Source organism: Rutidosis leptorrhynchoides, chromosome 2 (assembly GCF_046630445.1).
Source record: "Rutidosis leptorrhynchoides isolate AG116_Rl617_1_P2 chromosome 2, CSIRO_AGI_Rlap_v1, whole genome shotgun sequence".
Taxonomy (NCBI): Eukaryota; Viridiplantae; Streptophyta; class Magnoliopsida; order Asterales; family Asteraceae; genus Rutidosis; species Rutidosis leptorrhynchoides.
Window position 1 is genome coordinate 257,452,601 of NC_092334.1, and position 72,089 is coordinate 257,524,689.

General features: G+C 34.0%; 1 long non-coding RNA gene across 2 annotated transcripts; it reads left to right on the forward strand.

The window, feature by feature from the left end:
* The first annotated feature begins 32,704 nt into the window (after positions 1-32,704).
* On the forward strand, positions 32,705-35,515 carry LOC139891759 (uncharacterized). 2 transcript variants are annotated; one of them, XR_011773824.1, is made up of 5 exons: positions 32,705-32,905; positions 32,986-33,077; positions 33,673-33,748; positions 33,838-33,925; positions 34,046-35,515. It is a non-coding gene; the product is annotated as an uncharacterized lncRNA (long non-coding RNA). The 2 variants fall into 2 exon arrangements; XR_011773825.1 differs by having other exon boundaries at positions 33,673-33,744.
* The last annotated feature ends 36,574 nt before the right edge of the window (positions 35,516-72,089 follow it).

Genomic DNA, 72,089 nt, shown 5'->3' on the forward strand with positions numbered 1-72,089 from the left:
GAGTCTTTCTTGCCGACGGTTTTTATTTATTTATATAATATATAAATAATTATAAGAATTATTTAAATATTATATTATATTTATATGCATAGTTGACTTGAAATTTTTAGTCCGTTGCGTCGAGCGTTGAGAGTTGACTCTGGTCCCGGTTCCGGATTTTCGAACGTCCTTGCGTACAATTTAATATCTTGTACTTTGCGTTTTGAATCTTGTACTCTTGTAATTTCGAGACGTTTCTTATCAATAATTGGAACCTCTTTGATTGTATTTTGTATTTTTGAGCTTTTTGGTCGTTTGTGTCTTCAATTCGTTGAATCTGTCTTTTGTCTTCACCTTTTATTATTTAAACGAATATCACTTGTAAATAGAGCAATTGCAACTAAAAGCTTGTCTTTCTTGAGGAATAATGCTATGAAATATATGTTCGTTTTTAGCATTATCATAGTTCCACTGTCTGCTATACAGAGATCTCCACCACTTGATTGATGTTGTATTCCAGCAAAATTCATATTGAACTTCATATATAAGAAATAAATAGTGAGTACATTAATATTACACAATATTTTAAACGCAAATAGATAGTACTGAAACATTTAGCAAACATAATGACAAAGACAGACGATATTAAATCGTTTATTTTTCGAAAGACACACAACTTAAACATTCAAGAAATCTTCATATAAATTAGATGGTTTCTCAGTGACGGTTGGATCGACGTTATCCACAAAGTTTACTTCCTTTTCTTTATCTTTCAGCGAATCCTGATACATCTTAACAAGATGTTTAGATGTTCGGCAAGTATTAGCCCAGTGGCCCATTCTACCACATCTGTAGCAAGATTCTTCAGAATTTTTAGAAGAATTTTCTTCAACATCTTGTTTAGTGGGCTTGTTTTGCGGTTGATATTTATATTTTCGTGGATTATTATTTCTTTGACCACCACGGCCACGACCACGACCACGTCCTCGCCCATTACCATTACCATAAGGATGGTTTCTACCATAGTTATGGCTTTTGGCATGATGATGGTGATGGTTATTATAACCACGACCTTGCCCACGTCCTTGTCCCTGTTTATAATTATTTGCAGTATTTGCTTCAGGGATTGCAAGTGTACCAGTAGGACGGGATTGCTGATTTTTCATTAATAGCTCGTCATTTTGCTCTGCAACTAAGAGATATGAATTAAGTTCAGGATATGTTTTGAACTTTAGCATTCTCAAATTTCTTTGCACTGTGATGTTTGCAGCATTCATTGTGGAGAAAGTTTTCTCCATCATGTCTGCATCACTTATTTCATGTCCACAGAATTTAAGTTGTGAATATGTATTATACAGAGCTGAGCTATATTCATTTACTTTCTTAAAGTCTTGGAACCTTAATGTTCTCCATTGTTCCATAGCAGCTAGAAGTAAAATTTCTCTTTGATTATTGAATCTGCTTTTGAGACCTTCCCATAAAACATGGGGATCTTCTACAGTCACATAATTATTTTGTAAGCATTCACCAATATGTTGATGAATAAAGCAACATGCCGTTGCTTGTTCTTTTTCAGAACAAGTGTTGTTTTCATGTAACAACCCAAACCAACACCCAACAAAACCTTGTGAAAATACGAAATAAAATTTTTTTTTCTGTTGCAGACCATCGGCGCGCCGCGCCATATGGCCCGCTCGCCGCGCCATATCTGGCTGTCCCCGGGACTTTTAACCGCGAAAAGATTGACTAGTTCCCGGCACTTTTAGACAAAACGCTTTTTACCATACAACCAAATATGTAAAACTAACATGTTTCAAACATAAAATTTAAGTTTTACAAGCGGGGCCCACATCGGCCGTTTTACGAGTTTAATACAATTTACGAGTTTCGACCACCAAAAAGTTTAAGTTCCAAACTACACAATGAGCATGGCATTTGGGATTAAACTACCCAACTATCGGTCAAACTCCAAGAGCTACTAAAGCCAAAAGCGTCCCCTAGCATCAAGCGGGATCTCTAGTCCAAAACGATGCCCTTACCCTTGTCCAAAATCGAACCTATAAAATGGTAAACAACGAGAGGGTAAGCAAAGCTTAGTGAATGCAATAATTATACGAATACATATATAATTATACCTACTTGCATACACTACACAACCGCAAACATGCTAGCAAACAACATTAGCTTATCGTCGCAATATCAAGCTATAAATCTCCAATACCACAAGCTAGCATATCAACCGCATATAAATATAACTCGAATAATACAATATGCTTACATCACCAATAACCATGGTTAACCAATAGTACAAGGGAACGGCGCTCGCGAAAACGCCATCGGTGTTCGTAACATCCGTTAGGGCACTTAACACCTCGCACCACTAACCCCTAGGGTGGCACCTTAACACCTCGGCACTTCACCCCGAGTGGCATCTTAACACCTCGATGCTTCACTCGTTATTTTACGGAGTGGTGTCTTAACACCTCGACACTACACTCCTAGGTGGCATCTTAACACCTCGATGCTACACCCGAGTGGCATCTTAACACCTCGATGCTACACTCTTCACGTGAAACGTGGTGTCTTAACACCTCGACACTACACCTTTCACGCTACAACAAATAGATACATTATATACATACGCATATAATTATTCCACTCACCTCAAAATCTCTTGGTGAAAAGACAACCGAGCTTGAACACTTCAATGTAACGCACCTATTACATTTATCACAATATCAAAATCACAACTCGAGTTGGTCAACACTCTAAAGCTCACTCCTAGTGTTAATTTGACCCATGGTGCAAATCCGACCCATTTGCACCCTTAACCCTAAAATCGGGTTAACTCATCACAAAACCCTATCATTAACCAAAGTAGGTTCATTACACATTTTAACACTAGTTTTAGGCTTCAACCACACATATTAATTAGCTTAGGTTCATTTTGACCCATTTGACACTTTCAAAGTCAACCTACCCATTTTGGGTCAACCACTAACCCATTTACACCCATTTACATAAATCATGGTGTTCTAGCAATTTTACTAGCTAATTAGGGTTCTCTAACAACAATTAACTCTTCCAAACCCTAGTTAACCCAATATTGAGTCTACATGACTCAAATTACCCTAGAACACCCAAAACACTAACAAAATGGGTTTTATGTTCATCTTCACCCCAAACCCTAGCCCTAAATCAAATTAAACAAAGAAATTAAGATTAGAGCATACCACAACTATCACAACGAAGCTAGAGGGAAGGCGAACAACTTTAATGCTTGGACTTAAGCAAGAAACCTTCTTCTTCTTCTCCAAAATGGGGTTTCCCTCACTAAAAGCCACTCTCTCTCTAGAATTGATTTGGATAAGTGTTGGTAGTTGTGGAAGGAGTAAATGAACTCCCCAAAACTGATCTAAGGCATTAAATCCGGCCTCCAAGTGATTTTACCAAAATACCCTCAAAATATCTAATTTAAAAGAAAGAGAGAATCTGTCACAGACAGATGGCGCGGCGCGCCACCAGGCCGCGCGGCGCGCAACTCTCCCAGTCCAGCTCCTTTTGCCTTTTTAAATATATACAACCAAACCCCGATTCGAGTACCGCACAATACACTTATATACACATGTGTACACTTCAATTATTCGGGTCTTACAACTCTCCCCCACTTATTCGGATTGCGCCCTCGCAATCCAAGCCGCATGATAAGAGGGAAGATACACTAACACGAACTCTTCGGGTTCCCAAGTGAACTTGGAACCCTTGCTACGCCGCCATTGGACTTTAAAAGTCCTCACTTCTTTATGTCTCAACCTCTTAACTTTCTCATCGAGTATGGCGACCGGTTCTTCGACATATTCCAACTTGTTGTTTAGCTCGATCTCGTCTAAAGGCATCCATAAGGAATCATCCGCAAGACACTTACGGAGGTGGGAAACATGGAATGTATTATGGATCCCCGCAAGCTCTTCAGGTAATTCCAATCGATATGCAACTTCGCCAACACGAGCTAAAACCTTGAATGGCCCAATAAACCGAGGAGCTAACTTTCCCCGTTTTCGAAATCGAATAATACCTTTCCATGGCGAAACTTTAAGCATCACCATGTCGCCTTCTTGAAATTCGATCATTCGCCTACGTTTGTCGGCATACGACTTTTGCCTATCTTGAGCCTTCTTCAAATGTTCCCGAATAATATCAATCTTGTTGTTCGTCTCCAAAACCAAATCGGTACTCCCGATCTCTCGTTGACCCACTTCTCCCCAACAAACGGGAGTTCGACATCTACGCCCATAGAGCATCTCATACGGTGGCATCCCGATACTAGTATGATAACTATTATTGTACGAGAATTCCACCAAAGGCAAATGCTCGTCCCAACTACCACCAAAATCAATAATGCACGCTCGTAACATATCTTCTAGAGTTTGGTTCGTACGTTCGGTTTGACCGTCCGTTTGAGGATGATACGCCGTGCTCAACTTCAATTGCGTACCCATATCTTCATGAAACTTTTCCCAAAATCGAGATGTAAAACGGGTATCTCGATCCGAGATAATAGATATAGGAACCCCATGACGAGCGACCACTTCCTTGATAAACAACTTAGCCAAGGTCTCCGACGATATCGCTTCTTTAATGGGAAGAAACAAAGCGCTTTTTGTCAATCGGTCAACTATAACCCAAATCAAATCGAATTGGGTTCTCGCCGTTTTAGGTAACTTTGTAATGAAATCCATGGTAATGTGTTCCCATTTCCATTTCGGGATTTCTAACGGTTGCAATTTACCATACGGTTTTTGGTGTTCGGCTTTTACTTGCAAACACGTGACGCATTGCTCAACATACTTCACAACATCACGCTTCATGCCCGGCCACCAATAATCTTTCTTCAAGTCAAGGTACATTTTCGTCGCGCCCGGATGAATGGAATATTTTGACTTATGTGCTTCATCAAGTAGCACCCGTCGGTAATCACCCATCTTAGGCACCCACACCCTTCCTTGAAAGGACAACAACCCACGCGGACCCATAGTAATAAACTCCGATTGGCCCACGATTCGCTCCGTATGCTTGTTGTGAACATAAGCCTCTATTTGAATCTCACCAAGCTTTTCAAGAAAATCGTTGGTAATAATCAAACGTAACGACCCCACTTTTATCGCCGGATGTTGACTCTTTCGACTCAACGCATCCGCGACCACATTCGCCTTACCCGGATGATAAAGTATTTCACAATCGTAGTCTTTCACCACATCCATCCACCTACGTTGGCGATAATTCAAATCTCGTTGATTAAAGAGATGTTTCAAACTCTTATGATCCGAATAAATCGTACACTTGACACCATACAAGTAATGGCGCCAAATTTTCAACGCATGCACTACCGCCGCCAACTCAAGATCATGAGTCGGATACCTCGTTTCATGTTCCTTTAATTGTCGAGAGGCATAAGCGATGACCTTACCTCTTTGCATTAGAACACACCCGAGACCATTTAAGGAAGCATCACAATAAACCACCATGTCTTCAACACCTTCCGGTAACACTAACACCGGAGCTTGACACAACTTCTCTTTTAACAATTGAAAAGCAATCTCTTGCTCGTTCTCCCAATTAAACCTAGCATTCTTTCTCGTCAACTTCGTCAATGGAGAAGCAATCTTAGAAAAGTCTTGGATAAACCGACGATAATAACCGGCCAATTCGAGAAAACTTCGGATTTCCGTAGGCGTAGTCGGTCGTCCCCAACTCTTCACCGTCTCGATCTTCCCCGGATCTACTTGAATACCGTTTTTGTTCACGATATGACCAAGGAATTGAACTTCCCTTAGCCAAAATTCACATTTGGAGAACTTTGCATACAACTTCTCCTTTCGTAGCGTCTTCAATACTTCACGCAAATGATGTTCATGTTCGTTCATACTTTTCGAGTAGACTAGTATGTCGTCAATGAACACTATTACCGACTTGTCCAACATAGGTTGGCACACTCGGTTCATAAGATCCATGAATGCCGCCGGTGCATTCGTAAGACCAAAAGGCATTACCACAAACTCAAAATGCCCATAACACGTTCGAAAAGCCGTTTTCTCAATATCTTCCTCACGGACCCGCATCTGGTGATAGCCGGACCGTAGGTCGATTTTAGAGAAATACGTTGCACCTTGGAGTTGATCAAACAAATCGTCGATCCTAGGTAACGGATAACGATTCTTGATCGTCACTTTATTCAACTCACGGTAATCAATGCACATACACATACTACCATCTTTCTTCTTCACAAATAACACCGGAGCGCCCCATGGCGAAGCACTCGGTCGAATAAAACCCTTCTCGAGCAACTCTTGAGTTTGATTTAACAACTCTTGCATTTCCGTTGGTGCTAAACGATAAGGAGTTTTAGCAATGGGAGTAGCTCCCGGAACCAACTCAATACGAAACTCAACTTGTCTTTCCGCCGGAACACCCGGTAATTCGTCCGGAAAGACGTCTTCGAATTCACTAACAACCGGAATTTCACGAATAGGTGGTGGCTCATTGCGAGTATCAACAACATGAGCAAGGAAATCCATGCCACCGGTAACAACAAAATGACGTGCCCGAGCAAAAGTGCATATCGGCACCGGTGTCCTTCGCTTATCACCATGAATAATTAACTCTCCCCCACTTGGGGCCTTCACACGAATAAACTTATCATGGCATGCAATATCGGCTCTATAACGATCGAGCCAATCCATACCAACGACAATATCAAAGTCGCCCAAGGTCATTGGAATAAGATCAATTTTAAAGGTTTCGGAACCAAAAACAACATCACAATTTTCACACACATCAACCACTAGCGCCGTCTTGCCGTCCGCTATTTCGACTTCTATCGGACGACTTAACTTAGCTAACGGTCTATTAAGTTTAGGTACAAATTTAGGAGACACAAACGACAAATTTGCACCGCTATCGAAAAGAATCCTTGCCGGATTAGAATTAACCATGTAAGTACTTGAGACAACTTCGTGCGATTGTTTGGCTTCATCATTGGTCATCAAATAGTTGCGACCCCTAGCCGTACCCGCCGCCTTCTCTAGACGCTTAACATTATCGTTGCGCAAATCGGGACACTCCGGCTTCTTATGCCCCTCTTTGCCGCAATTAAAATAAGTGAGCTTGTTTCCGGAAGATGGTTTTGGACAATCACGAGCCATATGACCCGCTTGCCCACAATTATAGCACGTAAAAGTAAAACCACCGGAAGCGCCCTTCCTCACGCTATTGACACTTTCGGAACTTTTCTTGTTCTTTTTGTTCGAAAAGTTTGAATAGCTCGAACGTTCACTTTTTCTCTTGCCAAAAGTAAAACCACTCTTTCTTAAGATGAGCGACTCGAAACCTTTAGCCATGTCAAACAACTCATCAAAGCTTTTCACTACGTTCACACTAATCTTATCTTGATAGTTGTCGTTCAAGGTTCGATAGAAATCTTCCTTCAACATTTTATCATTCCCGACGTACTCCGGGCAAAATTGGGTCTTGGACAAAAACACGGATTTGAGAGTGTTCAAATCCATCGACCCTTGCCTCAAGGAACGTAACTCGTCCTTAAGCCTAGTAAGATCGGCCGAAGTTCGGTATTCCTTGAAAAATTCGGACTTGAATTCATCCCAAGTGAATTCCATGCATTGCTCTTCACCATAAACTTGGAGCTTTGCGTCCCACCACAACTTGGCATCGCCCCTCAACATACTACACCCGTACCTTGTCCTCTTATCGAGAGGACATTCACAAGTACGGAAGGCCCCCTCCATATCGGAGATCCAACGGGCGCTCTTAAGAGGATCTCTTTCACCATCAAAAGAGGGAGGTTGAGAGTCCTTGAAATTCTTATAGAAAAAGTCCCGTCTTCCCACATTATCCTCGCGAAGAACGGCCTTAACTTGCTCCTTTACCACATTGACTAATTGCTCGTCAATCGTATCTAGGAACATCTTCTTAACGTCCCGAGAAAAGCTTCATGATGCCTTTTCAGAATGGCCTCAACCTTGGCCGTAAACTCGACTTCTTCACTAGTACCTCCGCCGTTGATATCATGCCCGTTTCTCATCTTCATTCTATAAGACGGAATAGATTAAACAACGAGACGAAAAGGATTTAACACATAAGTATATACATATACACCACACTACCCATCTTGCTCAACAATCGTCGTACATTGCTCGTTCGACACGATTTGAGCCCGTAACAATGGTAGCTAATCATTGTTACGCGAGCACGTCGCATTAACTTGCTAGTACAACGTCCATCTCGCTCGATGCTCGCTAAACATACATAATAAATAGCACATGATTAGTTTACATAAACCTATGCACAAACCAATCCCGATCTGACCCAAAGTCCTACAAGTCCCGCATAAACGCGCACACAAAAAGTCTAAGTCTAGGCGCCTATCTCAAGTCACCTAAATCCCTTAGACCATGCTCTGATACCACTTGTAACAACCCAAACCAACACCCGATAAAACCTTGTGAAAATACGAAATAAAAAAAAAATTTCTGTTGCAGACCATCGGCGCGCCGCGCCATATGGCCCGCGCGCCGCGCCATATCTGGCTGTCCCCGGGACTTTTAACCGTGAAAAGATTGACTAGTTCCCGGCACTTTTAGACAAAACGCTTTTTACCATACAACCAAATATGTAAAACTAACATGTTTCAAACATAAAATTTAAGTTTTACAAGCGGGGCCCACATCGGCCGTTTTACGAGTTTAATACAATTTACGAGTTTCGACCACCAAAAAGTTTAAGTTCCAAACTACACAATGAGCATGGCGTTTGGGATTAAACTACCCAACTATCGGTCAAACTCCAAGAGCTACTAAAGCCAAAAGCGTCCCCTAGCATCAAGCGGGATCTCTAGTCCAAAACGATGCCCTTACCCTTGTCCAAAACCGAACCTATAAAATGGTAAACAACGAGAGGGTAAGCAAAGCTTAGTGAATGCAATAATTATACGAATACATATATAATTATACCTACTTGCATACACTACACAACCGCAAACATGCTAGCAAACAACATTAGCTTATCGTCGCAATATCAAGCTATAAATCTCCAATACCACAAGCTAGCATATCAACCGCATATAAATATAACTCGAATAATACAATATGCTTACATCACCAATAACCATGGTTAACCAATAGTACAAGGGAACGGCGCTCGCGAAAACGCCATCGGTGTTCGTAACATCCGTTAGGGCACTTAACACCTCGCACCACTAACCCCTAGGGTGGCACCTTAACACCTCGGCACTTCACCCCGAGTGGCATCTTAACACCTCGATGCTTCACTCGTTATTTTACGGAGTGGTGTCTTAACACCTCGACACTACACTCCTAGGTGGCATCTTAACACCTCGATGCTACACCCGAGTGGCATCTTAACACCTCGATGCTACACTCTTCACGTGAAACGTGGTGTCTTAACACCTCGACACTACACCTTTCACGCTACAACAAATAGATACATTATATACATACGCATATAATTATTCCACTCACCTCAAAATCTCTTGGTGAAAAGACAACCGAGCTTGAACACTTCAATGTAACGCACCTATTACATTTATCACAATATCAAAATCACAACTCGAGTTGGTCAACACTCTAAAGCTCACTCCTAGTGTTAATTTGACCCATGGTGCAAATCCGACCCATTTGCACCCTTAACCCTAAAATCGGGTTAACTCATCACAAAACCCTATCATTAACCAAAGTAGGTTCATTACACATTTTAACACTAGTTTTAGGCTTCAACCACACATATTAATTAGCTTAGGTTCATTTTGACCCATTTGACACTTTCAAAGTCAACCTACCCATTTTGGGTCAACCACTAACCCATTTACACCCATTTACATAAATCATGGTGTTCTAGCAATTTTACTAGCTAATTAGGGTTCTCTTGAAAGGACCCGTTCATATACATTATAAACGATTCACAATAGTTGATTACATCGCGAGGTATTTGACCTCTATATGATACATTTTACAAACATTGCATTTGTTTTTAAAAGACAAACTTTCTTTACATCGAAAATTGACAGGCATGTATACCATTTCATAATATCCACTATTCAACTATAAATTGACTTAATAATAATAATCTTTAATGAACTCAATGACTTGAATGCAACGTTCTTCGAAATATGCCATGAAAGACTCCAATTAATATCTTTAAAATGAGCAAATGCACAGCGGAAGATTTCTTTAATACCTGAGAATAAACATACTTTAAAGTGTCAACCAAAAGGTTGGTGAGTTCATTAGTTTATCATAATCATTCATTTTCATCATTTTAATAGACCACAAGAATTTCATTTCCAGTTCTCATAAATATACGTCCCATGCATAGAGACAAAAATCATTCATATGGATTGAACACCTGGTAACCGACATTCACAATATACATATAAGAATATCCCCATCATTCCAGGATCCTCCTTCGGACATGATATAAATTTCGAAGTACTAAAGCATCCGGTACTTTGGATGGGGCTTGTTGGGCCCGATAGATCTATCTTTAGAGTTCGCGTCAATTAGGGTGTCTGTTCCCTAATTCTTAGATTACCAGACTTAATAAAAAGGGGCATATTCGATTTCGATCATTCAACCATATAATGTAGTTTTGATTACTTGTGTCTATTTTGTAAAAACATTTATAAAAATTGCGCATGTATTCTCAGCCCAAAAATATAAAGGGGTAAAAAGGTAAATGAAACTCACCATACTGTATTTCGTAGTGAAAATACATATAACGTCATTGAACTAGTGCAAGGTTGGCCTCGGATTCACGAACCTAAATTAATTATATATAATTATATGTTGGTCAATATTTGTCTAACAATTAGGTCAGGTCATAGTGTACCACAATCCTAATGCTCGAGACTAATATGCAAAAGTCAACAAAAGTCAATTTGACTCAAAATGATTTCTAAAATTTATACATGATTATAATATATTTTAAATATCGTCATTTTATATTTTTAAATATTTTTAAAGATTTATTAGAGTAAATAATATAATTCATTTATTAATAAATAAAATTTTATATTAAAATTTATATAATAAAATATACTTTTATATATATTAAGTAATAAAATTTATAGGGTTCATTTAATATCATAAAGATAATATGATAGGTATTATTAAAGTAATTTATTACACGTAGTAAAATATGTTTGTATTACATATTTATTTGATAAAATAATATCTATAATGTTAGTAAGTAAAAGTTGTATTATTTTGTAATAATAATTATTATTATAAAAATATCAATATTTATAATTACTAAGGTGATATTATGATAAAACGGTAATTCTAATTATGATAACTTTAATATTTACGATAATTTTTAATATTATCTTTAAAATAATAATTCTATTTAAAATGATAATAAAAATGATATTTTATAGTAACAATGACATTTCTATTAAAATGATAATTTTTGTTAAAATGATAATTTTTGTTAAAATGATAGTTTTGATACTAACGATACTTTTAATAATAATAGTAATGATAAAAATAATAAGAACGATAATTTTATCTAAATCAATATCTTATAATATTTTAATTTCATCATGATACTCTTACTCATTATTTCCTAATCGTTTCGTTTAATAGCTTTTAATCGTCTTTTATATCGTGCTCATAATAATGATAATAATAGTAATCAAAATAATTAGGTGTTACTAATATTAGTTTTAATTACAATAATACTAATAATGATAATTACTATGACATTATTAACGATAATGATAATATAATAATAATAATAACAATAACCATTTTTAAATAATGATATATATATTAATAATGATAATAATAATAATAATAATAATGATAATAATAATAATAACAATAATAATAATAATTAGATAATAATAATAATAATTAGATAATAATAATAATAATAATACTAATTATAACTTTAATGATAATAACGATAGTAATAATAATAAAAAAAAATTTTAATGATAAATCCTTTTATTGATAAAGATAATAATAATAATAATAATAATAAGATAAAACTAGAACGACGATAATAACGACGATAATAATAATCATTTTTAATAATAATACAAAAATTCGATGGACTATAACTTCAAATCCGTTCATCGAAATCATTCGATATCTAAATAAAAAGTTCTTAATTTTTCGCTAGCTTTCCAACGACATGCCTATCTTATACCTTATCTCAGTCGCATATATAACTAATTCAGGATTCAACATAATCTAACTAAAGGCAATATCAAAAGTACAAACATGCATAATCCTATATACTCGAGCACTAGTCAGGGATACACTATTAGTATGTAAAAGTTAAATTATGAGTACTCACGTATCAATATTGAGATTCAATATTGCAGGAAAGGTACGTAGACGCAACGGAGATGATAAACACTATATTGACCTCATGAGCATACCCATGAACCATACCCAATTACCTCCATAGCTATAACCCATAATTTCCTTAATCCAATCCCACTCGAAAAACAATTTCGAAATCACCCGGACCGCACTCCGACGTAATATTTTATGTATACTAATAATATCTTGAAATAATACGGAGTAAATATATATATGTAAATCGATTGAGAGAGTTTAGAGAAAAATATTTTCAAGTTTCTATGAAATAATGAAACCTATTGAATTCTATTTATAATAGATTTTTGAATTATTAAAGTGAATTATTAAAGTATGAATTATTAAAGTGAATTATTAAAGTATGAATTATTAAAGTGAATTATTAAAGTATGAATTATTAAAGTGAATTATTAAAGTATGAATTATTAAAGTGAATTATTAAAGTATGAATTATTAAAGTGAATTATTAAAGTCAAAGTAAAGTAAAAAATAAAGTAAAGGTAAAGTTTAAGTATAGTAAAAGTATAAAACTATGTACGTATAATACGCGTATAAATATATATAATATTAATTTAAATCGTTATATATATTTAATAAAATAAAATATAAATATCGTTATCTTTATCATACTGGTTAAGTAATGAGTTGTCAAAAGTGGTTCTAGATATTTATAAAAGTTATATACGTTTTAATAATAAAGTTCTTTTTAAACTGAAAACATTTTTGTACGTTTGAAACTAAATCAAATAAATATAATAATTTTGTTTTTCAAAACCAAATATATTTTTAAGAATCATTTTGTTTAAAGGTTAAAATAATGGAAATCGTTATATCATAAAACGTTTTAGAAAAGTAGAATCATATATATTCATAATAGGTTTCAAGTTTTTAAATTACAGTCTGTTGGTGAAGCATGGGATAAAGTTCAAAGGTTAAATAAACGTATGAAATCATCTTAATGAAAAATGTCGAGTTACTTACTTGTCGATATCCAACATCTAAGTTAGTTACACTTCACGTTCTTACTTATAAATCACTTTACCATTTTCCGAATGTTGTAAAAAAGAATAGATTTCTTAAATCACAGTGGACCTCATAACATAGACCCGTAATCATATCACAATGTATCTGATAAATTAATCATTTGATATTATCTTCTAATTCCATCGATAAACATATTGAAACAAATACGTTCATGTAAAGTATTATACGTTTAATACTTTATTAATATTCTCAAGTTATAATATATACATATATATACATATTTATTTATATATAACGGTTCGTGAATCGTTGGAATTTGGTCGAGGTTATAATGAATGCATGAACACAATTTAAAATTCTTGAGATTTAACTTAACAAACTTTGCTTATCGTGTTGGAATAATATAAAGATAAAGTTTAAATTTGGTTGGAAATTTCCGGGTTGTCACAGTACCTACCCGTTAAAGAAATTTCGTCCCGAAATTTGAGTGGAAAGGTCGTGAATGATAATAAGTATGTTTTCATGATGCATACAGGCTGAAAATTAGAGTTTTATCATCAGCGAATAATTTGGATAAACAATCCATTTATATGAAGAGTACGAATGAAGCTAACATAGAAGAGTGAAATGAGTAAGTGTAGATTCATCTTATCATTTGACGTAGATATGATTGATTTCCAGATTTCAAGGGATTTGAAGAAAATCTTTGTAATAAGATTTGATTCTCCGGTAACAAAGGGAATTAGGATCCGCTTTAAATGCGATCGTCCATTTTAATTGTTCTGTCAGAAATTTTCTTATAAATTCACCTCCTTCGTTTTCTTACAACTCACACCTTCTGTTGATGCATTTTATGCAAGTCCCTAGACATCTACCCACGTCCATTGCAGGTACAACAGTTTACAGGCCACCATGATCGTTCGTTATTATCCTATCCGTGTTTGTATGTGGTTACAGGAACTGCAGGAACGAGATTTGGATGTTTGACTATGTTAGACTTAGTCAGACGTCTGAGTGAAGCCTCACTCGTACGGCTGACAGGCTCATACGCACGGTTGATGCTGAGCTAAGTCACAATTACAACCTAAATGAGAAGACACGAGTGAGTGATCACCCGTACGGCTGATGAAGCCAACTCATATGTGTGATGGATGAATCGTGCGGGTGAGTCAATAGCAGGGGTATATAAAGTCTTATGTTCTTCATTTTAGGTTAAGGCTCTCATTTGTTACACACACTCAGATCTGGTGAGCTCCTCCGATTCTCTCTCAACCCAAATCACCTAGGTGGTGAATAATAGCTCTAAGTATTGATCTAATCACAATTGATTTAGTTGTGGTATGACTAAATTAATCCCAAAAAGCTTAACCTATTCACTAGAGGGTTTGATTCACTTATTCCGTCATTGTGTGAGTTAAATCTGTTGATTTCTAAGTTCCTAGTCATGTTTCATCACATTCTATTCTTTCCCCCTCAACTCATATTTTAAAGTATTCATCAATATGCTCCATCCAGTTCTGATTCTCGATATACTTCTAACTTTCATATCGGTCATTCTTCTTTTTCATCTACCGCCGGAAGAATCTATTTACTTCTACTATACTCTTGGGTTTATAGTGTTTCTAGTTCTCCCGTGTCTTTATATTGCTATATGCATCGATATATATGGTTTATAACTTTTGGTTTGTCGTTGGGCTTTATATCTTCCCTTATATTTCAAAGTCTCTGTTTCTATCTTCTATAATCATTGTCATCCACAGTTAATGCTCTCTTTTATTTGCTGCAATTTATACCCCAATTTCTATTTCGGAGTTTTGTCCTTTCGTTTCTTCTTCTTGCGATTAAGCACCGCTTGTAATGGTCCAGAATTTGCAGATGTGAATTTTGGAATGAACATTGTTAATGTTCTAGGAAGAAAATTGTAATGGCACGATCTTGACTTGTCAAATTACCAGAATACCTCAGAAAAAGCCGAATCATCAAGAAATATTTTCTTGATATTTTAGAGGTTAAATAGAATACAAGAGTCGTATAACATGGCAAATGATGATGTTATGATCTGTGAATCATCACGTTCCATTTAGAAACTCATCATGAATTACTGTAATATAATCACGTTGATCAAGTGTCATTATATTATACTAACTCATGCTTCAGTTTCCAACACTACTTCAAAAATATTCATATTTTAAACTCAAAGGTTTACAGAGTATAGGAACTAAACAGTTTCCTTTTTGATGTAATACAGATAGCGCAAAGAGATAAATGATTCCAGATAAGAATAGTTATGGAAATATCTTCAGAAATATGGAGGATATTTATAATGAAAGATACGATGATATCTTAGAATTTCTAATATCAGAGGATGATGAAGTATGTTGTCTGTAAGGGTTTAGTGTCAGGAGCAAGGTATTCGTTAATGACTTCAACAGACACTGAATCATTTGGATTCTTTGAAGGCAAGTTCAGTCTTTGTGATTTGTCCACAGCCTCCTTCATACTTTGCTCAATCCGTTTTCCAGTTCCAAAACTTCTCTATTTCTGAGCTTTGCTAATACACTAATCTTTATCATCAAACTTTTTACTGCTAAGGTCATTTACAGTTTTTGTTACTTCATCAGCATTTCGAGAACTAGTTCGCGGTTCAGAGTGTTTTTCAGAAACTTCACATTCAAAGTATGTAAGCCTTGGAAATAGACGTTATGTATAATTGTTGGCGTCAACATGCTGTGAGATTTCAAAATACTGATTTCTAATTCCCAATGATTCATATGGCAATTCTCGTTACAAGAGGCAGATGAGTAAATGATGAGGTTTCGATAAATATAATGATTCTTCGGAATGCCCAAGATCAGTGAAGTTGTTGGTAAGTTTATTGCTAATGTGGTGGAATATGAAAGGTTCTCCGGTAACAAAAGGGTAATCACATATATCAAAATTATGATAAGGCTACTCCGAATGAAAAAATCGAAGTTGTCTTGCTGGAGCTGTGATATAATTTGCTACTTTGCAAAGGAATTGCAAGGTTATTTTTGCTAATAAATGCCAAAAGATCTGACACAGATATGTGTTGAATTATGACTTTGGTTTCGAGAGCTTTTTAAGTACATAACTGTGGGTAATATGTGGTTAGATCATCATATCGATTGCTCATTATTTGAAGTGTCTTCAGAGATTTTCGAAGGGTTTGAACATAGATTGTAATCGTTTGTATACATTTGATGTTCTAACACACTTTTGAAGTCAAAGTATAGCTTTGAAAGATGTAGGAATCTAAAAGTGATGGTACCGGTTATATCTCAAATTGAATTCTGAGATTTTAAAATCAGAATATGTAATTGGGTTTGAATGAGTATGGTTGTTTTGATTTCTATGAAAGAATGTATATTATTGTGAAAGTAGGAAGTATAATTGATAATTTGCTTAATCTGATTCGAAGAATGTAACATATTAATTGTGAATTTATATATATCTCTCGGGTATTACCTACCCGTTAAAAAAAATTTCACAATTAATATTTTGTACATAAGAATTTTATTAGAGTCTTTATGAAAATATATATGTATATATTCTTCTCAGATGTAACATAGATTTTAATGAGTTAATACTAAATTAAACTCATTCGATTTACGGTTGGAACTAGAATTGAATAATTCCTTTAAGGCTTTAGAGGTTACATAAGTATTTCTTCAATAATATTGAAATTATGAATCAATACTTCGTTATTTGTTGAGTTGTGATGCTGGTTTTTGTTAAATTCTTGTGAACTTCGCAAAGTACGAATGATGTTATCTGAAAAGTTTCGGTTACATCAATGATGAAGTGTAAAATCAAATATATACTTGATTTATTAGGAATTGGAATTTGTTGAATTGAGACAGAGATTGTAGTTAACGATGGTTAAGTCGCGGGTGAGGGACGTACATTATTGCATATTTGTAATATAAATTAACCGAGTAGTTAAGATTCACACACAATAGCTTTAACACGGAAAGATTTATTTTTTTATTTCTATATATATATATATAAAATATATATATAATTTCTTCAGAGGGAATGAGTTAATTCTTCATAACTTGTTGATACAATATACACGTTATTGATTCGTAATGATGTAAACAGTGATTCTTGAACTGACGGAGTTTGTGATGTTATAGGTGTTGTTGATTCTGATGTTGACTGTACTGACGATGCTGGTGACGCTGACGGTACTGTTGATGCTATTGGTAAAACAAGTTTAACTTGTTAATCACACGCCATTTTTGTCAGGGTTTCTACTCTTCCTTCTATCATTTTGGTTCGCTTAACTGATTTATGGTTAGGGCTAGATTAGATAATCTCTAAGACTTTAGAGATTATATAATCGCCGCGGAATGTTTCTCCAATGAAGTTATGAATTAATACTTCATCAGTTATTGTTGTTGGTACTCCTTGGTATCTATGGTACGTATGACGTTGATACTCGTGGGATAGATTGTGAAGTTGAGGTTTACAACGCGGTTGTGGTTGGAGGTGGTAATGGTACTGTTGGCGTTGATGATGGTGGTACTGGTTATGTTGCTGATGCTGCTGCTGGTGTTTGTAATCTCTGAACCATATTCTCCAAAGCCACTACCCGAGCGCGAAGTTCATTGACTTCTTCTATTATTCCAGGATGATTGTCGGTCGGAACGAGCGGATAAATAAAATCTAGAATTTGATGTAGTATATAATCGTGACGAGATACCCTGGAAATGAGAGAGAAAATGGTGTCTCGAACAGGTTCGCCGGTAAGTGCTTCAGGTTCTTCGCCAAGAGGGCAATGTGGTGGATGGAAAGGATCGCCTTCTTCTTGTTTCCAATGATTGAGGAGGCTACGAACCCATCCCCAATTCATCCAGAATAGGTGATGACTGATTGGTTGATCCATTCCGGTCACACTACTTTCGGAGCTTGAGTGAGATTCTATTTCAGAATCCGAGTGACTTGAACTGATGACAAATTCCATTTCGTACGATTGGATAAAGGATTTTTCGATATAAAATGATTTTTCGGCTATCGGGTGGTATTCTATTTACCTAGGATATCTATATATAGAGATCAAAAGATTTCATAGATTACGGAGGAATTTGCGGGATATGTCAGGCAAAGTTTAAAGTAACAGATACGATAAGATATGATTTAGCAGATACGCTAAGATATGAATTTTGTCTATACACTACTCATGCAATTAATGTAGCAAGACGTGTCTAGACTAATAATGATAAGCAGATAATTTCCTATGGATGATAAGTAGATGATTTCCGACTAGAAATGATAAGCAAAACTTTTGACATGCAGACACGGTCGAAGTCCAGACTCACTAATGCATCATAACGACTTATCAGTTAGACACACTAATGCAGACCTGGTTCGCTAAGACCACCGCTCTGATACCAACTGAAAGGACCCGTTCATATACATTATAAACGATTCACAATAGTTGATTACATCGCGAGGTATTTGACCTCTATATGATACATTTTACAAACATTGCATTTGTTTTTAAAAGACAAACTTTCTTTACATCGAAAATTGACAGGCATGTATACCATTTCATAATATCCACTATTCAACTATAAATTGACTTAATAATAATAATCTTTAATGAACTCAATGACTTGAATGCAACGTTCTTCGAAATATGCCATGAAAGACTCCAATTAATATCTTTAAAATGAGCAAATGCACAGCGGAAGATTTCTTTAATACCTGAGAATAAACATACTTTAAAGTGTCAACCAAAAGGTTGGTGAGTTCATTAGTTTATCATAATCATTCATTTTCATCATTTTAATAGACCACAAGAATTTCATTTCCAGTTCTCATAAATATACGTCCCATGCATAGAGACAAAAATCATTCATATGGATTGAACACCTGGTAACCGACATTCACAATATACATATAAGAATATCCCCATCATTCCAGGATCCTCCTTCGGACATGATATAAATTTCGAAGTACTAAAGCATCCGGTACTTTGGATGGGGCTTGTTGGGCCCGATAGATCTATCTTTAGAGTTCGCGTCAATTAGGGTGTCTGTTCCCTAATTCTTAGATTACCAGACTTAATAAAAAGGGGCATATTCGATTTCGATCATTCAACCATATAATGTAGTTTTGATTACTTGTGTCTATTTTGTAAAAACATTTATAAAAATTGCGCATGTATTCTCAGCCCAAAAATATAAAGGGGTAAAAAGGTAAATGAAACTCACCATACTGTATTTCGTAGTGAAAATACATATAACGTCATTGAACTAGTGCAAGGTTGGCCTCGGATTCACGAACCTAAATTAATTATATATAATTATATGTTGGTCAATATTTGTCTAACAATTAGGTCAGGTCATAGTGTACCACAATCCTAATGCTCGAGACTAATATGCAAAAGTCAACAAAAGTCAATTTGACTCAAAATGATTTCTAAAATTTATACATGATTATAATATATTTTAAATATCGTCGTTTTATATTTTTAAATATTTTTAAAGATTTATTAGAGTAAATAATATAATTCATTTATTAATAAATAAAATTTTATATTAAAATTTATATAATAAAATATACTTTTATATATATTAAGTAATAAAATTTATAGGGTTCATTTAATATCATAAAGATAATATGATAGGTATTATTAAAGTAATTTATTACACGTAGTAAAATATGTTTGTATTACATATTTATTTGATAAAATAATATCTATAATGTTAGTAAGTAAAAGTTGTATTATTTTGTAATAATAATTATTATTATAAAAATATCAATATTTATAATTACTAAGGTGATATTATGATAAAACGGTAATTCTAATTATGATAACTTTAATATTTACGATAATTTTTAATATTATCTTTAAAATAATAATTCTATTTAAAATGATAATAAAAATGATATTTTATAGTAACAATGACATTTCTATTAAAATGATAATTTTTGTTAAAATGATAATTTTTGTTAAAATGATAGTTTTGATACTAACGATACTTTTAATAATAATAGTAATGATAAAAATAATAAGAACGATAATTTTATCTAAATCAATATCTTATAATATTTTAATTTCATCATGATACTCTTACTCATTATTTCCTAATCGTTTCGTTTAATAGCTTTTAATCGTCTTTTATATCGTGCTCATAATAATGATAATAATAGTAATCAAAATAATTAGGTGTTACTAATATTAGTTTTAATTACAATAATACTAATAATGATAATTACTATGACATTATTAACGATAATGATAATATAATAATAATAATAACAATAACCATTTTTAAATAATGATATATATATTAATAATGATAATAATAATAATAATAATGATAATAATAATAATAACAATAATAATAATAATTAGATAATAATAATAATAATTAGATAATAATAATAATAATAATACTAATTATAACTTTAATGATAATAACGATAGTAATAATAATAAAAAAAAATTTTAATGATAAATCCTTTTATTGATAAAGATAATAATAATAATAATAATAATAAGATAAAACTAGAACGACGATAATAACGACGATAATAATAATCATTTTTAATAATAATACAAAAATTCGATGGACTATAACTTCAAATCCGTTCATCGAAATCATTCGATATCTAAATAAAAAGTTCTTAATTTTTCGCTAGCTTTCCAACGACATGCCTATCTTATACCTTATCTCAGTCGCATATATAACTAATTCAGGATTCAACATAATCTAACTAAAGGCAATATCAAAAGTACAAACATGCATAATCCTATATACTCGAGCACTAGTCAGGGATACACTATTAGTATGTAAAAGTTAAATTATGAGTACTCACGTATCAATATTGAGATTCAATATTGCAGGAAAGGTACGTAGACGCAACGGAGATGATAAACACTATATTGACCTCATGAGCATACCCATGAACTATACCCAATTACCTCCATAGCTATAACCCATAATTTCCTTAATCCAATCCCACTCGAAAAACAATTTCGAAATCACCCGGACCGCACTCCGACGTAATATTTTATGTATACTAATAATATCTTGAAATAATACGGAGTAAATATATATATGTAAATCGATTGAGAGAGTTTAGAGAAAAATATTTTCAAGTTTCTATGAAATAATGAAACCTATTGAATTCTATTTATAATAGATTTTTGAATTATTAAAGTGAATTATTAAAGTATGAATTATTAAAGTGAATTATTAAAGTATGAATTATTAAAGTGAATTATTAAAGTATGAATTATTAAAGTGAATTATTAAAGTATGAATTATTAAAGTGAATTATTAAAGTATGAATTATTAAAGTGAATTATTAAAGTCAAAGTAAAGTAAAAAATAAAGTAAAGGTAAAGTTTAAGTATAGTAAAAGTATAAAACTATGTACGTATAATACGCGTATAAATATATATAATATTAATTTAAATCGTTATATATATTTAATAAAATAAAATATAAATATCGTTATCTTTATCATACTGGTTAAGTAATGAGTTGTCAAAAGTGGTTCTAGATATTTATAAAAGTTATATACGTTTTAATAATAAAGTTCTTTTTAAACTGAAAACATTTTTGTACGTTTGAAACTAAATCAAATAAATATAATAATTTTGTTTTTCAAAACCAAATATATTTTTAAGAATCATTTTGTTTAAAGGTTAAAATAATGGAAATCGTTATATCATAAAACGTTTTAGAAAAGTAGAATCATATATATTCATAATAGGTTTCAAGTTTTTAAATTACAGTCTGTTGGTGAAGCATGGGATAAAGTTCAAAGGTTAAATAAACGTATGAAATCATCTTAATGAAAAATGTCGAGTTACTTACTTGTCGATATCCAACATCTAAGTTAGTTACACTTCACGTTCTTACTTATAAATCACTTTACCATTTTCCGAATGTTGTAAAAAAGAATAGATTTCTTAAATCACAGTGGACCTCATAACATAGACCCGTAATCATATCACAATGTATCTGATAAATTAATCATTTGATATTATCTTCTAATTCCATCGATAAACATATTGAAACAAATACGTTCATGTAAAGTATTATACGTTTAATACTTTATTAATATTCTCAAGTTATAATATATACATATATATACATATTTATTTATATATAAAGGTTCGTGAATCGTTGGAATTTGGTCGAGGTTATAATGAATGCATGAACACAATTTAAAATTCTTGAGATTTAACTTAACAAACTTTGCTTATCGTGTTGGAATAATATAAAGATAAAGTTTAAATTTGGTTGGAAATTTCCGGATTGTCACATCTCTAACAACAATTAACTCTTCCAAACTCTAGTTAACCCAATATTGAGTCTACATGACTCAAATTACCCTAGAACACCCAAAACACTAACAAAATGGGTTTTATGTTCATCTTCACCCCAAACCCTAGCCCTAAATCAAATTAAACAAAGAAATTAAGATTAGAGCATACCACAACTATCACAACGAAGCTAGAGGGAAGGCGAACAACTTTAATGCTTGGACTTAAGCAAGAAACCTTCTTCTTCTTCTCCAAAATGGGGTTTCCCTCACTAAAAGCCACTCTCTCTCTAGAATTGATTTGGATAAGTGTTGGTAGTTGTGGAAGGAGTAAATGAACTCCCCAAAACTGATCTAAGGCATTAAATCCGGCCTCCAAGTTATTTTACCAAAATACCCTCAAAATATCTAATTTAAAAGAAAGAGAGAATCTGTCACAGACAGATGGCGCGGCGCGCCACCAGGCCGCGCGGCGCGCAACTCTCCCAGTCCAGCTCCTTTTGCCTTTTTAAATATATACAACCAAACCCCGATTCGAGTACCGCACAATACACTTATATACACATGTGTACACTTCAATTATTCGGGTCTTACATTTCATTTATGGCTTCAAGAATGCCCATTGATTTAAGATGCATTTTTACTTTTATAACCCATGGCATGTAGTTGTTTGCAGTTGATTCTAAAGGAGTAAATTTAAGCTTTTCCAGATTCGACATTTTCTATTAAAAGAAACAACATGATAAATTATAGTCACTTTATATTCATAAGTATATAAACATTAAACATAAATTTAATATAACATAAATGATAAGTAGGTGACAGTGTCGACCATATGTAAGCAATCATTAATAAATATTATATAACATAAATATAAATATTAGTAAACATAAATGATAATTAGGCGACAGTGTCGGCCATATAAATGTTAGATAATAGAAATATAAATGTTAGTAACATAAATGATAATTAGGCGACAGTGTCGGCCATATAAATGTTAGATAATTGAAATATAAATGTTAGTAACATAAATGATAATTAGACGACAGTGTCGACCATATATTATTCAGGTGGTATAACCGACCATATATCATTTAGGTGGCAGAGCCAACCATAATTAGTATTAAGATTATCGTGCTGATAATGTGTTATAATTCAGTAGGCTTATAACTACCTGTAGCGACCCGACCAAATCGTCATTTGACGGCGCCGCTACTTAGGTCCCGTTGCGTGGTCATAGTCCCTATATGAGACGCGTTTGACCAAAATTATGTCGCATTCATTTGAAACGTGCATGACTTGCAAAGTTTAGTTCACCAAACGGGTCGACAACAAGTTTAAGTTTACAAAAGTAGTAAAGTACAAATGAAATATCTTGCGACATAATTAGTTTAAAAATCACAGTTGCTATAAATAGCGTAAGTATGTAAACAATATGTTTGAATCCAAAGGTGCTATCACTAGCGTATGCATGTATGTATCTTGACTCCAAGCAAATAATCAGAGTGTATGCATGTATGCTTGACCCCAAGCAAGTATGAGTGTACGCGGAAGCATGTATCAAATAGCCATGTATGAACCTGAGAAACATATAGAAAACTGTCAACGAAAAACGTTGGTGAAATCATAGGTGTTTGTAAACGTTGTTTTTGAACCACAAGATTTAGTATTCCCATAGTTGATTATCAAAATCGTTTGCATTCCAAAAGTATTGTTCGCGAGCACCCAATTATCAAGACTTAACGTTTCCTCCCATAGAACCCCATCACAATAGTGTTAGAACATACACTGTTTCTCGAAAATATATTTCATCCGTAGACGGTAGCGAACCGTCCGTAATGAGGGTTTGTCAAACCCGTATGGCCACACAATATAAGTTCTCGCTTACACCCTGCAAGTGTAACTAATGATAATCGAATTGAGGATTTTTGTTCTAACTCGCTGTGGAATGTTTGTTTCCTTGTACTTGTGTTCAAAGTATAAAAGTATGTAGTATAAAACTGTATATGTTTCTCATCCCATAATTTAAAAGTATAAAAGTTGTTGAAAGATGGGACTATGATCTCACCTCGAGTGCACGAGTATAAAAGTACTTCACAAAGTAACGTATGCATGATAGTTGCTTAGCCTTGACCTAAACAAGTAAGTTATATCAATTAACCGGTTACGACACAAGGTCGGGTGAAATGTGTTCAATTAGTCCTATGGCTCGTTACGACTCGATTAATATAGCATGTGAATCAATTTGTCAAGTTTCATACAAGAAACAAGTATAAAAGCATGTTAGAATGATTGTATAAAAGTTTGGTTAAGTTTGACTAAAAGTCAAACTTGGTCAAAGTCAACGAAAAAGTCAACGCGTTCGGGTCGGGTCCCGAACTATTTTTCTGAGGTTTTTATTCATATATAAGCATATTAGAACAAGTTTCATGTGAATCGGAGGTCGGTAGCTAGTCAAACATTTCGCGTGAAATGTGACAAAGTGAGCAGAATCTGGCCAGGCGATTCTGCGCGCCGCGCGGGGATGTGGCGCGCCGCGCCACTACCTGGGCAGAGAATTCTGGTCAGTTTTTCCAAGTGTGCACGAACCAAAACCTTTTCTAACACAACACTTGACCCGCAAACACTTATAACGCCTATCATACATCGTTGGAAAGGTATTTTGACGAGGAATGCAACTAAGTACATATTATCAATCAAAACATGCATTTAAAATAATCAAATTCTCGTCAAATGTTCAATGAACGTTCATAATCAAAGTTTCAAGTTCGTAAAACGTATTTTATGATTCGGGAACTTTTAACATACAAATGATATGCCGTTTTGAAGGTAATAACGCATACATTACAACTAGACGCATATTCCAAGTTTCAATAAACATTTACTACGTCAAAATCACTAGCCACGTTATCGTTTCAAAATCAATTTCGACACAAATGAGACTTATGATTCACTAATCAAACGCTAGCATACATCACACCATTTCGAAGCTATTTACGCATACAATTTAACTAGTTAACTAGCATACATTCAAACAAGTGTCTCAACTAGCATTCAACCGCATCAAGTTCCTACCAAAACGATAATCGATTCACCAAAAACACATTTCATGTTATTGAGCTAGTTTTTCATCATCCAACATATCAAAACGAAGCTAAGGAAGTAACTAACACTTTTAACACATACACTTTATCTTATAACATCATTTGAGCAACCAAAACTCAAGATTAAGCTAGACCCATTTGGGTGTTCATGTCATATTTTCAAAACACGAAGAACGAGCATACAAATTACATACACGACATCCCTACGAGCCATAGACACTAACTAACACAATTTCAAGTCAAAAACACGAATTTATAGAAATCTAGAGTTTTAGAAATGTTACCCAAACTTGATGAAATTGGTACCAAATCGAAGAGGATGAAGAGAGGATCACGAATATGTAATTTGTTTTGAAGTTTGCTTCCAATCCCGAATTTAGATGATGATTCTATGAAGTTGGGGTTTGTGTGTGTTCTTGCTAGAGAGAAAGAGAGAGAGATGGAGGGATTGAATGGTGGTGATTGGGGTGGACTAGTTGACCTAGTCAACTAGTTTGCCCCGTGTCAATTTTAGTCCCTCGAGTTTAGAAGCGGGTGCGGGATTTAACCGATCGAATATTTTAAAACGCTCGAGTAAATGGGTGATGTCAAAATTAAATAGCGAAAATATAATGGACGTTACCCACGGAAACTATTAATTTAAATACGAAAGATTATGTTTTTTTAAAAAAAAAGACGGTGTTAAAATTAAATTTAACGGAAAAACGCGGGATGTTACATTATCCACAACTCAAAAGAAATTTCGTCCCGAAATTTAGTTGGAAGTAGTAGTCGTTGAATCTTCCTCGAGATCTTGTGTTGCCAATTCTACGAGTGAGGGAGAAGTACGTCCTAGGGTATTTCAACGAACTTCGACAGTCGCGATTTTACGTTGGTTTAAAGTTTGGCTTCATGATTCAAAATTTCAACCGGTTCTCCTAGGAAGGAAAGTTTGTCACCGATAGTAGGTTCATCGAAGACGATAACATGTTCCTGTTTCGCAAGACTCTTCTTCAAGTTTGATATATGGAATGTAGGATGAACGGAGCTCAAATGAATCGGAAAATCTAAACGGTATGCATCGGGTCCAATACGCCCCAAGATTTCAAAAGGATCAAAATATCGCGGATTTAGCTTTCTACATTTCCCGAAACGGTTTACACCTCCTCAAGGTGCGACTTCTAACGTGACGCGGTTTCCCACGTGGAATTTGAAATGTTTACGTCTAAATCGGCGTAGCTCATTTGGCGACAACGAGTCGTGCTGGGTCTTCCTTGGATATGGATAAGTTTTCTCGGTCGCTCATGCATAATCCCGGTCCCGGTGAATTGGTCATCGTTTACTTGGTTCGACAAAAGGAGAATGACGTTTCCGGTCATATAAGGTTTCGAAGGCGTGGCGTCAATACTCGAATGAAAATCATTGTAGTACGAGGATTCGGTTAAAGGAAAATACTTTTCTCAAGTAAATTTGAAGTTGGTAATACAAACTTGTATTATGGTTTCCAAGGTTTAAATCGCATGTTTGTTCGGTCCGTCGGGTTGTGGATGGTACGCGGTACTCATGTCTAAACGCGGTCCCGAGGCTTTTTGTAAGGTACTCCAAAATCTAGAAGTGAAACGAGGATCTCGATCCGAAACGGGGTACATTTCCCTAAGGCATATTGAACAAGTTTGCTAGGAATTGAAAACGTTAGCTAGGACAAGTTTCTCAAGAAAATTCGCGTCGCGGAAGATTTATCGGTTTCCAAAAACGTTCGTCGGGGCAAGTTCTCCTCGGTTTCTGAAAGAAAAACGTTCGTCGGAACTATTCACCCTCGAGGTGAATACTAGTATAACGTGGAGAGTCTCTCTCCATTGGGAATTTAGAATAAGGACCTCCTGAACCGGAAGTACGAGTGTGGTGAGAGAGAAGTTTCCGCCTCAGTGCGAGCATAACGAGTAAATTGTAATTAGTCAATAAGACTGCGCGAGGACGAGCTAGTATACCCGTGTGACATACGGTTGAAGTCGAATGGAATCGGTAATTCATTCGGAAGCATAAATATAATTTGACAATAATTGAAGGTGTGTCCCCGGCATAGTTGTTATAAATATTTTCGGAGTTTTCGGATGTCCAAACATGAATAGATGAAGTCATGTACATGGCACATGGTGGTGTTTAGGTTGATCGAGTCTAACCACCATCACGTGTCACTAGAACTTTGGTATGTCTTACCGTAATATAACCACGTTGATCGAGTGTCGTTATATTACGCTAACTCATACCTCCATCCCCACATCACTCTATAGATTCAAGTTCGTGTAATCGTGAAGTTTAAAATAAACAAAGTGTAACGACGTCTCTAACGTGACTCGTATTGAATCGAAAGAATTAGTGCAACTATAAAGAAGCGTTCCCCGAGGGAAGTGTATAAATGATTGTTCACGTCAATGTGGTTCGAGTCAGACAATAAGGTATTCAGGTATGAAAAGAGTAACGAGTCATGATAACGAGTAGCACGCAACCGTAGTGATAAATGTTGATGACGATACTCACCTAGAGTAGTGATGGTAGTAACACCAAAAAAGTAGATAGTAAGAAACACCAGTGGGAAACCGATAGTAAGTTGAAACGGTGGCAAATAACAATCCGGGAGACAGAGTTCCCGAACAAGTGTGACTAATGAAGTCGTCGTCATCCATACGTGTATAAATCATGAATTTACGTGTGTTACCAAAAAGTGGCGGAATACGAGTTCGTATGATGAAGGTTGGGTACCATTAAAAAGTTTGCCTAAGAATGATTCAAGTATAATGCACAAGTAGTCAAGTAAGTGCTATCTATAGCAAATGTATGTCAGAATGCAAATGCTAACTATCCGGTTGTAGTCTAGACTTACTAATGCGTCCTAACGACTCTGTTAGACACACTAATGCACGTCCTAGTTCCCTACAACCAACGCTCTGATACCATCTGTAGCGACCCGACCAAATCGTCATTTGACGGCGCCGCTACTTAGGTCTCGTTGCGTGGTCATAGTCCCTATATGAGACGCGTTTGACCAAAATTATGTCGCATTCATTTGAAACGTGCATGACTTGCAAAGTTTAGTTCACCAAACGGGTCGACAACAAGTTTAAGTTTACAAAAGTAGTAAAGTACAAATGAAATATCTTGCGACATAATTAGTTTAAAAATCACAGTTGCTATAAATAGCGTAAGTATGTAAACAATATGTTTGAATCCAAAGGTGCTATCACTAGCGTATGCATGTATGTATCTTGACTCCAAGCAAATAATCAGAGTGTATGCATGTATGCTTGACCCCAAGCAAGTATGAGTGTACGCGGAAGCATGTATCAAATAGCCATGTATGAACCTGAGAAACATATAGAAAACTGTCAACGAAAAACGTTGGTGAAATCATAGGTGTTTGTAAACGTTGTTTTTGAACCACAAGATTTAGTATTCCCATAGTTGATTATCAAAATCGTTTGCATTCCAAAAGTATTGTTCGCGAGCACCCAATTATCAAGACTTAACGTTTCCTCCCATAGAACCCCATCACAATAGTGTTAGAACATACACTGTTTCTCGAAAATATATTTCATCCGTAGACGGTAGCGAACCGTCCGTAATGAGGGTTTGTCAAACCCGTATGGCCACACAATATAAGTTCTCGCTTACACCCTGCAAGTGTAACTAATGATAATCGAATTGAGGATTTTTGTTCTAACTCGCTGTGGAATGTTTGTTTCCTTGTACTTGTGTTCAAAGTATAAAAGTATGTAGTATAAAACTGTATATGTTTCTCATCCCATAATTTAAAAGTATAAAAGTTGTTGAAAGATGGGACTATGATCTCACCTCGAGTGCACGAGTATAAAAGTACTTCACAAAGTAACGTATGCATGATAGTTGCTTAGCCTTGACCTAAACAAGTAAGTTATATCAATTAACCGGTTACGACACAAGGTCGGGTGAAATGTGTTCAATTAGTCCTATGGCTCGTTACGACTCGATTAATATAGCATGTGAATCAATTTGTCAAGTTTCATACAAGAAACAAGTATAAAAGCATGTTAGAATGATTGTATAAAAGTTTGGTTAAGTTTGACTAAAAGTCAAACTTGGTCAAAGTCAACGAAAAAGTCAACGCGTTCGGGTCGGGTCCCGAACTATTTTTCTGAGGTTTTTATTCATATATAAGCATATTAGAACAAGTTTCATGTGAATCGGAGGTCGGTAGCTAGTCAAACATTTCGCGTGAAATGTGACAAAGTGAGCAGAATCTGGCCAGGCGATTCTGCGCGCCGCGCGGGGATGTGGCGCGCCGCGCCACTACCTGGGCAGAGAATTCTGGTCAGTTTTTCCAAGTGTGCACGAACCAAAACCTTTTCTAACACAACACTTGACCCGCAAACACTTATAACGCCTATCATACATCGTTGGAAAGGTATTTTGACGAGGAATGCAACTAAGTACATATTATCAATCAAAACATGCATTTAAAATAATCAAATTCTCGTCAAATGTTCAATGAACGTTCATAATCAAAGTTTCAAGTTCGTAAAACGTATTTTATGATTCGGGAACTTTTAACATACAAATGATATGCCGTTTTGAAGGTAATAACGCATACATTGCAACTAGACGCATATTCCAAGTTTCAATAAACATTTACTACGTCAAAATCACTAGCCACGTTATCGTTTCAAAATCAATTTCGACACAAATGAGACTTATGATTCACTAATCAAACGCTAGCATACATCACACCATTTCGAAGCTATTTACGCATACAATTTAACTAGTTAACTAGCATACATTCAAACAAGTGTCTCAACTAGCATTCAACCGCATCAAGTTCCTACCAAAACGATAATCGATTCACCAAAAACACATTTCATGTTATTGAGCTAGTTTTTCATCATCCAACATATCAAAACGAAGCTAAGGAAGTAACTAACACTTTTAACACATACACTTTATCTTATAACATCATTTGAGCAACCAAAACTCAAGATTAAGCTAGACCCATTTGGGTGTTCATGTCATATTTTCAAAACACGAAGAACGAGCATACAAATTACATACACGACATCCCTACGAGCCATAGACACTAACTAACACAATTTCAAGTCAAAAACACGAATTTATAGAAATCTAGAGTTTTAGAAATGTTACCCAAACTTGATGAAATTGGTACCAAATCGAAGAGGATGAAGAGAGGATCACGAATATGTAATTTGTTTTGAAGTTTGCTTCCAATCCCGAATTTAGATGATGATTCTATGAAGTTGGGGTTTGTGTGTGTTCTTGCTAGAGAGAAAGAGAGAGAGATGGAGGGATTGAATGGTGGTGATTGGGGTGGACTAGTTGACCTAGTCAACTAGTTTGCCCCGTGTCAATTTTAGTCCCTCGAGTTTAGAAGCGGGTGCGGGATTTAACCGATCGAATATTTTAAAACGCTCGAGTAAATGGGTGATGTCAAAATTAAATAGCGAAAATATAATGGACGTTACCCACGGAAACTATTAATTTAAATACGAAAGATTATGTTTTTTAAAAAAAAAAGACGGTGTTAAAATTAAATTTAACGGAAAAACGCGGGATGTTACACTACCTTTAGTGGTTTGATTCTTGATGTTATAATTCAGTAGGCTTATAACTACCTTTAGTGATTTGATTCTTGATTAAGAATACTAATAATTAAGTGTAAGAACAAAGATGATAATAGAGAGAAAGAAAGAAACACTTTGTAAGTGTGAGAAATGGTGCAAGTTTAATGCTTGCATTCATGGCTATTTATAGCAAAAATATCACAAGTTTAGGTAATACAATAATATTACTTTTGTGTATCAATAATTGACTATCCATTTATATATATATATATATATATATATATATATATATTTATATATTATAACATTAATAACATTTATCAACTATAATATACCATTCAACAAGTTTCCTTCAATAAATCCGTGATTTCACGGGTGTTTCAACTAATATACATATATATATATATATATATATATATATATATATATATATATATATATATATATATATATATATATACATATATATATATATATACATATATATATATACATATATATATATATATACATATATATATATATATATATGTGTGTGTGTGTGTGTGTGTGTGTGTGTGTGTGAGAGAGAGAGAGAGAGAGAGAGAGAAAATAATGTTTTGGCAGAACAATCTTTAGAAAAATAAGGACATATTTTGAAGCTTTAGATAGATGGAACTACGAATTCGGATGTTGATGTTGCTAAACTGATCAATTTGCAATTTCATATTTTGGTGCATGCATAGGACTTGCATCACTGCTACAAAAAAGGAGTTTCGAAACCGGCTTTAAGGGCTTTCAAAACCGGTTTTAAAATCGGTTTTTATTGGTAGGGGTATCTAAGGTTGAGATCAGTTTTAAAATCGGTTTCGTAGGTAGACTTTGGAGACCGGTTTTGTTTCAAAAACAAGTTTCTTCTGTTGTGTATAGAGACCCTTTTTTAGTATAAAATCGGTTTGTCTGCTATTTTTTTTTTCAAAAGAATAATAATTTATTTTCTACAGCTGTATAACAAGAACTAGATGTTGTATCTTCTAAACCAAACCACAAGGTACTAGCGATAAAAATAAAACCATAATAATAATAATAATCTGTATCTATATCTATACTTCTATACTATATATAATAATAAAATGAAAATTAGCTCATTTTAAAAAGAGATACTCAATCCTAGCCACCCATTACAATAATCAACTTTGATCTAAGCCATTGATTAACTACTAATCTGGATTATGAGCTAATAAACCCAATCTTCAATTGTTTGATTACACATATACCCCTAAAATCAAAAAATCACGTTGTCCGTTTTTCTAAATTAGGGTTCTATGTTTTCTTTCAGATGTGTCACCTACAATCCATAGCAAAAACAATCATCCTCTCTCTTTTCTCTTACACAAAATTCGTCTACAAACACTTGCAGGACTATTGTCATTCAAGAACACATACAAGAACAGAGCATACAATCTTACAAGAACACATTCAATCGCATACAATCAAACTTGGAGATTCCAATTTGATTTACCGTGCTACTGATTGTAAAACTAAGGTTCGTATAAATTCTTCTTCGTCATCAAATTAGGGTTTCGGACACTATATTTAACTATTAAACAACTTTGTGTCTGATAGGTAGTGCATTCTTACGCTACCCGAAACTTACATCTAGCAGGATACGAGATCGTTCTAACATGTACAACCATGGAAAATATACGATGCAATAGGTAATGTTACTGATTCTTAATTATTTTCCATATTCAGATTTAATATGATTATGATTTTTGAAGATTCAAGATTTCTAGAGTTTGTTCATATTTCATGGGATATTAAGGTTTCTTAATTCGATTCTATATTTTTCTTATTATGAATCATATGAAAGATTTTTAGGGATTGATTATATTCAAATTTTTATTACCTATACAATTAAAATTTAGGATTTTTTAAAGTAAATCGCACAGATTACGTATTCTTTGTTTCTTAATAATCAATTCCAACCAAGATATTCAATTTGGGCATCCGATTTCATATTTTATACAGTATGATATTTACTACTTATGGATTTGATTTTAAATATTCATTATTCATTGTTTTTATAATATTAAAATATAAAGGAGATATTAATATTATGTGATCTTTTTATTCTGAATTATGGAAAGAATTCGAACTAATTGTTTCAGTTTTTTTTGCTCTTTAATACTAATGTAGTTCGTGCATTTTTTAATATAGAAATTTAATCTCTAATCTCTATGCACCTAATGCCTCATACTGTTTTGGATATACATGTGTTTTTTACTTTGTACCATGGTTCGCGATTGCCAGGTGTATGTAAAATAAAAAGTTCCATGGACGAAGAGTAGCAAAAGGGGGTGGTTCTAAATTGGCTTAGATTAAGTGGGTTAGAATTTTAATCTCTATGCACCTACATATGTACTGTTGTTCTCAAATTAGAACTGAACTTGATGTTTAATTTTATGACTTCCGTAGGGAGAAGCAGCCTTCACAATGGTCCATCGGAATATTAAACGGGCATTGTCTACTTCTCCTGCCACTATTCGTTGGTATGATAAACCAGGTATGTAATTATCACTCCACTTTATTGTCAGCCAGTTATTACAATCCATTATTCATGAAACTGTAGTTATGTAAAAGTAATGAAATACATGAGACATCACTGTTGTTGACCATTCTGCAGTTGGTTTGGAAGCATGGTTGAAATATTTTCAAAAAAGAAGATAGTGCATAGGATATCTCAGGTATATTTTCCATGGTATATGGTGAATGTTTATGGTATACTCTGAATATGATAAAGGTTGAAACTTTTGTGGAACGAACAAGTGAAGCAAAAATTCATAATAGGTCATTCAGGTATATGTTTATGGTATATGTGATAAATGTTGATGGTACATTTACAACATCTTTTGTTGTTGTTGTTGTTGTGAAAAAAGATATAGGGTTGATTTTGATTAGGTATGCCATAGAAATAAGAAGGTTACTTTACAACAAATAAACAAAGGGTGTGGACAAATCCTTAAAAACTTATTTTATATTCATAGCCACGATCCTCTGGTGATTCACTTTGATATCATGTGTGACAATACTTTTTAGGATGGGAATCAAGGTGAGGTCATAATCAGTTATTTAGGAATATTAATCGTCTCTGTATATGTAATGATGCTCGCTAACTCGGTATGTTCCCATATCATACCAATACTGTTTAGGATATATTTTACATGCTTTTAGTCAAGTTGTCAACTCAATTTCTATTTACAGTATTTAATAAAAAAAAAATGACTAACATGATATTGGTTTTCTTTTAAATAAGTCTATATTGATTTATATGCATTTCAAATATTTAGGATGCATTTGAAATGCTTTGAGTAGCTTTTGCATTTTTATTCAGTAGGGAATATCAAAGATCTACGGTAAGTATAATACTTTTAGTGTCAATAATTTGGAGATTCCAATTTGATTTACCGTGCTACCGATTGTAAAACTAGGGTTCGTATAAATTCTTCTTCGTCATCAAATTAGGGTTTTTGCTAATTTTTTCTTATTGACGAATCTTCCGGCGGCATAGATGGTATGTATGAAATATGTTTTAGATATTTTATTTTTGATTTCTGGTTTATATCAAATAAGTTAAATATACTGTTTTGGATCTATATATTTTGAAATTCGATACGGGTTTGTTTGTTTTTTTAATTGATTTTCACAAATTCATCCTCATAGACAACTAGCCCACTAACAATAACATCAGTGTTTGAATTTGATTTTGTATCAGCAAACTACCAGGTATTCTCACCATTTATCAAATTGGTTGATTTACTATATCCTTTCAATTTTTACGCAATCGCGTCACAGATTTGTCGATTTTTACTTTCGTTACTCATTCTATTTCAGATGAATCATAATGTTTTTTGATATTAACATTTGGAATTGATTTTATATTTTAGTTACTAATGAATCGTAATGCTTGGTTGAAATTTGCTGATTTGCTTTTTTTTTCTTTGGGCTGACACATTGATTATATCATGGTCAGGTTAAAAGAAAGTTCGTAATTCTTGAATGCTCATGCTCACGAGGTATTTGTTTTAATGTTAATGACAATTACAGTTATCAAGGTTCTGTATATGAGTTCATAATTGGTTTAGTTATCAAGGTTCTGTATATGAGTTCATAATTGGTTTGCTTAACATGTGATGACTCGGAAATTTTCGACCAAATTTAAACTTAATCTTTATATGATTTCGATACGATCAGCAAAGTATGTAATGTTGAGTTTAGAAAATTTTGGAAACAATGTTCATATATTCAATTGACCTTCGACTGCTCTCGACGATTCACGAACAATTAATTGTAAATAGAAATGTGTGTATGTATATATAAATAATAATTCAAAATATAATTTGAATTATTATATGTTGTTGTAATTAAAAATTAATAAAATAAAAATAGGATATTAATAATTATTATTTAAAATATATCTTTATAAAGTATATTAAAAATAAATATTAAATGATTGTAATACTCGTTTAATGTTTCGATTGATATTAATCAAGTTAAAAACGAGCTTATATAATTTTAAAATAAAAGTGATCCGAAAATGAGTTATATAAGTTATAGGCTTATTAAAAGTATATTTAGGATCTAATTAGTTAATTTTAACACTTTTTATATTATACCCATAAATGAGAGGGACAGTTGATGTAATATTATTTAATAAATTAATGATCGAATTTTATACTATAATGATCAAAATAAATAAATATAGTTAATTTAAAAATATGAGATTTTTCTGAACACTTTTATCCGACACTGAGTTAACAACGGAGTACGATTTAATAGTACATGGAAATAGTGTCAGCAAATGAGTGCCAAAAATTATGGCTGCTTCCTGTTACCTTTTCCAATTCATTCACATGCAATTTAATTTCATTAGTTTATTATTATTATTATTATTATTATTATTATTATTATTATTATTATTATTATTATTATTATTATTATTATTATTATTATTATTATTATATTTATAATATATATATATATATATATATATATATATATATATATATATATATATATATATATATATATATATATATATATATATATATACTGATAGATAGATATAAGAAAAAATGAGAATCATCACTCTCTCTTGAGTATTAATCGGCCACCATTCAACCACCGTTGAACCCTACAACCACCACCGTCGCCCACCCTTCACCACCACCATCTCTCTCTCTCTCTCATCTCTCTCTCATTTTCATTTTCTATTCGTGAACATCGCCATCACCTTCAAACCTGCAAACCACCAACTCTAATCACACCTTTCTATTTCTATTATGTCCAAACACCACCGCCCAACCACCGGGAACCACGTTGCAACCATTCAACAACCACCTTCATCTCATCACCACCACAAACCCATGTAAACCGCCACCATGATTGGTCACCTGCAACCTGCTACTACGTGTTTTCTGCTTACTGTTACGGTTTGTTTCACCATCGATGAAGACCAACTTAAACCACCACAACTATCACCTCTATTTACTTATTTCTTGTTTTTTTATTTAACTAGATCACCTCTCCATCGAAACCCACTACTACTATTCTAAACTTATTCGGTTAATTGCTTCTGTTTGAGCACCACCACACAAACTGAAATATTCGACACCACTGTTGCATCGGTAACGAGAATGATGACACAGTAGGATAATGATGATCATGATTATGTGATCATGATTATAATTCTGTAATGTAAGGTGAACGTACGATGATGTTGTGATGATGATGTGATGATTGTTGTTACGGATGATTGATGATGTTGTTAATGGTAATGATGATAATATGCTATGATGGCGATGGAGGAGATGATGAATAGTAGATGTAATGATGATGTTATGAAGATGTCATGATGATCAAGATGGAGAGGATGCGCGGAATAGATGATGATTATGATTCCACAACGATGAAGATGAATACGGTTGCTGCTATTCGTGTGTTGTACGAGACCAGGAAACGGAAGTATTTAATTACGGTTGTTGGACTACAATTTGGGTTTACCACAAATCACCAATTGGGCTGTAGTGTAAGTCATTAAAACTAGTTAGATTAGGCTTCAAATGGGCCATTTATAATCTTGGGCTTATATTTTAAAATGATCGGTGATGATGTGTTGTGAAAAAGAAATAGAAGCAGAAATAAAAACGGGATTAATATATTTGGATATCATATAATTCAGAAAAAATAGAAATGGATGGATGGTTTAAGGGTGTTTGTGGTTAAGCGAGAGGTCGCAGGTTCGAGCCCGGGCAACGACATTTTTTTTATGGAAGCTTGTTCTTAAGGTAGTATTATTATCATTATTATTATTATTATTATTATTATTATCATTATTAATGTTAATTAATGTTAATATTATTTTATAAAAGTTATTATTATTATTACTAATATTATTATTTTTAAAATGATTATTATAATTGTAGTTATTATTATCATTATAAAGATATTACGACTTTTTACTTATTATTATTATTATTACAACTATATTATTATTATGGTTATCATTTTTTTTTACTACTAGTATCATTATTATTATGATTACATTAAAAGTTAATCATACAAAATTTTACTTAATAAAACTAGATTGATATTTTTATAAAATATTTAAAGTATATAACATGAATATTTAATTAAACTACTAATAAAACACATAAAATATAAAATAACATTTATACCTCTATTTATATACAAAATTGTTTGATTACAAATACATGTATTAAAGTATATATATAAATTATATAGGTTCGTGAATCCGAGGCCAACCCTGCACTTGTTCAGTGCCGTCATTTACTTAATCGCTACAAAATACAATATAGTGAGTTTCATTTGCTCCCTTTTTAATTGCTTTTGCAATATATATTGTGGGCTGAGAATACATGCAATATTTTATAAATGCTTTACGAAATAGAGACAAGTGATTAAAAAATGATATTCTGCGGATTGATGTGCTAGGTAATTTAGTTACATGTTATAAGAACATGTAAGCGTAAATCCTAAAGATAGATCTATCGGGCTTAACACTCCCATCCTGTAGGCTGCACTAGACATAAGAGCTAGTGGACGGATGTTTAGTACTTCGAGGATTATTTATACACTTGCGAGTGTACATATCCATCTTTGCGAAGATGACTTATTATATTATTGTTAAGGTTGGTTACTGAGGCCTCAACATAAGCAGAACGGTTTTATACACTTGCGAGTGTACATATATTTATAAACTGAAATCTTGTGGTCTATTAAAATAATGAAAATGATTGTTAATGATAAACTAATGAACTCACCAACCTTTTGGTTGACACTTGAAAGCATGTTTATTCTCAGGTATGAAAGAAATCTTCCGCTGTGCATTTGCTCATATTAGAGATATTATTTGGAGTCATTCATGACATATTTCAAAAGATGTTGCATTCGAGTCATTGAGTTCTTCAAGATTATTATTAAGTCAATTATAGTTGGATATATTATGAAATGATATGCATGCCGTCAACTTTCGATGTAAGGAAAGTTTGTCTTTTCAAAACGAATGCAATGTTTGTAAAATGTATCATATAGAGGCCAAGTACCTCGCGATGTAACCAAATGTAATGTATTCGTTCAGATGGATTAGGACGGGTCGTTAAAGTTGGTATCAGAGCGGCGGTCTTAGCGAACCAGGTCTTGCATTAGTGTGTCTAACTAGTAGTTGTTTAGATGTATTAGTGAGTCTTGACTTCGACCGTGTTTGCGTGTCAAATGTTTTGCTTATCATTTAGTGTCGAAAATTATTTGCTTATCATCCTTAAAGTCTAGACACGTCTTACTGCCTCTATTGCATAGACTGTGTATAGATAAATTCATATCTTAGCGTATCTGTTATTGTTACCTTTGCCTGACAGCTTCCGTATATTTCTCCGTAACTTATGGGATTTTAGTATTATATATGCATATGTAAATTATGTATTGCAGGGTACTAATCTACATCCTATAATCTATTTCTTATCAAAAAATTCTTCATCTGATCGTACGAGATGAATCCCTCAACCAGTTCGAATTCCTCGGATTCTGACAGCTATTCCGATATGGAGTTTCACCTAAGCTCCGAAAGCAGTGTCACCAGAATGAATCAACCAATTCATCTGATGGGTTCGTAACCTACTTAATCATTGGAGACAAAAAGAAGGTGATCCTTTCCATCAACCAAATTCACCTCTTGGCGAAGAACCTGAAGCACTTACCGGTGAACCAGTCCGAAATATCATTTTCACCCTTATTTCTAGAATATCTCGTCATGATTACATACTATCTCAAATCCTAGACCTTATTCATTCGCTCGTTCTGACCGACAATCATCCCAGAATAATATAAGAAGTCAACGAACTTCGCGCTCGAATAATCAATTTGGAGGATATGGTGCAAAATTTACTAGCTTCAACAACATCACCGGCACCAACAGTACCATCAGTAACAACACCAGTACCACCAACAACAACATCCGTAGCACAAGCCTCAACACTACACGCCTCAAACTCACAGTCTGTACCTCCAGCATAATCATCATATTACATGATGACCTACATCGATTATCTTCGTTCTACATGACGTTCTACATCATTTATCTTCATTCGACATGGCGATTATGTAATCTCTAATGTTTTAGAGATTATATATTCTTTTTCCAACGGTAAACCAAATGAGTTTAACATCACATTAACTCATTAAATCCATGATTACATCTGAAGAAAAATATATATGTATATATATTTTCATAAAGATTGTAATTAAAAATTCTTTTGTACAAACTGTTAATGGTGAAAATATTTTAACGGGTAGGTAATACCCGAGGAATAGTTAGATTTCACATTAATGAGTTACACTGTACATTCTTCCAATCTGATTCAACAGTCATTTACTATCCTATTTACAACCACCGATATACGTATCCGTTCACCGCAGAATGACCACTTTCATCCAATGATTTACCAGAATCCAACAAGTGGCATAATGAAGAAAACATTGGACAAAATAAAATTTATTAGAAACAAACAAATTAACTATGAGAAATTTTGTTAAGAATTCACGCTAACTGTTCCTAGCTAACTGTTCCTAGCTAACAGTTTACATTTTATTTATCGCAATTTATTTATCGTAATTTATATTCTCGCAATTTCATTTATCGTCATTTAATTTCTGTTATTTATTTTACGAACTTTAAATATCGGGACACGTATGCAAGGTTTTGACATATCATATCGACGCATCTATATATATTATTTGGAATAACCATAGACACTCTATATGCTGTAATGCACGAGTTCGCTATACATGGTTGAGGTTGATTCTACAATAATATATATACTTTGAGTTGTGATCGAGTCTGAGACATGTACACGGGTCACGATACGTATTAATTAATTCGAATATTATATATTAAGCTATATATGAATTATTGGACTGTTAACTGTGGACTACTAACATTGGACAATTAAAATGAATTAAAATGCTGATTATAACATATGAAACTAAACAATTCTTCAAGTTTGCCACTTGATTTCATCTTAAACATCCTTTGTATCTTGACGATCACAATCAGCGTTTAATCATCTAAAAACCTTCAATATTCTTAAAAACCCTCGGTTTGATAACCAATGATCCAGATCCGTTAACTTTGAAAATGCTGACGAAGCAGCATGTTGTAGATGACCTAAATGGCCAAAAGTTTGATAATAAAGAATGGAATGTTGGGAACGCTCGATAGAAAATTTGGTACTGAAAAACGGTTTGAGCTAACCATGAAGGAGACTAAGGACAAATACAAGAACCAAACCCTATATTCAAAGAATCCAGGTAATTCTGGATCCGCCGAAATCTTTAGAGAATATCTTGCTCCGAAGTCATGTTAAAATCTTGCGAAAAATTTTTCTTCATCAATCTTCGAACTTAGAAGTTCCAAAATATCATCATAAATATCTTCGATATTTCTGAGGATATTTTCATAAATATTCTTGTCCGAAATTATCTACCTCTTCGTGTTTTCTGTATTCCATTATGTTGGAAACTTCTGTAAAATCTAAGTATAAATTATGAATGAATTGTGGAGAAGTGTTGGGAATTGAAGCATGAGTTAGTATAATATAATGACGCTTGGCCAACGTGATTATATTACAGTAAGTCATGCTGAGTTTCTAATGGAACGTGATAAAGGATCACAGATCATACCTTTATCATGAACCATGTTACATAACTCTTTCATTCTATTTAACCTCTGAACATATCAAGAAAATATATTCTTGATAGTTCCATCCTCAGGAATTCTGGTAATTTGACAAATCAAATCGTGCTAATACATTCCTTTCTGCTTAGAATACTATAATCATTCGAAACTCTATATCTACGAATTCTGGACCATTATTCGCTTGATTTAGAATCGGGAAGAGAAAACAAGAGCATGGAGCTCCGAAATATAAGGAACAATATGAAGCCCGATAACAACACATAAATTACAAACCGTGTATATCAATGTTTATCGCAACATGAAGACACGGGAGAATTAAAAACACTATAACCCCAAAGGCGAAGTAGAAGAAAACAGATTCCTCCGGTGGAAGTTGGAAGAGGAGAATGATGGTTACAATAGTCAGAATAAGAACAATGATCAGAACTGAATTAAGCATTTTTTTACAAGCTTTAGAAGTATGAATTAAGGAAGAAAGTATAGGGATGGTGAGAATAATAAAACGGAAGAGGTAAATTTATAATGGAAATATCCGACAGAGCAATCGAGGCAGATAATCGCATTTAATTAAAGAGATTCTAATTTCTTTAATCACCGAAGAATCAAATCTTAATCAGATCACGAAGATTTTCTTTAAATCCCTTGAATTCCGAAAATCAACCGTGACTACGTCACCGGTTAAGACGAACTTGCATTTTCTCATTTCATTCTTTTGTGATAACTTCACTCGTATACTTCACATAATCGAATCGTCTTATCTATATTATTCAATGATGATAAAACTCTAATTATCAACTCATATTCGTTATGAAAACATTTTTATTGTTAGCCATGACCACTTCACTCAAATTTCGGGACGAAATTTCTCTAACGGGTAGGTACTGTGACGACCCGGAAATTTCCGACCAAATTTAAACTTAATCTTTATATGATTTCGATACGATCAGCAAAGTATGTAATGTTGAGTTTAGAAAATTTTGGAAACAATGTTCATATATTCAATTGACCTTCGACTGCTCTCGACGATTCACGAACAATTAATTGTAAATAGAAATGTGTGTATGTATATATAAATAATAATTCAAAATATAATTTGAAGTATTATATGTTGTTGTAATTAAAAATTAATAAAATAAAAATAGGATATTAATAATTATTATTTAAAATATATCTTTATAAATTATATTAAAAATAAATATTAAATGATTGTAATACTCGTTTAATGTTTCGATTGATATTAATCAAGTTAAAAATGAGCTTATATAATTTTAAAATAAAAGGTGATCCGAAAATGAGTTATATAAGTTATAGGCTTATTAAAAGTATATTTAGGATCTAATTAGTTAATTTAAACACTTTTTATATTATACCCATAAATGAGAGGGACAGTTGATGTAATATTATTTAATAAATTAATGATCGAATTTTATACCATAATGACCAAAATAAATAAATATAGTTAATTTTAAAATATGGGATTTTTCTGAACACTTTTATCCGCCACTGAGTTAACAACGGAGTACGATTTAATAGTACATGGAAATAGTGTCAGCAGATGAGTGCCAAAAATTATGGCTGCTTCCTGTTACCTTTTCCAATTCATTCACATGCAATTTAATTTCATTAGTTTATTATTATTATTATTAATTATTATTATTATTATTATATTTATAATATATATATATATATATATATATATATATATATATATATATATATATATATATATATATATATATATATATATATATATATATATACTGATAGATAGATATAAGAAAAAATGAGAATCATCACTCTCTCTTGAGTATTAATCGGCCACCATTCAACCACCGTTGAACCCTACAACCACCACCGTCGCCCACCCTTCACCACCACCATCTCTCTCTCTCTCATCTCTCTCTCATTTTCATTTTCTATTCGTGAACATCGGCATCACCTTCAAACCTGCAAACCACCAACTCTAATCACACCTTTCTATTTCTATTATGTCCAAACACCACCGCCCAACCACCGGGAACCACGTTGCAACCATTCAACAACCACCTTCATCTCATCACCACCACAAACCCATGTAAACCGCCACCATGATTGGTCACCTGCAACCTGCTACTACGTGTTTTCTGCTTACTGTTACGGTTTGTTTCACCATCGATGAAGACCAACTTAAACCACCACAACTGTCACCTCTATTTACTTATTTCTTGTTTTTTTATTTAACTAGATCACATCTCCATCGAAACCCACTGCTACTATTCTAAACTTATTCGATTAATTGCTTCTGTTTGAGCACCACCACATAAACCGAAATATTCGACACCAGTGTTGCATCGGTAACGAGAATGATGACACAGTATGATAACGATGATCATGATTATGTGATCATGATTATAATTCTGTAATGTAAGGTGAATGTACGATGATGTTGTGATGATGATGTGATGATGATGGTTACTGACGATTGATGATGATGTTAATGGTAATGATGATGATATGCTATGATGACGATGGAGGAGATGATGAATAGTATATGTAATGATGATGTTATGAAGATGTCATGATGATCAAGATGGAGAGGATGAGCGGAATAGATGATGATTATGATTCCACAACGATGAAGATGAATACGGTTGCTGCTATTCGTGTGTTGTACGAGACCAGGAAACGGAAGTATTTAATTACGGTTGTTGGACTACAATTTGGGCTTACCTCAAATCACCAATTGGGCTGTAGTGTAAGTTATTAAAACTAGTTAGATTAGGCTTCAAATGGGCCATTTATAATCTTGGGCTTATATTTTAAAATGATCGGTGATGATGTGTTGTGAAAAAGAAATAGAAGCAGAAATAAAAACGGGATTAAAATATTTGGATATCATATAATTCAGAAAAAAAATAGAAATGGCTGGATGGTTTAAGGGTGTTTGTGGTTAAGCGAGAGGTCGCGAGTTCGAGCCCGGGCAACGACATTTTTTTTTTATGGAAGCTTGTTCTTAAGGTAGTATTATTATCATTATTATCATTATTATCATTATTAATGTTAATATTATTTTATAAAAGTTATTATTATTATTATTACTAATATTATTATTTTTAAAACGATTATTACAATTGTAGTTATTATTATCATTATAAAGATATTATGACTTTTTACTTATTATTATTATTACAACTATATTATTATTATGGTTATCATTTTTTTACTACTAGTATCATTATTATTATGATTACAATAAAAGTTAATCATACAAAATTTTACTTAATAAAACTAGATTGATATTTTTATAAAATATTTAAAGTATATAACATGAATATTTAATTAAACTACTAATAAAACACATAAAATATAAAATAACATTTATACCTCTATTTATATACAAAATTGTTTGATTACAAATACATGTATTAAAGTATATATATAAATGATATAGGTTCGTGAATCCGAGGCCAACCCGGCACTTGTTCAGTGCCGTCATTTATTTAATCGCTACAAAATACAATATAGTGAGTTTCATTTGCTCCCTTTTTAATTGCTTTTGCACTATATATTTTGGGCTGAGAATACATGCAATATTTTATAAATGCTTTACGAAATAGAGACAAGTGATTAAAAAATGATATTTTGCGGATTGATGTGCTAGGTAATTTAGTTACATGTTATAAGAATATGTAAGCGCGAATCCTAAAGATAGATCTATCGGGCTTAACACCCCCATCCTGTAGGCTGCACTAGACATAAGAGCTAGTGGGCGGATGTTTAGTACTTCGAGGATTATTTATACACTTGCGAGTGTACATATCCATCTTTGCGAAGATGACTTATTATATTATTGTTAAGGTTGGTTACTGAGGCCTCAACATAAGCAGAACGGTTTTATACACTTGCGAGTGTACATATATTTATAAACTGAAATCTTGTGGTCTATTAAAATAATGGAAATGATTGTTTATGATAAACTAATGAACTCACCAACCTTTTGGTTGACACTTGAAAGCATGTTTATTCTCAGGTATGAAAGAAATCTTCCGCTGTGCATTTACTCATATTAGAGATATTACTTGGAGTCATTCATGACATATTTCAAAAGACGTTGCATTCGAGTCATTAAGTTCATCAAGATTATTATTAAGTCAATTATAGTTGGATATATTATGAAATGGTATGCATGCCGTCAACTTTCGATGTAAGGAAAATTTGTCTTTTCAAAACGAATGCAATGTTTGTAAAATGTATCATATAGAGGTCAAGTACCTCGCGATGTAACCAAATGTAATGTATTCGTCCAGATGGATTAGGACGGGTCATTAAATAACAAGTCATATATTGTTTTGCAACTTAATTATAATTATTTTTGTCATCTACATTATTGATTTGCTTCTCTTTATTAACTACCAGAGAGATCTTATGTGCAGGTATTAGGTGGGCTTGTGGGAATAAAAGATGGTTGATTTTGACAAAACCTCATTGGTCTTCTTTTCAAGTCATCCTGAAAGTAACCTGATTCTTAGACTCGAGCTATGTATATGGTAGAATTTTGTTGGTATATAATATTATGTATATAATTTTATGTTGGTACTAGGCTGGCTGCTTTGATCTTTTGAAAAGATATTGACAAATAAGTACTTGCAGAGATTGTGCAATTGACGTAATTGGTAACCGATGTTGTACATTCGATGATGAAGTAATATAACACGATAAGTACTTACAAGATATGTGTAACCTCAATTAGAGTCATATTATGGTTTGATCGATTACACTATCTGAAGATTGATTTTCCATTCCTTGATGTTACAAAACACACATATATTTTGCTTTTACATCAATGGGAGTAAAAAATGTGTCAATAATGTCTATAATGGGTTGGGTCATATAGACCCAAATCACTATTTAGACATTTTTTTCATGTATGTGCGTTACATATCACAACAACAGTTTTCATATTTCAATGATGATATGACTTATGGACTACAAATCGATTAAAAGGTTTTATTCATCTAAACTACAGTTTGAGTTATCTTTAGCCTTTGACGACGCATTGCGTTTAAACTATTATTATGGTTTTTCCCGTTAGATAAAACATTACCGACCCATTATTAAGTGAAGGGTCCAAATTAACCACTAGCCCCAACTGCATGTTAATGATTAAGATTAGTAATATACTGTTTAATCATATTTCCTGGAGTGTGACCCAATACCCAAACAAACCCATTTTGCCACCTGTAATGCTACTCCCTTCTGACAGTTAAGTAGTAATTGTTAGAACAATTTGATTCTTAGTTTTATAATAAATTATAAATGAATGTGAATATTGTTTTATATTGACCCAACATTACCATTAAGTTAATCAAACCCGAACCAAAACGTAGCTTACTTGATTTAAGAAAGAAGTAACATTTATGATTTCCACCAAAAGTTTTTTTCTATTTGCTCCTCTTCAAAGTTACCAGCTGAAATGTCCCGTTCTTATTGATTAAAAACGTTCCATATTAATTGATTTCGTTGCGAGGTTTTGACCTCTATATGAGACGTTTTTCAAAGACTGCATTCATTTTTAAAACAAACCATAACCTTTATTTCATAAATAAAGGTTTAAAAGCTTTACGTAGATTATCAAATAATGATAATCTAAAATATCCTATTTACACACGACCATTACATAATGGTTTACAATACAAATATGTTACATCGAAATCAGTTTCTTGAGTGCAGTTTTTACACAATATCATACAAACATGGTGTAGTGACCCGAACTTTTCCATGTTTATATATATTAATTGAGATTGATGTTTACATGATTAAATGTTTCCAACATGTTAAGCAATCAAACTTGTTAAGACTTGATTAAATTGAAATAGGTTTCATATAGACAATTGACCACCCAAGTTGACCGGTGATTCACGAACGTTAAAACTTGTAAAAAAAACTATATGATGACATATATATGGTTATATATATAGTTAACATGATATTATGATAAGTAAACATATCATTAATTATATTAACAATGAACTACATATGTAAAAACAAGACTACTAACTTAATGATTTTGAAACGAGACATATATGTAACGTTTATCGTTGTAACGACATTTAATGTATATATATCATATTAAGAGATATTCGTACATCATAATATCATGATAATATAATAATTTAAAATCTCTTTTGTTATTATAAACATTGGGTTAACAACATTTAACAAGATCGTTAACCTAAAGGTTTCAAAACAACACTTACATGTAACGACTAACGATGACTTAACGACTCAGTTAAAATGTATATACATGTAGTGTTTTAATATGTATTTATACACTTTTGAAAGACTTCAATACACTTATCAAAATACTTCTACTTAACAAAAATGCTTACAATTACATTCTCGTTCAGTTTCATCAACAATTCTACTCGTATGCACCCGTATTCGTACTCGTACAATACACAGCTTTTAGATGTATGTATTATTGGTATATACACTCCAATGATCAGCTCTTAGCAGCCCATGTGAGTCACCTAACACATGTGGGAACCATCATTTGGCAACTAGCATGAAATATCTCATAAAATTACAAAAATATGAGTAATCATTCATGACTTATTTACATGAAAATAAAATTACATATCCTTTATATCTAATCCATATACCAACGACCAAAAACACCTACAAACACTTTCATTCTTCAATTTTCTTCATCCAATTGATCTCTCTCAAGTTCTATCTTCAAGTTCTAAGTGTTCTTCATAAATTCCAAAAGTTCTAGTTTCATAAAATCAAGAATACTTTCAAGTTTGCTAGCTCACTTCCAATCTTGTAAGGTGATCATCCAACCTCAAGAAATCTTTGTTTCTTACAGTAGGTTATCATTCTAATACAAGGTAATAATCATATTCAAACTTTGGTTCAATTTCTATAACTATAACAATCTTATTTCAAGTGATGATCTTACTTGAACTTGTTTTCGTGTCATGATTTTGCTTCAAGAACTTTGAGCCATCCAAGGATCCATTGAAGCTAGATCCATTTTTCTCTTTTCCAGTAGGTTCATCCAAGGAACTTAAGGTAGTAATGATGTTCATAACATCATTCGATTCATACATATAAAGCTATCTTATTCGAAGGTTTAAACTTGTAATCACTAGAACATAGTTTAGTTAATTCTAAACTTGTTCGCAAACAAAAGTTAATCCTTCTAACTTGACTTTTAAAATCAACTAAACACATATTCTATATCTATATGATATGCTAACTTAATGATTTAAAACCTGGAAACACGAAAAACACCGTAAAACCGGATTTACGCCGTCGTAGTAACACCGCGGGCTGTTTTGGGTTAGTTAATTAAAAACTATGATAAACTTTGATTTAAAAGTTGTTATTCTGAGAAAATGATTTTTATTATAAACATGAAACTATATCCAAAAATTATGGTTAAACTCAAAGTGGAAGTATGTTTTCTAAAATGGTCATCTAGACGTCGTTCTTTCGACTGAAATGACTACCTTTACAAAAACGACTTGTAACTTATTTTTCCGACAATAAACCTATACTTTTTCTGTTTAGATTCATAAAATAGAGTTCAATATAAAACCATAGCAATTTGATTCACTCAAAACGGATTTAAAATGAAGAAGTTATGGGTAAAACAAGATTGGATAATTTTTCTCATTTTAGCTACGTGAAAATTGGTAACAAATCTATTCCAACCAAAACTTAATCAACTTGTATTGTATATTATGTAATCTTGAGATACCATAGACACGTATACAATGTTTCGACCTATCATGTCGACACATCTATATATATTTCGGAACAACCATAGACACTCTATATGTGAATGTTGGAGTTAGCTATACAGGGTTGAGGTTGATTCCAAAATATATATAGTTTGAGTTGTGATCAATACTGAGATACGTATACACTGGGTCGTGGATTGATTCAAGATAATATTTATCGATTTATTTCTGTACATCTAACTGTGGACAACTAGTTGTAGGTTACTAACGAGGACAGCTGACTTAATAAACTTAAAACATCAAAATATATTAAAAGTGTTGTAAATATATTTTGAACATACTTTGATATATATGTATATATTGTTATAGGTTCGTGAATCAACCAGTGGCCAAGTCTTACTTCCCGACGAAGTAAAAATCTGTGAAAGTGAGTTATAGTCCCACTTTTAAAATCTAATATTTTTGGGATGAGAATACATGCAGGTTTTATAAATGATTTACAAAATAGACACAAGTACGTGAAACTACATTCTATGGTTGAATTATCGAAATCGAATATGCCCCTTTTTATTAAGTCTGGTAATCTAAGAATTAGGGAACAGACACCCTAATTGACGCGAATCCTAAAGATAGATCTATTGGGCCTAACAAACCCCATCCAAAGTACCGGATGCTTTAGTACTTCAAAATTTATATCATATCCGAAGGGTGTCCCGGAATGATGGGGATATTCTTATATATATGCATCTTGTTATTGTCGGTTACCAGGTGTTCACCATATGAATGATTTTTATCTCTATGTATGGGATGTGTATTGAAATATGAAATCTTGTGGTCTATTATTATGATTTGATATATATAGGTTAAACCTATAACTCACCAACATTTTTGTTGACGTTTTAAGCATGTTTATTCTCAGGTGATTATTAAGAGCTTCCGCTGTCGCATACTTAAATAAGGACGAGATTTGGAGTCCATACTTGTATGATATTGTGTAAAAACTGCATTCAAGAAACTTATTTGGTTGTAACATATTTGTATTGTAAACCATTATGTAATGGTCGTGTGTAAACTGGATATTTTAGATTATCATTATTTGATAATCTACGTAAAGCTTTTTAAAACCTTTATCTATGAAATAAAGGTTATGGTTTGTTTTAAAAATGAATGCAGTCTTTGAAAAACGTCTCATATAGAGGTCAAAACCTCGCAACGAAATCAATTAATATGGAACGTTTTTAATCAATAAGAACGGGACATTTCAGTTGGTATCAGAGCGTTGGTCTTAGAGAACCAGAAAATTTTCATTAGTGTGTCTTATCGAGTTTGTTAGGATGCATTAGTGATTCTGGACTTCGACCGTATTTTCTTTAAAAATGATTGCTTAACATTTTTGTTGGAAACTATATATTTTTAACATATGAATATTATGTGATATATTAATCTCTTAACGTGTTTGATATTATGTGATAGATGTCTACCTCTAGAACAAGTCCCATTGACTCACCTAATAATAATGAAGAGTCAAATGTAAATTGGAATGATTCGTGGACTGATTCACAAGTTCCCGAAGAGGAACCGGAAGAAGAGTCGGAACCGGAAGAAGAATCGGAACCGGACGAAGAATCGGAACCGGAAGAAGAATCGGAACCGGTGGGGGAAATAATAAAACGGTTAAGTAAAAGAAAATCCTCAACCAACCGACCAAAGTTAATTATGGTCAATGGTGTTTCCGCCAAGGAAGCAAAATATTGGGAGGATTACCAATTCTCCGATGAATCGGATTTCGACGAGAATTCCGATGATGTTATAGAAATTACCCCAACTGAATTTAAAAAGGCAAAAGAAAATAATAAGGGAAAGGGCATAAAAATAGAGAAATCTAATTCCAACCCCGATGAACTTTATATGTATCGTCAACCCCCGAAGTCCTTAAGTTGTAACAATGACCCGGGAACCTCTAAACCACCAGGTTTTTCTAAACCAATGTGGACAACGACGGCTCGTATTAGGGGAACATCATATATCCCTAGAAACTTGGCAAAACGAACCAAAACCGAAGAAGAAGAAACGAGCGAGTCGGAATAAGATAGTTGTATTCGTGTGGTGTAATATATGGAATATAGTGTTCTTATGCTTTATGATATATGTAAAAATTGCTTGTATTAATAAGTATTTTTTTTTTATGAATCTAACTCTTGTCTATTTTACAGTATAAAAACGCAAAATGGATAGACAACCCAATATTTTAAGAGACCTACCCGGAGACATGATTGATGAAATCTTGTCTAGAGTCGGTCAGAATTCCTCGGCACAACTATTTAAGGCGAGATCAGTTTGTAAGACATTCGAAGAACGTTCCAAGAATGTCTTGGTTTATAAGAGACTTTCGTTTGAAAGATGGGGGATATCACATTGGGAAACCCATAAGTTACGATGTGTTTACTTTGACACATATATTGCGGGGAACCCAAATGCTATTTTACGCAACGGGTTAAGAAATTATTTTGACTCAATATATCCGAATATTGGACTTCGTGATTTAGAAAAAGCGGCTAACATGCAACATAAAGAAGCATGTTATGCTTACGGATTAGTAATGTTCGCTTCTCACCAAAGTGAGAACAAGAACATCGGGCTACAGCTATTAAACAAAACGTTTCCACAAGTGACGGAGTCGGTAATTGGGGTAAGAAATGAGGTTTTTAGATTATTACGGGACTGTTGGACATTACGTAACCCTCATCCCTTTGATGACGTTACAACACGCTGTCTTATCAACGGCCATAACGGTTATGTTGCACAAGACCAAGGATGGGAAGTAGTCCTAGTAAAACCAGAATGCATGACTTGTTTCTGGACGTATGAATTACGTGTCTTTATTGCCTTTGCTGAACGACTTGTGTACTAGCTAGAATTGTCTTCACAACTATCTTGTATCAAAGTTATTGTGTGCTATATTTCATGCTTTATGTAAAATAAGCGGTATTGTAAGTTTGTAAAATATTGTATAAAAGTTTGAACGCGAAATATTATTATAATCAGTTTTTCATATAGAATTGTAGTAGTTGAATTGTATATTAGCTACTAAGTATGAACTTAACGGGTAGGTACTACCCGAATTTAAACTTATAAAACGCTAATATGAAGAAAAAGCTTTTATAAATGAGTTCATATTATGCTACGAAATACTATTAACTACTCTTAATATTCTGTATGATTAACTTGTTCCATTTAACTATTTTGAAGGAAATGGCACCGACTACTCGACACACCGTGAATATGAATGAAGAGGAATTCCGTACTTTTCTAGCTTCAAACATAGCCGCAGTACAGGCTGCGCTACATACCAACAATAACCTTGGATCTAGCAGTACAGGAAATCGTGTAGGATGCACCTACAAAGAATTCACTGCCTGCAAACCTTTGGAATTTGATGGAACCGAAGGACCGATCGGATTGAAACGGTGGACCGAGAAGGTTGAATCGGTGTTTGCCATAAGTAAGTGTACTGAAGAGGACAAAGTGAAGTACGCTACGCATACCTTCACAGGTTCTGCGTTAACATGGTGGAATACCTATCTAGAGCAAGTGGGACAAGATGATGCGTACGCACTACCGTGGTCAGCATTCAAGCACTTGATGAACGAGAAGTACCGTCCCAGAACCGAGGTCAATAAGCTCAAGACAGAACTTAGAGGGTTACGAACCCAAGGATTTGATATTACCACGTACGAAAGACGATTCACAGAATTGTGCCTATTGTGTCCGGGAGCATTCGAAGATGAGGAAGAGAAGATCGACGCGTTTGTGAAAGGATTACCGGAAAGAATCCAAGAAGATATAAGTTCACACGAGCCCGCCTCCATACAACAGGCATGTAGAATGGCTCACAAACTAGTGAACCAGATTGAAGAAAGAATTAAAGAACTGACTGCTGAAGAGGCCAATGTGAAGCAAGTCAAAAGAAAGTGGGAGGAAAACGGTGATAAGAATCACCAATACAACAACAACAGCAATTACAACAATAATCGCAACAATTATCCCAACAATCGCAACATCAATCGCAACTACAACAAACAGCCCAACAATAACAACAACAACAACAGCAACAGCAACTACAACAATCATCCCAACAACAATAATAACCGCAACAACAACAACAATCAGAAGCAGCTATGCCAAAGGTGTGAAAAGTATCACTCGGGGTTTTGCACCAAATTTTGCAACAAGTGTAAAAGAAATGGTCATAGCGCGGCGAAGTGTGAGGTCTACGGACCAGGGGTTAATAGAACGAAAGGAACAAATGGTGTCGGAACGAGTAATGGCGGAGCAAGTAGTGTCGGAGCAAGTTATGCCAATGTAGTTTGTTATAAATGTGGAAAACCTGGCCACATTATTAGAAATTGCCCGAACCAGGAGAACACGAATGTACAAGGCCGCGGAAGAGTTTTCAATATTAATGCGGCAGAGGCACAGGAAGACCCGGAGCTTGTTACGGGTCCGTTTCTTATTGACAATAAATCTGCTTACGTTTTATTTGATTCGGGTGCGGATAGAAGCTATATGAGTAGAGATTTTTGTGCTAAATTAAGTTGTCCATTGACGCCTTTGGATAGTAAATTTTTACTCGAATTAGCAAATGGTAAATTAATTTCAGCAGATAATATATGTCGGAATCGAGAAATTAAACTGGTTAGCGAAACATTTAAGATTGATTTGATACCAGTAGAGTTAGGGAGTTTTGATGTGATAATCGGTATGGACTGGTTGAAAGAAGTGAAAGCGGAGATCGTTTGTTACAAAAATGCAATTCGCATTATACGAGAAAAAGGAAAACCCTTAATGGTGTAAGGAGAAAAGGGCAACACGAAGCTACATCTTATTAGTAATTTGAAGGCACAAAAACTAATAAGAAAAGGGTGCTATGCTGTTCTAGCACACGTCGAGAAAGTACAAACTGAAGAAAAGAGCATCAATGATGTTCCCGTCGCAAAAGAATTTCCTGATGTATTTCCGAAAGAATTACCGGGATTACCCCCACATCGATCCGTTGAATTTCAAATAGATCTTGTACCAGGAGCTGCACCAATAGCTCGTGCTCCTTACAGACTCGCACCCAGCGAGATGAAAGAACTGCAAAGCCAATTACAAGAACTTTTAGAGCGTGGTTTCATTCGACCAAGCACATCACCGTGGGGAGCTCCTGTTTTGTTTGTCAAGAAGAAAGATGGTACATTCAGGTTGTGTATCGACTACCGAGAGTTGAACAAACTTACCATCAAGAACCGCTACCCACTACCGAGAATCGACGACTTATTTGATCAACTACAAGGCTCGTCTGTTTATTCAAAGATTGACTTACGTTCCGGGTACCATCAAATGCGGGTGAAAGAAGATGATATTCCAAAGACTGCTTTCAGAACACGTTACGGTCATTACGAGTTTATGGTCATGCCGTTTGGTTTAACTAATGCACCAGCTGTGTTCATGGACCTTATGAACCGAGTGTGTGGACCATACCTTGACAAGTTTGTCATTGTTTTCATTGATGACATACTTATTTACTCAAAGAATGACCAAGAACACGGTGAACATTTGAGAAAGGTGTTAGAAGTATTGAGGAAGGAAGAATTGTACGCTAAGTTTTCAAAGTGTGCATTTTGGTTGGAAGAAGTTCAATTCCTCGGTCACATAGTGAACAAAGAAGGTATTAAGGTGGATCCGGCAAAGATAGAAACTGTTGAAAAGTGGGAAACCCCGAAAACTCCGAAACACATACGCCAGTTTTTAGGACTAGCTGGTTACTACAGAAGGTTCATCCAAGACTTTTCCAGAATAGCAAAACCCTTGACTGCATTAACGCATAAAGGGAAGAAATTTGAATGGAATGATGAACAAGAGAAAGCGTTTCAGTTATTGAAGAAAAAGCTAACTACGGCACCTATATTGTCATTGCCTGAAGGGAATGATGATTTTGTGATTTATTGTGACGCATCAAAGCAAGGTCTCGGTTGTGTATTAATGCAACGAACGAAGGTGATTGCTTATGCGTCTAGACAATTGAAGATTCACGAACAAAATTATACGACGCATGATTTGGAATTAGGCGCGGTTGTTTTTGCATTAAAGACTTGGAGGCACTACTTATATGGGGTCAAAGTATTATATATACCGACCACAAAAGTCTTCAACACATATTTAATCAGAAACAACTGAATATGAGGCAGCGTAGGTGGATTGAATTGTTGAATGATTACGACTTTGAGATTCGTTACCACCCGGGGAAGGCAAATGTGGTAGCCGATGCCTTGAGCAGGAAGGACATAGAACCCATTCGAGTAAAATCTATGAATATAATGATTCATAATAACCTTACTACTCAAATAAAGGAGGCGCAACAAGGAGTTTTAAAAGAGGGAAATTTAAAGGATGAAATACCCAAAGGATCGGAGATGCATCTTAATATTCGGGAAGATGGAACCCGGTATAGGGCTGAAAGGATTTGGGTACCAAAATTTGGAGATATGAGAGAAATGGTACTTAGAGAAGCTCATAAAACCAGATACTCAATACATCCTGGAACGGGGAAGATGTACAAGGATCTCAAGAAACATTTTTGGTGGCCGGGTATGAAAGCCGATGTTGCTAAATACGTAGGAGAATGTTTGACGTGTTCTAAGGTCAAAGCTGAGCATCAGAAACCATCAGGTCTACTTCAACAACCCGAAATCCCGGAATGGAAATGGGAAAACATTACCATGGATTTCATCACTAAATTGCCAAGGACTGCAAGTGGTTTTGATACTATTTGGGTAATAGTTGATCGTCTCACCAAATCAGCACACTTCCTACCAATAAGAGAAGATGACAAGATGGAGAAGTTAGCACGACTGTATTTGAAGGAAGTCGTCTCCAGACATGGAATACCAATCTCTATTATCTCTGATAGGGATGGCAGATTTATTTCAAGATTCTGGCAGACATTACAGCAAGCATTAGGAACTCATCTAGACATGAGTACTGCCTATCATCCACAAACTGATGGGCAGAGCGAAAGGACGATACAAACGCTTGAAGACATGCTACGAGCATGTGTTATTGATTTCGGAAACAGTTGGGATCGACATCTACCGTTAGCAGAATTTTCCTATAACAACAGCTACCATTCAAGCATTGAGATGGCGCCGTTTGAAGCACTTTATGGTAGAAAGTGCAGGTCTCCGATTTGTTGGAGTGAGGTGGGGGATAGACAGATTACGGGTCCGGAGATTATACAAGAAACTACCGAGAAGATCATCCAAATTCAACAACGGTTGAAAACCGCCCAAAGTCGACAAAAGAGCTACGCTGACATTAAAAGAAAAGATATAGAATTTGAAATTGGAGAGATGGTCATGCTTAAAGTTTCACCTTGGAAAGGCGTTGTTCGATTTGGTAAACGAGGGAAATTAAATCCAAGGTATATTGGACCATTCAAGATTATTGATCGTGTCGGACCAGTAGCTTACCGACTTGAGTTACCTCAACAACTCGCGGCTGTACATAACACTTTCCACGTCTCGAATTTGAAGAAATGTTTTGCTAAAGAAGATCTCACTATTCCGTTAGATGAAATCCAAATCAACGAAAAACTCCAATTCATCGAAGAACCCGTCGAAATAATGGATCGTGAGGTTAAAAGACTTAAGCAAAACAAGATACCAATTGTTAAGGTTCGATGGAATGCTCGTAGAGGACCCGAGTTCACCTGGGAGCGTGAAGATCAGATGAAGAATAAATACCCGCATCTATTTCCAGAAGATTCGTCAACACCTTCAACAGCTTAAAATTTCGGGACGAAATTTATTTAACGGGTAGGTACTGTAGTGACCCGAACTTTTCCATGTTTATATATATTAATTGAGATTGATGTTTACATGATTAAATGTTTCCAACATGTTAAGCAATCAAACTTGTTAAGACTTGATTAAATTGAAATAGGTTTCATATAGACAATTGACCACCCAAGTTGACCGGTGATTCACGAACGTTAAAACTTGTAAAAAAAACTATATGATGACATATATATGGTTATATATATAGTTAACATGATATTATGATAAGTAAACATATCATTAATTATATTAACAATGAACTACATATGTAAAAACAAGACTACTAACTTAATGATTTTGAAACGAGACATATATGTAACGTTTATCGTTGTAACGACATTTAATGTATATATATCATATTAAGAGATATTCGTACATCATAATATCATGATAATATAATAATTTAAAATCTCTTTTGTTATTATAAACATTGGGTTAACAACATTTAACAAGATCGTTAACCTAAAGGTTTCAAAACAACACTTACATGTAACGACTAACGATGACTTAACGACTCAGTTAAAATGTATATACATGTAGTGTTTTAATATGTATTTATACACTTTTGAAAGACTTCAATACACTTATCAAAATACTTCTACTTAACAAAAATGCTTACAATTACATTCTCGTTCAGTTTCATCAACAATTCTACTCGTATGCACCCGTATTCGTACTCGTACAATACACAGCTTTTAGATGTATGTATTATTGGTATATACACTCCAATGATCAGCTCTTAGCAGCCCATGTGAGTCACCTAACACATGTGGGAACCATCATTTGGCAACTAGCATGAAATATCTCATAAAATTACAAAAATATGAGTAATCATTCATGACTTATTTACATGAAAATAAAATTACATATCCTTTATATCTAATCCATATACCAACGACCAAAAACACCTACAAACACTTTCATTCTTCAATTTTCTTCATCCAATTGATCTCTCTCAAGTTCTATCTTCAAGTTCTAAGTGTTCTTCATAAATTCCAAAAGTTCTAGTTTCATAAAATCAAGAATACTTTCAAGTTTGCTAGCTCACTTCCAATCTTGTAAGGTGATCATCCAACCTCAAGAAATCTTTGTTTCTTACAGTAGGTTATCATTCTAATACAAGGTAATAATCATATTCAAACTTTGGTTCAATTTCTATAACTATAACAATCTTATTTCAAGTGATGATCTTACTTGAACTTGTTTTCGTGTCATGATTTTGCTTCAAGAACTTTGAGCCATCCAAGGATCCATTGAAGCTAGATCCATTTTTCTCTTTTCCAGTAGGTTCATCCAAGGAACTTAAGGTAGTAATGATGTTCATAACATCATTCGATTCATACATATAAAGCTATCTTATTCGAAGGTTTAAACTTGTAATCACTAGAACATAGTTTAGTTAATTCTAAACTTGTTCGCAAACAAAAGTTAATCCTTCTAACTTGACTTTTAAAATCAACTAAACACATATTCTATATCTATATGATATGCTAACTTAATGATTTAAAACCTGGAAACACGAAAAACACCGTAAAACCGGATTTACGCCGTCGTAGTAACACCGCGGGCTGTTTTGGGTTAGTTAATTAAAAACTATGATAAACTTTGATTTAAAAGTTGTTATTCTGAGAAAATGATTTTTATTATAAACATGAAACTATATCCAAAAATTATGGTTAAACTCAAAGTGGAAGTATGTTTTCTAAAATGGTCATCTAGACGTCGTTCTTTCGACTGAAATGACTACCTTTACAAAAACGACTTGTAACTTATTTTTCCGACAATAAACCTATACTTTTTCTGTTTAGATTCATAAAATAGAGTTCAATATAAAACCATAGCAATTTGATTCACTCAAAACGGATTTAAAATGAAGAAGTTATGGGTAAAACAAGATTGGATAATTTTTCTCATTTTAGCTACGTGAAAATTGGTAACAAATCTATTCCAACCAAAACTTAATCAACTTGTATTGTATATTATGTAATCTTGAGATACCATAGACACGTATACAATGTTTCGACCTATCATGTCGACACATCTATATATATTTCGGAACAACCATAGACACTCTATATGTGAATGTTGGAGTTAGCTATACAGGGTTGAGGTTGATTCCAAAATATATATAGTTTGAGTTGTGATCAATACTGAGATACGTATACACTGGGTCGTGGATTGATTCAAGATAATATTTATCGATTTATTTCTGTACATCTAACTGTGGACAACTAGTTGTAGGTTACTAACGAGGACAGCTGACTTAATAAACTTAAAACATCAAAATATATTAAAAGTGTTGTAAATATATTTTGAACATACTTTGATATATATGTATATATTGTTATAGGTTCGTGAATCAACCAGTGGCCAAGTCTTACTTCCCGACGAAGTAAAAATCTGTGAAAGTGAGTTATAGTCCCACTTTTAAAATCTAATATTTTTGGGATGAGAATACATGCAGGTTTTATAAATGATTTACAAAATAGACACAAGTACGTGAAACTACATTCTATGGTTGAATTATCGAAATCGAATATGCCCCTTTTTATTAAGTCTGGTAATCTAAGAATTAGGGAACAGACACCCTAATTGACGCGAATCCTAAAGATAGATCTATTGGGCCTAACAAACCCCATCCAAAGTACCGGATGCTTTAGTACTTCAAAATTTATATCATATCCGAAGGGTGTCCCGGAATGATGGGGATATTCTTATATATATGCATCTTGTTATTGTCGGTTACCAGGTGTTCACCATATGAATGATTTTTATCTCTATGTATGGGATGTGTATTGAAATATGAAATCTTGTGGTCTATTATTATGATTTGATATATATAGGTTAAACCTATAACTCACCAACATTTTTGTTGACGTTTTAAGCATGTTTATTCTCAGGTGATTATTAAGAGCTTCCGCTGTCGCATACTTAAATAAGGACGAGATTTGGAGTCCATACTTGTATGATATTGTGTAAAAACTGCATTCAAGAAACTTATTTGGTTGTAACATATTTGTATTGTAAACCATTATGTAATGGTCGTGTGTAAACTGGATATTTTAGATTATCATTATTTGATAATCTACGTAAAGCTTTTTAAAACCTTTATCTATGAAATAAAGGTTATGGTTTGTTTTAAAAATGAATGCAGTCTTTGAAAAACGTCTCATATAGAGGTCAAAACCTCGCAACGAAATCAATTAATATGGAACGTTTTTAATCAATAAGAACGGGACATTTCACATGGACTCCAAATCTTGTCCTTATTTTAGTATGCAACAGCGGAAGCTCTTAGTATTCACCTGAGAATAAACATGCTTTAAACGTCAACAAAAATGTTGGTGAGTTATAGGTTTAACCTATATGTATCAAATCGTAACAATAGACCACAAGATTTCATATTTCAATACACATCCCATACATAGAGATAAAAATCATTCATATGGTGAACACCTGGTAACCGACATTAACAAGATGCATATATAAGAATATCCCCATCATTCCGGGACACCCTTCGGATATGATATAAATTTCAAAGTACTAAAGCATCCGGTACTTTGGATGGGGTTTGTTAGGCCCAATAGATCTATCTTTAGGATTCGCGTCAATTAGGGTGTCTGTTCCCTAATTCTTAGATTACCAGACTTAATAAAAAGGGGCATATTCGATTTTGATAATTCAACCATAGAATGTAGTTTCACGTACTTGTGTCTATTTTGTAAATCATTTATAAAACCTGCATGTATTCTCATCCCAAAAATATTAGATTTTAAAAGTGGGACTATAACTCACTTTCACAGATTTTTACTTCGTCGGGAAGTAAGACTTGGCCACTGGTTGATTCACGAACCTATAACAATATATACATATATATCAAAGTATGTTCAAAATATATTTACAACACTTTTAATATATTTTGATGTTTTAAGTTTATTAAGTCAGCTGTCCTCGTTAGTAACCTACAACTAGTTGTCCACAGTTAGATGTACAGAAATAAATCGATAAATATTATCTTGAATCAATCCACGACTCAGTGTATACGTATCTCATTATTGATCACAACTCAAACTATATATATTTTGGAATCAACCTCAACCCTGTATAGCTAACTCCAACATTCACATATAGAGTGTCTATGGTTGTTCCGAAATATATATAGATGTGTCGACATGATAGGTCGAAACATTGTATACGTGTCTATGGTATCTCAAGATTACATAATATACAATACAAGTTGATTAAGTTATGGTTGGAATAGATTTGTTACCAATTTTCACGTAGCTAAAATGATAAAAATTATCCAATCTTGTTTTACCCATAACTTCTTCATTTTAAATCCGTTTTGAGTGAATCAAATTGCTATGGTTTCATATTGAACTCTATTTTATGAATCTAAACAGAAAAAGTATAGGTTTATAGTCGGAAAAATAAGTTACAAGTCGTTTTTGTAAAGGTAGTCATTTCAGTCGAAAGAACGACGTCTAGATGACCATTTTAGAAAACATACTTCCACTTTGAGTTTAACCATAATTTTTGGATATAGTTTCATGTTCATAATAAAAATCATTTTCTCAGAATAACAACTTTTAAATCAAAGTTTATCATAGTTTTTAATTAACTAACCCAAAACAGCCCGCGGTGTTACTACGACGGCGTAAATCCGGTTTTACGGTGTTTTTCGTGTTTCCAGATTTTAAATCATTAAGTTAGCATATCATATAGATATAGAACATGTGTTTAGTTGATTTTAAAAGTCAAGTTAGAAGGATTAACTTTTGTTTGCGAACAAGTTTAGAATTAACTAAACTATGTTCTAGTGATTACAAGTTTAAACCTTCGAATAAGATAGCTTTATATGTATGAATCAAATGATGTTATGAACATCATTACTACCTTAAGTTCCTTGGATAAACCTACTGGAAAAGAGAAAAATGGATCTAGCTTCAACAGATCCTTGGATGGCTCGAAGTTCTTGAAGCAGAATCATGACACGAAAACAAGTTCAAGTAAGATCATCACTTGAAATAAGATTGTTATAGTTATAGAAATTGAACCAAAGTTTGAATATGATTATTACCTTGTATTAGAATGATAACCTACTGTAAGAAACAAAGATTTCTTGAGGTTGGATGATCACCTTACAAGATTGAAAGTGAGCTAGCAAACTTGAAAGTATTCTTGATTTTATGTAACTAGAACTTGTAGAATATATGAAGAACACTTAGAACTTGAAGATAGAACTTGAGAGAGATTAATTAGATGAATAAAATTGAAGAATGAAAGTGTTTGTAGGTGTTTTTGGTCGTTGGTGTATGGATTAGATATAAAGGATATGTAATTTTGTTTTCATGTAAATAAGTCATGAATGATTACTCATATTTTTGTAATTTTATGAGATATTTCATGCTAGTTGCCAAATGATGGTTCCCACATGTGTTAGGTGACTCACATGGGCTGCTAAGAGATGATCATTGGAGTGTATATACCAATAATACATACATCTAAAAGCTGTGTATTGTACGAGTACGAATACGGGTGCATACGAGTAGAATTGTTGATGAAACTGAACGAGGATGTAATTGTAAGAATTTTTGTTAAGTAGAAGTATTTTGATAAGTGTATTGAAGTCTTTCAAAAGTGTATAAATACATATTAAAACACTACATGTATATACATTTTAACTGAGTCGTTAAGTCATCGTTAGTCGTTACATGTAAGTGTTGTTTTGAAACCTTTAGGTTAACGATCTTCTTAAATGTTGGTAACCCAATGTTTATAATATCAAATAAGATTTTAAATTATTATATTATCATGATATTATCATGTATGAATATCTCTTAATATGATATATATACATTAAATGTCTTTACAACGATAATCGTTACATATATGTCTCGTTTAAAAATCATTAAGTTAGTAGTCATGTTTTTACATATGTAGTTCATTGTTAATATACTTAATGATATGTTTACTTATCATATTATCATGTTAACTATGTATATATCCATATATATGTCATCATATAGTTTTTACAAGTTTTAACGTTCGTGAATCACCGGTCAACTTGGGTGGTCAATTGTCTATATGAAACATATTTCAATTAATCAAGTCTTAACAAGTTTGATTGCTTAACATGTTGGAAACATTTAATCATGTAAATATCAATCTCAATTAATATATATAAACATGGAAAAGTTCGGGTCACTACAGTACCTACCCGTTAAATAAATTTCGTCCCGAAATTTTAAGCAGTTGGAGGTGTTGACGTATCTTCTGGAAATAAATGCGGGTATTTCTTCTTCATCTGATCTTCACGCTCCCAGGTGAACTCGGGTCCTCTACGAGCATTCCATCGAACCTTAACAATTGGTATCTTGTTTTGCTTAAGTCTTTTAACCTCACGATCCATTATTTCTACGGGTTCTTCGATGAATTGAAGTTTTTCGTTGATTTGGATTTCATCTAACGGAATAGTGAGATCTTCTTTAGCAAAACATTTCTTCAAATTCGAGACGTGGAAAGTGTTATGTACAGCCGCGAGTTGTTGAGGTAACTCAAGTCGGTAAGCTACTGGTCCGACACGATCAATAATCTTGAATGGTCCAATACACCTTGGATTTAATTTCCCTCGTTTACCAAATCGAACAACGCCTTTCCAAGGTGCAACTTTAAGCATGACCATCTCTCCAATTTCAAATTCTATATCTTTTCTTTTAATGTCAGCGTAGCTCTTTTTTCGACTTTGGGCGGTTTTCAACCGTTGTTGAATTTGGATGATCTTCTCGGTAGTTTCTTGTATAATCTCCGGACCCGTAATCTGTCTATCCCCCACTTCACTCCAACAAATCGGAGACCTGTACTTTCTACCATAAAGTGCTTCAAACGGCGCCATCTCAATGCTTGAATGGTAGCTGTTGTTGTAGGAAAATTCTGCTAACGGTAGATGTCGATTCCAACTGTTTCCAAAATCAATAACACATGCTCGTAGCATGTCTTCAAGCGTTTGTATCGTCCTTTCGCTCTGCCCATCAGTTTGTGGATGATAGGCAGTACTCATGTCTAGACGAGTTCCTAATGCTTGCTGTAATGTCTGCCAGAATCTTGAAATAAATCTTCCATCCCTATCAGAGATAATAGAGATTGGTATTCCATGTCTGGATACGACTTCCATTAAATACAGTCGTGCTAACTTCTCCATCTTGTCATCTTCTCTTATTGGCAAGAAGTGTGCTGATTTGGTGAGACGATCAACTATTACCCAAATAGTATCAAAACCACTTGCAGTCCTTGGCAATTTAGTGATGAAATCCATGGTAATGTTTTCCCATTTCCATTCTGGGATTTCGGGTTGTTGAAGTAGACCTGATGGTTTCTGATGCTCAGCTTTCATACGTATTTAGCAACATCGGCTTTCATACCCGGCCACCAAAAATATTTCTTGAGATCCTTGTACATCTTCCCCGTTCCAGGATGTATTGAGTATCTGGTTTTATGAGCTTCTCTAAGTACCATTTCTCTCATATCTCCAAATTTTGGTACCCAAATCCTTTCAGCCCTATACCGGGTTCCGTCTTCCCGAATATTAAGATGCTTCTCCGATCCTTTGGGTATTTCATCCTTTAAATTTCCCTCTTTTAAAACTCCTTGTTGCGCCTCCTTTATTTGAGTAGTAAGGTTATTATGAATCATTATATTCATAGATTTTACTGGAATGGGTTCTCTGTCCTTCCTGCTCAAGGCATCGGCTACCACATTTGCCTTCCCCGGGTGGTAACGAATCTCAAAGTCGTAATCATTCAACAATTCAATCCACCTACGCTGCCTCATATTCAGTTGTTTCTGATTAAATATGTGTTGAAGACTTTTGTGGTCGGTATATATAATACTTTTGACCCCATATAAGTAGTGCCTCCAAGTCTTTAATGCAAAAACAACCGCATCTAATTCTAAATCATGTGTCGTATAATTTTGTTCGTGAATCTTCAATTGTCTAGACGCATAAGCAATCACCTTCGTTCGTTGCATTAATACACAACCGAGACCTTGCTTTGATGCGTCACAATAAATCACAAAATCATCATTCCCTTCAGGCAATGACAATATAGGTGCCGTAGTTAGCTTTTTCTTCAATAACTGAAACGCTTTCTCTTGTTCATCATTCCATTCAAATTTCTTCCCTTTATGCGTTAATGCAGTCAAGGGTTTTGCTATTCTGGAAAAGTCTTGGATGAACCTTCTGTAGTAACCAGCTAGTCCTAAAAACTGGCGTATGTGTTTCGGAGTTTTCGGGGTTTCCCACTTTTCAACAGTTTCTATCTTTGCCGAATCCACCTTAATACCTTCTTTGTTCACTATGTGACCGAGGAATTGAACTTCTTCCAACCAAAATGCACACTTTGAAAACTTAGCGTACAATTCTTCCTTCCTCAATACTTCTAACACCTTTCTCAAATGTTCACCGTGTTCTTGGTCATTCTTTGAGTAAATAAGTATGTCATCAATGAAAACAATGACAAACTTGTCAAGGTATGGTCCACACACTCGGTTCATAAGGTCCATGAACACAGCTGGTGCATTAGTTAAACCAAACGGCATGACCATAAACTCGTAATGACCGTAACGTGTTCTGAAAGCAGTCTTTGGAATATCATCTTCTTTCACCCGCATTTGATGATACCCGGAACGTAAGTCAATCTTTGAATAAACAGACGAGCCTTGTAGTTGATCAAATAAGTCGTCGATTCTCGGTAGTGGGTAGCGGTTCTTGATGGTAAGCTTGTTCAACTCTCGATAGTCGATACACAACCTGAATGTACCATCTTTCTTCTTGACAAACAAAACAGGAGCTCCCCACGGTGATGTGCTTGGTCGAATGAAACCACGCTCTAAAAGTTCTTGTAATTGGCTTTGCAGTTCTTTCATCTCGCTGGGTGCGAGTCTGTAAGGAGCACGAGCTATTGGTGCAGCTCCTGGTACAAGATCTATTTGAAATTCAACGGATCGATGTGGGGGTAATCCCGGTAATTCTTTCGGAAATACATCGGGAAATTCTTTTGCAATGGGAACATCATTGATGCTCTTTTCTTCAGTTTGTACTTTCTCGACGTGTGCTAGAACAGCATAGCAACCTTTTCTTATTAGTTTTTGTGCCTTCAAATTACTAATAAGATGTAGCTTCGTGTTGCCCTTTTCTCCGTACACCATTAAGGGTTTTCCTTTTTCTCGTATAATTCGAATTGCATTTTTGTAACAAACGATCTCTGCTTTCACTTCTTTCAACCAGTCCATACCGATTATCACATCAAAACTCCCTAACTCTACTGGTATCAAATCAATCTTAAATGTTTCGCTAACCAGTTTAATTTCTCGATTCCGACATATATTATCTGCTGAAATTAATTTACCATTTGCTAATTCGAGTAAAAATTTACTATCCAAAGGCGTCAATGGACAACTTAATTTAGCACAAAAATCTCTACTCATATAGCTTCTATCCGCACCCGAATCAAATAAAACGTAAGCAGATTTATTGTCAATAAGAAACGTACCCGTAACAAGCTCCGGGTCTTCCTGTGCCTCTGCCGCATTAATATTGAAAACTCTTCCGCGTCCTTGTCCATTCGTGTTCTCCTGGTTCGGGCAATTTCTAATAATGTGGCCCGGTTTTCCACATTTATAACAAACTACATTGGCATAGCTTGCTCCGACACTACTTGCTCCGCCATTACTCGTTCCGACACCATTTGTTCCTTTCGTTCTATTAACCCCTGGTCCGTAGACCTCACACTTCGCCGCGCTATGACCATTTCTTTTACACTTGTTGCAAAATTTGGTGCAGAACCCCGAGTGATACTTTTCACACCTTTGGCATAGCTGCTTCTGATTGTTGTTGTTACGGTTATTATTGTTGTTGGGATGATTGTTGTAGTTGCTGTTGTTGTTGTTGTTGTTGTTGTTGTTGTTGGGTCGTTTGTTGTAGTTGCGATTGATGTTGCGATTGTTGGGATAATTGTTGCGATTATTGTTGTAATTGCTGTTGTTGTTGTATTGGTGATTCTTATCACCGTTTTCCTCCCACTTTCTTTTGACTTGCTTTACATTGGCCTCTTCAGCAGTCTGTTCTTTAATTCTTTCTTCAATCTGGTTCACTAGTTTGTGAGCCATTCTACATGCCTGTTGTATGGAGGCGGGCTCGTGTGAACTTATATCTTCTTGGATTCTTTCCGGTAATCCTTTCACAAATGCGTCGATCTTCTCTTCCTCATCTTCGAATGCTCCCGGACACAATAGGCACAATTCTGTGAATCGTCTTTCGTACGTGGTAATATCAAATCCTTGGGTTTGTAACCCTCTAAGTTCTGTCTTGAGCTTATTGACCTCGATTCTGGGACGGTACTTCTCGTTCATCAAGTGCTTGAATGCTGACCACGGTAGTGCGTACGCATCGTCTTGTCCCACTTGCTCTAGATAGGTATTCCACCATGTTAACGCAGAACCTGTGAAGGTATGCGTAGCGTACTTCACTTTGTCCTCTTCAGTACACTTACTTATGGCAAACACCGTTTCGACCTTCTCGGTCCACCGTTTTAATCCGATCGGTCCTTCGGTTCCATCAAATTCCAAAGGTTTGCAGGCAGTGAATTCTTTGTAGGTGCATCCTACACGATTTCCTGTACTGCTAGATCCAAGGTTATTGTTGGTATGTAGCGCAGCCTGTACTGCGGCTATGTTTGAAGCTAGAAAAGTACGGAATTCCTCTTCATTCATATTCACGGTGTGTCGAGTAGTTGGTGCCATTTCCTTCAAAATAGTCAAATGGAACAAGTTAATCATACAGAATATTAAGAGTAGTTAATAGTATTTCGTAGCATAATATGAACTCATTTATAAAAGCTTTTTCTTCATATTAGCGTTTTATAAGTTTAAATTCGGGTAGTACCTACCCGTTAAGTTCATACTTAGTAGCTAATATACAATTCAACTACTACAATTCTATATGAAAAACTGATTATAATAATATTTCGCGTTCAAACTTTTATACAATATTTTACAAACTTACAATACCGCTTATTTTACATATAGCATGAAATATAGCACACAATAAATTTGATACAAGATGGTTTTGAAGATAATTCTAGCTAGTACACAAGTCGTTCAGCAAAGGCAATAAAGACACGTAATTCATACATCCAGAAACAAGTCATGCATTCTGGTTTTACTAGGATTACTTCCCATCCTTGGTCTTGTGGAACATAACCGTTATGGCCGTTGATAAGACAACATGTTGTAATGTCGTCAAAGGGACGAGGGTTACGTAATGTCCAACAGTCCCGTAACAATCTAAAAACCTCATTTCTTACCCCAATTACCGACTCCGTCACTTGTGGAAACGTTTTGTTTAATAGTTGTAGCCCGATGTTCTTGTTCTCACTTTGGTGAGAAGCGAACATTACTAATCCGTAAGCATAACACGCTTCTTTATGTTGCATGTTAATCGCCTTTTCTAAATCACGAAGTCCAATATTCGGATATATTGAGTCAAAATAATTTCTTAACCCGTTGCGTAAAATAACATTTGGGTTCCCCGCAATATATGCGTCAAAGTAAACACATCGTAACTTATGGGTTTCCCAATGTGATATCCCCCATCTTTCAAACGAAAGTCTCTTATAAACCAAGACATTCTTGGAACGTTCTTCGAATGTCTTACAAACTGATCTCGCCTTAAATAGTTGTGCCGAGGAATTCTGGCCGACTCTAGACAAGATTTCATCAATCATGTCTCCGGGTAGGTCTCTTAAAATATTGGGTTGTCTATCCATTTTGTGTTTTTAAACTGTAAAATAGACAAGAGTTAGATTCATAAAAAAATACTTATTAATACAAGCAATTTTTACATATATCATAAAGCATAAGAACACTATATTACATATATTACACCACACGAATACAACTATCTTATTCCGACTCACTCGTTTCTTCTTCTTCGGTTTTGGTTCATTTTGCCAAGTTTCTAGGGATATATGATGTTCCCCTAATACGAGCTGTCGTTATCCACATTGGTTTAGAAAAACCTGGTGGTTTAGAGCTTCCCGGGTCATTGTTACAACTTAAGGACTTCGGGGGTTGACGATACATATAACGTTCATCGGGGTTGGAATTAGATTTCTCTATTTTTATGCCCTTTCCCTTATTATTTTCTTTTGCCTTTTTAAATTCAGTTGGGGTAATTTCTATAACATCATCGGAATTCTCGTCGGAATCCGATTCATCGGAGAATTGGTAATCCTCCCAATATTTTGCTTCCTTGGCGGAAACACCATTGACCATAATTAACCTTGGTCGGTTGGTTGAGGATTCTCTTTTACTTAACCGTTTTATTATTTCCCCCACCGGTTCCGATTCTTCTTCCGGTTCCGATTCTTCTTCCGGTTCCGATTCTTCTTCCGGTTCCGACTCTTCTTCCGGTTCCTCTTCGGGAACTTGTGAATCAGTCCACGAATCATTCCAATTTACATTTGACTCTTCATTATTATTAGGTGAGTCAATGGGACTTGTTCTAGAGGTAGACATCTATCACATAATATCAAACACGTTAAGAGATTAATATATCACATAATATTCATATGTTAAAAATATATAGTTTCCAACACAAATGTTAAGCAATCATTTTTTAAAGAAAACACGGTCGAAGTCCAGACTCACTAATGCATCCTAACAAACTCGATAAGACACACTAATGCAAATTTTCTGGTTCTCTAAGACCAACGCTCGGATACCAACTGAAATGTCCCGTTCTTATTGATTAAAAACGTTCCATATTAATTGATTTCGTTGCGAGGTTTTGACCTCTATATGAGACGTTTTTCAAAGACTGCATTCATTTTTAAAACAAACCATAACCTTTATTTCATAAATAAAGGTTTAAAAGCTTTACGTAGATTATCAAATAATGATAATCTAAAATATCCTATTTACACACGACCATTACATAATGGTTTACAATACAAATATGTCACATCGAAATCAGTTTCTTGAGTGCAGTTTTTACACAATATCATACAAACATGGACTCCAAATCTTGTCCTTATTTTAGTATGCAACAGCGGAAGCTCTTAGTATTCACCTGAGAATAAACATGCTTTAAACGTCAACAAAAATGTTGGTGAGTTATAGGTTTAACCTATATGTATCAAATCGTAACAATAGACCACAAGATTTCATATTTCAATACACATCCCATACATAGAGATAAAAATCATTCATATGGTGAACACCTGGTAACCGACATTAACAAGATGCATATATAAGAATATCCCCATCATTCCGGAACACCCTTCGGATATGATATAAATTTCGAAGTACTAAAGCATCCGGTACTTTGGATGGGGTTTGTTAGGCCCAATAGATCTATCTTTAGGATTCGCGTCAATTAGGGTGTCTGTTCCCTAATTCTTAGATTACCAGACTTAATAAAAAGGGGCATATTCGATTTTGATAATTCAACCATAGAATGTAGTTTCACGTACTTGTGTCTATTTTGTAAATCATTTATAAAACCTGCATGTATTCTCATCCCAAAAATATTAGATTTTAAAAGTGGGACTATAACTCACTTTCACAGATTTATACTTAGTCGGGAAGTAAGACTTGGCCACTGGTTGATTCACGAACCTATAACAATATATACATATATATCAAAGTATGTTCAAAATATATTTACAACACTTTTAATATATTTTGATGTTTTAAGTTTATTAAGTCAGCTGTCCTCGTTAGTAACCTACAACTAGTTGTCTACAGTTAGATGTACAGAAATAAATCGATAAATATTATCTTGAATCAATCCACGACTCAGTGTATACGTATCTCAGTATTGATCACAACTCAAACTATATATATTTTGGAATCAACCTCAACCCTGTATAGCTAACTCCAACATTCACATATAGAGTGTCTATGGTTGTTCCGAAATATATATAGATGTGTCGACATGATAGGTCGAAACATTGTATACGTGTCTATGGTATCTCAAGATTACATAATATATAATACAAGTTGATTAAGTTATGGTTGGAATAGATTTGTTACCAATTTTCACGTAGCTAAAATGATAAAAATTATCCAATCTTGTTTTACCCATAACTTCTTCATTTTAAATCCGTTTTGAGTGAATCAAATTGCTATGGTTTCATATTGAACTCTATTTTATGAATCTAAACAGAAAAAGTATAGGTTTATAGTCGGAAAAATAAGTTACAAGTCGTTTTTGTAAAGGTAGTCATTTCAGTCGAAAGAACGACGTCTAGATGACCATTTTAGAAAACATACTTCCACTTTGAGTTTAACCATAATTTTTGGATATAGTTTCATGTTCATAATAAAAATCATTTTCTCAGAATAACAACTTTTAAATCAAAGTTTATCATAGTTTTTAATTAACTAACCCAAAACAGCCCTCGGTGTTACTACGACGGCGTAAATCCGGTTTTACGGTGTTTTTCGTGTTTCCAGATTTTAAATCATTAAGTTAGCATATCATATAGATATAGAACATGTGTTTAGTTGATTTTAAAAGTCAAGTTAGAAGGATTAACTTTTGTTTGCGAACAAGTTTAGAATTAACTAAACTATGTTCTAGTGATTACAAGTTTAAACCTTCGAATAAGATAGCTTTATATGTATGAATCAAATGATGTTATGAACATCATTACTACCTTAAGTTCCTTGGATAAACCTACTGGAAAAGAGAAAAATGGATCTAGCTTCAACAGATCCTTGGATGGCTCGAAGTTCTTGAAGCAGAATCATGACACGAAAACAAGTTCAAGTAAGATCATCACTTGA